We start from the raw sequence: 72,089 nt of genomic DNA, 5'->3' as shown, positions 1-72,089 counted from the left end.
TACAGGTTACACCTACCAGTTCTTTTTAGTATATATAAAGGCCATACTAAAATACAATGCATGCCTTTTTCTAATTTAGCTCATATTCAATGTTAAAGATTACTGTCTTTGGAGTTATCATATGTCAAGCTATTAATTGATTATATTATCACAAGTATGATCAAGGGATAGTTATTAAGTAGAGGTAGTGCCTATCAGGCATTTTGTTATAAATATTCTGTTAATTGTGATGATTCTTATCCCTGAAACAAATATCCAAAGTAACTCAAGGTTTAGATTAAAGTCTATACTAAAGAAATTTCTTATTATAAAAAGTAAAAAGCTCTTACTAACTTAAAGACAATATTATAAAAACTGTTGTTTACTATGATTTCTTTAATATAAATGATTATTTTTCAAAAGACATCAAACTGATCTCACCAATTAAAATATCAGCTATCTCAATCTCTCTCATATACTCAATATTGTTAAAATAATCTTTTGACTTGTTTTTATGCAGCAGCAACAACAACAACAACAATAAAAATCCAAATGTGGCAGAATAAACTATCTTGAACATTTCAAGCATAATGTGGAGTACTATACCCAAAACTATTTGGACACCCAATATTATCTTGTGTGTCATTTTTATAACCCAGATGAATTGAGAAATTGAGTAAAGCAAGACTCTAAATCTCTACCACAATGGTAATTTCCACAGTAACAAATGACCTTTAATTAGTTGTTTAAATGTTTTTAAAGGTTTCAAGTTTTTATTTTTATTTATTTATTTTTTAATTTAAACTTTATTTAGTTAACCTACAGCACAATATTGGTTTTAGAAGTAGAATTCAGTGATTCATCACTTACATACAAAACCTAGTGCTCATTATTTTGTTGTTACATTTTCAAATTGAATTAAAACTTGCCATTGTCAAAGGCTAAATTTGTAATTATTTCACACCCTAGAAAATATTATTGGGTTTGTTCCACCTGGAGAACACCTTTAATATTTTCTGGAGATTAAAAAGAATCTCATTTTATAGTCAACATACTAAAAGGAACATGTAAAATACTCTTATTAAATGGATAATTCAAGCCTACTTCATTTCATAGAGTTGGGAGGGTATAAAAAAAGGACACAGTAGTGTTTTAAACTCAAAACTGTACAAACTCCCCAAAATTCTATACTATCTCTAAAAAAAAAAAAAAACTAGTACTTCAAAATCCCTGTAATAATTGCTATGCGAAATTCTTACAGAGACCAGATTCTTTGCTTGAAACCTCCCATGATGGATTCTGAATTTGTTCATTCTGATCTTTTCAGATACTGTCAGAAAACTAGTACCTTGTCCATAGCCATACACCCAAGGGATGACGTTTCATTTCCAAAAGGGACATGCATTACTGGATACATCTCCATATTATATGTAACTATGAGACAGAATAAATACAGAGGAACAATACCAAAAAATACCAAGTGCAGAATTGGATCTAAAATTATCATTCCAGATATTCTTAATCAAGAATACTGTTTTAAATACCAGTACATATACTAATCAATTCACGCTTCTTCATATAATTATACTTTCAATCATAAAACTAGGACATCCTGTTCCGCTAGAGATTAAAGTAGAGGCACACTAAAATGTGTTCAAAACTAGATGACTTTGAGTAGACTGCTTCATCCCCAAATTCCACAAATTAAAAAAAAAAAGTTTCCTGATGTCAACAAGCTGCAAGCAAAATCTTTCCCTTTGACTTTAGTCTTGCCTCTTCGTCAACCATTCTCTTTTCAGTAAACCTATTATTGACTGAATGTTTGTATCCACCCGAATTCACATCTTAAAGCTGTAAACCCTAATGTAATGGTAATTAGGAGATGGATTTTGGAAAGTAATCACATTTAGGTAAGGTCATTAGAGTGGATCTGCCATGTTGGGATTAGTGACTTTTATAAAATGAGAAAGATTACCAGAGCTTTCTTTCACCATATGAGACTATAACCAGAAGATAACCCTCCTCTTGTAAGCCAGGAAGATGTCCTCACCAAGAATCAAATTGATTTGGACTTTCCGGGTTCTGTAAGTATGAGAAATAAGTCTGTTGTTGAAGTCACCCTTTTATGGTAATATGTTATAGCAGCCCAAACTGACTAAGAAACAATATATTTTATTTTCTAACCTGCCATTCTCTAATAACTGCAATGCCTGTCATTTTATTCCATCTTTTCATTTTATTATCTAGCCTGAAATATTTTTAAAATATCATTACTTCAAAACCTCTACATGCTTTGAGTAGACATCAGGCCCATAAAAATTATCAGATAATATTTCTCCGTCCCTCAGAAAAACCCAAGAAGCATCACAAAATAAAGGGTCATAGGCCAAACATAGAAATCAAGATTCAATTATGTTCTCATGATACCACATACAATTATTTCATACTTGTTTAATTAATTCTTTCAGATTAATTTTTCCTCCATAATCAGATCAAGTGCATACATATAACTGATTTCAACTGATAACCATATCCAACTTTTTTTTAGTTTATTTATTTTGAGAAAGAGAGAGAGAGAGAGAGAGAATCCCAAGCAGCCTCCAAACACAACGCTGAGCCTGACACAGGACTCAAACTCACAAATGGTGAGATCATGACCTAAGCCAAAATCAGGAGTCAGACACTTAACTGACTGAGCCACCGGGAGGCCCACATCCAAACATTTTTATCTCCTTAATGTAAATATTTTACTTCCTTTTTGTTATCTTTTTAAAAATTTTTTAAAGTTTATTTATCTTGAAAGAGACAGAGACAGCGTGAGTGGGGTGGGGGGGGGCAGAGAGAGAGGGAGGGAGAGAGAATCCCAAGCAAGCTCTGCACTATGAGTGTAGAGACCAATTCAGGGCTTGATCTCATGAACTATGAGATCATGACCTGAGCTGAAACCAAGAGTCAGATGCTTAACCGACTGAGCCACCCAGGCACCCCAAATTTTTTGCTTCTTAATCAAATGGATTTCATGGTTTTATCAAGTGAAAAGGTGTTTTATATATAAACAAATAATTTTCCCAATAACTTAAAATATTCCCATAAGTTGCTCATATTTAATAAGAGCCGAATGTGTCAACTTTGATTTTATTTTGGTGCTTTAAGGATTTTACCTTGGCCCAAAGTTCCTAAACTATGATATATGGTAATAATTTTTGTGACTAATGTCCAAAACAGTTTAAAAACTTCAAATATAGAGACCCAGCAACAACAGCAAAAAAATAAAGAGATGCAACAAACAAATATAATCTCATTGGCTAAAATCCTAAATTATAAAATACTTCTCAAATATTTACACATCAGTCAACAAAATTTATACGTTAACCGTCTTTATCCATTTAGGCTACTATAACAAAATATGAAAGACTAGGTGGCTAATCAACAGCAGAATTTATTGCTTTCAGTTCTGGAGGCTGAAAGTCAGTGATTAGGGTGCCCGCATGGCTGAGCGAGGGCTCTTTTCCATATCTCATATTTCTCTCATATCCTCACACTCGGGAGCTCTATGGGATCTCCTTTATAAGCGCACCGACCCTATTCACGATGGCTATATCGTCATGACCAACTTACTTCCTGAAGTCTCCACCTACTAATACCAATGCCTTTGGGACTTAAGATTTCAACATATGCATTTGAGGAACACAAATATTCAGGCAATAGCAGTAAATAATAAATCTTGTAGGCCTGAGTAAAACTGTCCAAAGATGAAATACATAATTTGTTATGAAAATATAGACAATTAATTAGTGTTGACAAATGAGTGATTTGTTCTTATTCTTCTAGTTAGGACTAGAGCATATAGAAAATTTGGATGACTTGGATGACTGGGTGGCTCAGTCGGTTAAGCATCTGACTTTGTCTCGGGTCATGATCTCACAGTTTTTGAGTTCGAGCTCCACATGGGGCTCCCTGCTGTCAGTGAGCCTGCTTCAAATCCTATGTCCCCTCTCTGTCTGCCCCTCCCCCACTGGTTCTCTCTCTCTCTCTCTCTCTCTCTCTTTCTCTCAATAAATAAATAAATGCTAAATAAAAAAAAGAAAATTTTGATGATTCAAAATTTTCTCATAATGCACACTGATATTCTCTGACATTTATCTCTCCTCACTATCGAATATCTAAGTAATTAGTGTCCCTATCCAGCATTATATCAAACCAAAGATATTATAATGTGTTGAAGTGTGACCTCTAAAATTCATATGTTGAATTTATAACTTCCAGTAAACTCATAAAGTGATCTTATTTGGAAATAGGGCCATTGCATATGTAATTAGTTCAGATGAGGTTATACTGTAATAAAGTCAGCCCCTAATCCTGTATGACTGGTGTATTCATAAAGAGATACATTTTGGACAGAGGGAGAACATGTGAAAATCGGAATTATGCTGCCACAAGCCAAGGAACAACTTGAAATAATCCAGAAGAGATGTTTCCTTGGTGCCTTCAGAGAGTGGATAGTCTTGCAGACACTACGACCTTGACCTGGTAGGCTACAGAATTTTCAGACAAAATTTCTGTTAAGTGACTCATTTTGTGGTACTTTGTCACAGCATTCCTAGAAAATTACTAAAAAGATGAAAACCATCAGAGTCAAATTTAGTTCTCTAAGAACTAGCTGTGATTAAGCTGGAAAGAAATTGAGAAAGTCCAATGGGGGAAAGATGTAGATCTGTAACAGACTTTCTAAAGTAAAGGAGGAGATATCAACTGGCAGATATTATAAACTTCTCCTCTATCCCATAGGCAAACTCTTAAGGATTGCATGTAGCTTATACTTGTTTCCATGGTTGACCCCAGCCAACCTGCAAATTCAGTCTTCCCAGGTTAGCATTTCTTAACTGTCACCTAGTCAATTTACATATTAAATTTATGTTCCTGCTATTTTTTATAGTGCTCGATTTATTCCGCTTGGAGAACTTCCCTGATTCTGACAGCATGTCTGCAAATTGTTTTAGAGTTAAAATTATCTTTCTTCTTTGAAAGGAGGGTGATTGTTTATCTTAAAGTGTTTTTTCAGGGCCTTATTTGGCACAATAAAAATGTTATATAAATTTTCAAATTCCGTGAACTTTTGCTGATATATGAAATTTTAAAACCTGATGGAATCTAAAACAAGCAGTTCCATGACTCTTTAGTATGTCAGTAACAAAGTAATAACTAATGACTGGTATCCATCGTCTGCTATACCAAGTAGGGAAGCTTCCAAATCAGCCTTTAGATACAAATAGATTGTGGTGTGCCTGGGTGCCTCAGTCGGTTGGATGTCTGACGTCAGCTCAGGTCATGATCTTGCGATTCATGGGTTCAAACCCCACTTCCTGCTCTGTGCTGACAGCTCAGAGCCTGGAGACTGTTTAGATTCTGTGTCTTCTTTCTCTCCCCCTCCCCTTCTCATGCTCCCTTTTTTTATTTTATCTTTTATTCAAGAATAAAAATAAACATTAAAAAATTACAGATACAGGGAGGAGCCAAGATGGTGGAACAGCATGAAAATTTTTTGTGTGTCTCGAGTCCATGAAATACAGCTAGACCAACACTAAACCATCCTATACACCTAGAAAACTGATTGGAGGATTAACACAACAATCTGCACAACCTGAACCACAGAATTCAGCAGGTACATGGTGCGGAGAGGTGAATTTGGGGAGTGAGAAGCTGCTGAGAGTAGGGAACCACTTTTGTGGGCAGAGAGAGGACAGAGACTGGGGTGGGGGTGGGGAGAATACAAGAAAAGCACCCCTCCCCAAAAGCAGCTTGAGAGAGTGAAAAATTGGAAACAGCTGCAGGGACTAAACTAAAAAGGGAGAAAGGAGAAAGGAGAAGTTTTAAATTCCGTTAAGACTGTAAACAAGAGGAGTGCAAAGGCTGCAACTACGCCACTTGATACCTAGTGGTGCTCTGGGGGAAAGGGCGAATCCCCAGGAAGAGAGTGGGGTCCAGGAGGTCCTCAGGTCACACGGAGAAAAGCGGTTCCACTGCTGGAAGGACATGTGGTGGAGACTGTTGAAGCCACCTGGTCCCAGCAGACCCCAGAAAACGGCCACATTTGCTGGTGCTGGAACAAGGTCCTTAAGGGGTGAAGCCTGGTACCAGATGTGTATTGTGATTTTCCATAATCCCTGAAAAGCTGCTGCTACACTCTCTCTTGAACTTTTTCTGGGACAGGCTGGCACCTGGCCGCAGTCTTGGGGCACCGGCTGCAGCAGGGTCCAGCAAGTGTTCCTGGGTGCAGCCGACATTCAGCCATTGCTCATTCGGCCATTGCTCGGTGAGACCCTCCCGCAGAGGGGCAGAACGGATCAAAGCCGCAGTCCTTCAGAAGTAAGAGGCCAGGGAAAACTGCCGCATCTGAGACAAAACTTGGGAGAGAGGTACTGCCTGGGGACTGGTCACGGAGAGTGAAAAAGCAGGGAGTGGACAAGAGCTAAAGACAGAGGACAGGTGCACGATTGCTGATTCGGGAGAACACAATGAGTAGTTGGGTCGAGCCATTGTCTCCGCTCCCACGCATGCGCATACGCACCTACGAGCCCGCAACAATCCACCCCAGTAGGCTAGCAGCACCATCTAGTGGAGAGCAGAGCTGTTACACTGAGCCCCGCCCAACTGGGCCAACTTCGCTCTTCAAGAACACGTCTCACTGCTGGCTTAGTTTATGGACTATAAGGCGCTACATAGACTGACTTCTAGGGGAAAACGAAGTAATTTCAGTCCTATTTCAATCTGTTAGCAGGTCCATCTATTCAATTTTCTTTCTTTTTTCTTTTTTTTCTTTTTCTCTTTTACATGTCTTTTCTTTTTCTTGAATACAGAAAGACAAAAAATTAATTTTTATTTTCAATTTTTATTAAAAATATTTTTCTTTAATTTTTATTACTATATTTTTTACTTTTGGTAAATTTTTTCAAATTCTATCTTACTTCATCATTTTATTTTAGTCTACTTCAGTGTATTCACCTTTTCAAATTATCAATTTCCTTTTTATTTTTTTGTCTTTTTCTTTTTCTCTTTTTCGTTTCTTTTCTTTTTCTTGATGGCAGAAAGAGAAAAACCTTATTTTCCTTTCAATTTCTATTAAAAATATTTTTCTTTAATTTTTATTACCATATTTTTTGCTTTTATGTAAATTTTTCAAATTCTTTTTTACTGACATCATTTCATTTTAGTCTACTACAGTGTATTCACTTTTTCAAGTTTTCAAATGATTTCTTTTTTTTCTTTCTTTTTTCAGATCTTTTTTCTCTTTTTCATTTCTTTTTTCTTGAATACATAAAAAGAAAAAATTCATATTTATTTTTAATTTTTATTAAAAATATTATTCTTTAATTTTTTTCTACTATATTCTTTACTTTTGTGCATATTTTTTCAAATTATATTTTACCCCCATCTCATTTTAGTCTACTTTAGTGAATTCATGTTTTCAAATTCTCAAACAATTTCCTTTTTTTTCTTCCCCCCCCCCATTTTCTTCTAATCTCTCAAACCACTTTCAACACCCAGACCAAAACACACCTAGGATCTAGCATCATATATCCGATTTGTGTGTGTGTGTGTGTGTTTAATTTTTATTTTTAATATTTTTTTAATTTTAATTTTTTAATTCCAATTATTCTACCTCATTAATTCCTTTCCTCCCTTCAAGATGACAAAACGAAGGAATTCACCCCAAAAGAAAGAGCACGAAGAAACGACAGCCAGGGCTTTAACCAGCACAGATACAAGCAAGATGTCTGAACCAGAATTTAGAATCACGATAATAAGAATACTAGCTGTAGTTGAAAATAGATTAGAATCCCTTTCTGCGGGATAAAGGAAGTAAAAAATAGCCAGAATGAAATTAAAAATGTTATAACTGAGCTGCAATCACGGACAGATGCAGTGGCGGCAAGGATGGATGAGTCAGAACAGAGAATCAGTGATATAGAGGACAAACTTATAGAGAATAATGAAGCAGAAAAAAAGAGGGAGATTAAGGCAAAACAGCATGATTTAAGAATTAGATAAATCAGTGACTCATTAAAAAGGAACAACATCAGAACCGTCCCAGAAGAGGAAGAGAGAGAAATAGGGGTAGAAGGGTTATGTGAGCAAATCATAGAGGAAAACTTTCCTAACCTGGGGAAAGACACAGACATCAAAATCCAGGAAGCACAGAGGACCCCCATTAGATTCAACAAAAACCGACCATCAACATGGCATATCACAGTCAAATTCACAAAATACTCAGGCAAGGAGAGAATCATGAAAGCAGCAAGGGAAAAAAAATCCCTAACCTACAAGGGAAGACAGATCAGGTTTGCAGCAAACCTATCCACAGAAACTTGGCAGGTCAGAAAGGAGTGGCAGGATATATTCAGTGTGCTGAATCAGAAAAATATGCAGCCAAAAATTCTTTATCCAGCAAGGCTGTCATTCAAAATAGAAGAAGAGACCAAAAGCTTCCTAGACAAACAAAAATTAAAGGAGTTTGTGACCACTAAACCAGCCCTGCAAGAAACTTTAAGGGGGACTCTCTGAGAAAAAAAAAATGAAAAAAATTATATATATATATATATATACACCATATATATTTATATATATATATACCATATATATATGAATATATATATATGTACCAAAAGCAAGAGAGAATCGAAAGGACCAGAGAACACCACCAGAAACTCCAACTCTACAATTATCATAATGGCATAAATATCTTTCAGTACTCACTCTAAACGTCAATGGACTCAATGCTCCAATCAAAAGACATAGGGTAACAGAATGGATAAGAAAGCAAGATCCATCTATATGCTGTTTACAAGAGACCCACTTTAGACCTAAAGACACATTCAGATTGAAAATAAGGGGATGGAGAACCATCTACCACGCTAATGGTCAAGAAAAGAAAGCCGAAATAGCCATACTTATATCACACAATCTAGACTTTAAAATAAAGACTGGGAGTTGCGGCAAGATGGCAGCTTAGGAGGACGCTGGGCTCACCGCACGTCCTGCTGATCACTTAGATTCCATCTACACCTGCCTAAATAACCCAGAAAACCGCCAGAGGATTAGCAGAACAGAGTCGCCGGAGCCAAACGCAGACGAGAGGCCCACGGAAGAGGGTAGGAAGGGCGGCGAGGCGGTGCGCGCTCCACGGACTGGCGGGAGGGAGCTGGGGCGGAGGGGCGGCTCGCCGGCCAAGCAGAGCCCCCGAGTCTGGCTGGCAAAAGCGGAGGGGCCTGACGGACTGTGTTCCCACAGCAAGCGCGACTTAGCGTCTGGGAGGTCATAAGTTAACAGCTCTGCTCGGAAAGCGGGAAGGCTGGAGGACAAAAGGAGGGAGAGCTGCTGAGCCCCCTGACAACAGAGCTCAGTTTGGTGGGGAACAAAGGCGCTCGCCAGCGCCATCTCCCCCGCCCATCCCCCAGCCAAAATCCCAAAGAGAACCGGTTCCTGCCAGGGAACTTGCTCGCTCCGCGCAAAGACCCAACTCTGCGCTTCTGCAGGCCAAACCTCCGGCAGCGGATCTGACTCCCTCCCGCTGCCACAGGACCCCTCCTGAAGTGGATCACCTAAGGAGAAGCGATCTAAGCCTGCCCCTCCTGCCCCTGTGCACCTTGCCTACCCACCCCAGCTAATACGCCAGATCCCCAGCATCACAAGCCTGGCAGGGTGCAAGTAGCCCAGACGAGCCACACCACCCCACAGTGAATCCCGCCCCTAGGAGAAGGGAAGAGAAGGCACACACCAGTCTGACTGTGGCCCCAGCGGTGGGCTGGGGGCAGACATCAGGTCTGACTGCGGCCCCGCCCACCAACTCCAGTTATACACCACAGCACAGGGGAAGTGCCCTGCAGGTCCTCACCACGCCAGGGACTATCCAAAATGACCAAGCGGAAGAACTCCCCTCAGAAGAATCTCCAGGAAATAACAACAGCTAATGAGCTGATCAAAAAGGATTTAAATAATATAACAGAAAGTGAATTTAGAATAATAGTCATAAAATTAATCGCTGGGCTTGAAAACAGTATACAGGACAGCAGAGAATCTCTTGCTACAGAGATCAAGGGACTAAGGAACAGTCACGAGAAGCTGAAAAACGCTTTAAACGAAATGCATAACAAAATGGAAACCACCACAGCTCGGCTTGAAGAGGCAGAGGAGAGAATAGGTGAACTAGAAGATAAAGTTATGGAAAAAGAGGAAGCTGAGAAAAAGAGAGATAAAAAAATCCAGGAGTATGAGGGGAAAATTAGAGAATTAAGTGATACACTAAAAAGAAATAATATACGCATAATTGGTATCCCAGAGGAGGAAGAGAGAGGGAAAGGTGCTGAAGGGGTACTTGAAGAAATCATAGCTGAGAACTTCCCTGAACTGGGGAAGGAAAAAGGCATTGAAATCCAAGAGGCACAGAGAACTCCCTTCAGACGTAACTTGAATCGATCTTCTGCACGACATATCATAGTGAAACTGGCAAAATACAAGGATAAAGAGAAAATTCTGAAAGCAGCAAGGGGTAAACGTGCCCTCACATATAAAGGGAGACCTGTAAGACTCGTGACTGATCTCTCTTTTGAAACTTGGCAGGCCAGAAAGAATTGGCACGAGATTTTCAGGGTGCTAGACAGAAAAAATATGCAGCCAAGAATCCTTTATCCAGCAAGTCTGTCATTTAGAATAGAAGGAGAGATAAAGGTCTTCCCAAACAAACAAAAACTGAAGGAATTTGTCACCACTAAACCAGCCCTACAAGAGATCCTAAGGGGGACCCTGTGAGACAAAGTCCCAGAGACATCACTATAAGCATAAAACATACAGATATCACAATGACTCTAAACCCATATCTTTCTATAATAACACTGAATGTAAATGGATTAAATGCGCCAACCAAAAGACATAGGGTATCAGAATGGATAAAAAAACAAGACCCATCTATTTGCTGTCTACAAGAGACTCATTTTAGACCTGAGGACACCTTTAGATTGAGAGTGAGGGGATGGAGAACTATTTATCATGCGACTGGAAGCCAAAAGAAAGCTGGAGTAGCCATACTTATATCAGACAAACTAGACTTTAAATTAAGGGCTGTAACAAGAAATGAAGAAGGACATTATATAATAGTTACAGGGTCTATCCATCAGGAAGAGCTAACAATTATAAATGTCTATGCACCGAATACCGGAGCCCCCAAATATATAAAACAATTACTCATAAACATAAGCAACCTTATTGATAAGAATGTGGTAATTGCAGGGGACTTTAATACACCACTTACAGAAATGGATAGATCATCTAGACACACGGTCAATAAAGAAACAAGGGCCCTGAATGAGACATTGGATCAGATGGACTTGACAGATATATTTAGAACTCTGCATCCCAAAGCAACAGAACATACTTTCTTCTCGAGTGCACATGGAACATTCTCCAAGATAGATCATATACTGGGTCACAAAACAGCCCTTCATAAGTTTACAAGAATTGAAATTATACCATGCTTACTTTCAGACCACAATGCTATGAAGCTTGAAATCAACCACAGAAAAAAGTCTGGAAAACCTCCAAAAGCATGGAGGTTAAAGAACACCCTACTAACGAATGAGTGGGTCAACCAGGCAATTAGAGAAGAAATTAAAAAATATATGGAAACAAACGAAAATGAAAATACAACAATCCAAACGCTTTGGGATGCAGCAAAGGCAGTCCTGAGAGGAAAATACATTGCCATCCAGGCCTATCTCAAGAAACAAGAAAAATCCCAAATACAAAATCTAACAGCACACCTAAAGGAACTAGAAGCAGAACAGCAAAGGCAGCCTAAGCCCAGCAGAAGAAGAGAAATAATAAAGATCAGAGCAGAAATAAACAATATAGAAACTAAAAAAACTGTAGAGCAGATCAACGAAACCAAGAGTTGGTTTTTTGAAAAAATAAACAAAATTGACAAACCTCTAGCCAGGCTTCTCCAAAAGAAAAGGGAGATGACCCAAATAGATAAAATCATGAATGAAAATGGAATGATTACAACCAATCCCTCAGAGATACAAACAATTATCAGGGAATACTATGAAAACTTATATGCCAACAAATTGGACAACCTGGAAGAAATGGACAAATTCCTGAACACCCACACTCTTCCAAAACTCAATCAGGAGGCAATAGAAAGCTTGAACAGACCCATAACCAGCGAAGAAATTGAATCGGTTATCAAAAATCTCCCAACAAATAAGAGTCCAGGACCAGATGGCTTCCCAGGGGAGTTCTACCAGATGTTTAAAGCAGAGATAATACCTATCCTTCTCAAGCTATTCCAAGAAATAGAAAGGGAAGGAAAACTTCCAGACTCATTCTATGAAGCCAGTATTACTTTGATTCCTAAACCAGACAGAGACCCAGTAAAAAAAGAGAACTACAGGCCAATATCCCTGATGAATATGGATGCAAAAATTCTCAATAAGATACTAGCAAATCGAATTCAACGGCATATAAAAAGAATTATTCACCATGATCAAGTGGGATTCATTCCTGGGATGCAGGGCTGGTTCAACATTCGCAAATCAATCAACGTGATACATCACATTAACAAAAAAAGAGAGAAGAACCATATGATCCTGTCAATCGATGCAGAAAAGGCCTTCGACAAAATCCAGCACCGTTTCTTAATAAAAACCCTTGAAAAAGTCGGGATAGAAGGAACATACTTAAAGATCATAAAAGCCATTTATGAAAAGCCCACAGCTAACATCATCCTCAACAGGGAAAAACTGAAAGCTTTTTCCCTGAGATCAGGAACACGACAAGGATGCCCACTCTCACCGCTGCTGTTTAACATAGTGCTGGAAGTTCTAGCATCAGCAATCAGACAACAAAAGGAAATCAAAGGCATCAAAATTCGCAAAGATGAAGTCAAGCTTTCGCTTTTTGCATATGACATGATATTATACATGGAAAATCCGATAGACTCCACCAAAAGTCTGCTAGAACTGATACAGGAATTCAGCAAAGTTGCAGGATATAAAATCAATGTACAGAAATCAGTTGCATTCTTATACACTAACAATGAAGCAACAGAAAGACAAATAAATAAACTGATCCCATTCACAATTGCACCAAGAAGCATAAAATACCTAGGAATAAATCGAACCAAAGATGTAAAGGATCTGTATGCTGAAAACTATAGAAAGCTTATGAAGGAAATTGAAGAAGATTTAAAGAAATGGAAAGACATTCCCTGCTCATGGATTGGAAAAATAAATATTGTCAAAATGTCAATACTACCCAAAGCTATCTACACATTCAATGCAATCCCAATCAAAATTGCACCAGCATTCTTCTCGAAACTAGAACAAGCAATCCTAAAATTCATATGGAACCACAAAAGGCCCCGAATAGCCAAAGGAATTTTGAAGAAGAAGACCAAAGCAGGAGGCATCACAATCCCAGACTTTAGCCTCTACTACAAAGCTGTCATCATCAAGACAGCATGGTATTGGCACCAAAACAGACACATAGACCAATGGAATAGAATAGAAACCCCAGAACTAGACCCACAAACGTATGGCCAACTCATCTTTGACAAAGCAGGAAAGAACATCCAATGGAAAAAAGACAGCCTCTTTAACAAATGGTGCTGGGAGAACTGGACAGCAACATGCAGAAGGTTGAAACTAGACCACTTTCTCACACCATTCACAAAAATAAACTCAAAATGGATAAAGGACCTAAATGTGAGACAGGAAACCATCAAAACCTTAGAGGAGAAAGCACGAAAAGACCTCTCTGACCTCAGCCGTAGCAATCTCTTACTCGACACATCCCCAAAGGCAAGGGAACTAAAAGCAAAAGTGAATTACTGGGACCTTATGAAGATAAAAAGCTTCTGCACAGCGAAGGAAACAACCAACAAAACTAAAAGGCAACCAACGGAATGGGAAAAGATATTCGCAAGTGACATATCGGACAAAGGGCTAGTATCCAAAATCTATAAAGAGCTCACCAAACTCCACCCAAAAAACAAATAACCCAGTGAAGAAATGGGCAGAAAACATGAATAGACACTTCTCTAAAGAAGACATCCAGATGGCCAACAGGCACATGAAAAGATGTTCAGCGTCGCTCCTTATCAGGGAAATACAAATCAAAACCACCCTCAGATATCACCTCACGCCAGTCAGAGTGGCCAAAATGAACAAATCAGGAGACTATAGATGCTGGAGAGGATGTGGAGAAACGGGAACCCTCTTGCACTGTTGGTGGGAATGCAAAGTGGTGCAGCCGCTCTGGAAAGCAGTGTGGAGGTTCCTCAGAAAATTAAAAATAGACCTACCCTATGACCCAGCAATAGCACTGCTAGGAATTTATCCAAGGGATACAGGAGCACTGATGCATAGGGCCACTTGTACCCCAATGTTCATAGCAGCACTCTCAACAATAGCCAAATTATGGAAAGAGCCTAAATGTCCATCAACTGATGAATGGACAAAGAAATTGTGGTTTATATACACAATGGAATATTACGTGGCAATGAGAAAAAATGAAATATGGCCTTTTGTAGCAACGTGGATGGAACTGGAGAGTGTGATGCTAAGTGAAATAAGCCATACAGAGAAAGACAGATACCATATGGTTTCACTCTTATGTGGATCCTGAGAAACTTAACAGGAACCCATGGGGGAGGGGAAGGAAAAAAAAAAAAAGAGGTTAGAATGGGAGAGAGCCAAAGCATAAGAGACTGTTAAAAACTGAGAACGAACTGAGGGTTGATGGGGGGTGGGAGGGAGGAGAGGGTGGGTGATGGGTATTGAGGAGGGCACCTTTTGGGATGAGCACTGGGTGTTGTATGGAAACCAATTTGTCAATAAATTTCAGAAAAAAAAAAATAAATAAATAAAATAAAGACTGTGTCAAGAGATGCAGAAGGTCAAGATATCATAATTAAGGGGTCTATCCACCAAGAAGACCTAACAATTGTAAACATTTATGCGCCAAATGTGGAAACACCCAAACATACAAATCAATTAATCACAAACATAAAAAAAACTCATCGATAGTAATACCATAATAGTAGGAGACTTCAACGCCCCATTCATAGCAATGGACAGATCATCTAATCAAAAAATCAACAAGGAAACAATGGCTTTGAATGACACACTGGACCAGATGGACTTCACAGATATATTCAGAACATTTCATCCTAAAGCAGCAGAATATATATTCTTCTCCAGTGCACATGGAACGTTCTCCAGAATAGACCATATACTGGGACACAAATCAGCCCTAAGTAAGTACAAAAAGATCGAGATCATACCCTGTATATTTTCAGACCACAATGCTATGAAACTCAAAATCAACCACAAGAAAAAATCTGGAAAGGTAACAAAAATTTGGAGACTGAAGAACATCCCACTAAAGAATGAATGGGCTAACCAAGCAGATAAAGAGGAAATTAAAAAGTATATGGAAGACAATGAAAATGATAACACCACAACCCAAAACCTCTGGGACGCAGCAAAGGCAGTCATAGGAGGAAAGTATATAGCAATCTAGGCCTTCCTGAAGAAGGAAGAAAGATCTCAGATACACAACCTAATCTTATGCCATAAGGAGCTGGAAAAAGAACAACAAATAAAACCCCAAACCAGCAGAAGACAGGAAATAATAAAGATTAGAGCAGAAATTAATGCTATCAAAACCAAAAAAACAGTAGAACAGATCAACAGTATCAACAGTAGAACTGGTTCAACAGTAGAACCAGAAGCTGGTTCTTTGAAAGAATTAACAAAATTGATAAAACACTATCCAGTTTGATCAAAAAGAAAAAGGAAAGGACCCAAATAAACAAAATGAAGAATGAAAGAGGAGAGATCACAACCAACACAACAGAAATAAAAACAATAGTAAGAGAATATTATGAGCAATTATAAGCCAATAAAATGGGCAATCTGGAAGAAATGGACAAATTCCTAGAAACATATACACTACCAAAACTGAAACAGCAAGAAATAGAAAATTTGAACAGGCCCATAACCAGTAAGGAAATTGAATTAGTAATCAAAAATCTCCCAAAAAAACAAGAGCCCAGGGCCAGGTGGCTTTACAGGGGAATTATACCAAACATTCAAGGACGAGTTAACACCTATTCTCTTGAAACTGTTCCAAAAAATAGAAATGGAAGGAAAGCTTCCAAACTCTTTCTATGAATCCAACATTATCTTGATTCCAAAACCAGACAGAGACCCCACTAAAAAGGAAAACTATAGACAATTTCCCTGGTGAACATGGATGCAAAAATCCTCAACAAGATATTAGCCAACCAGATCCAACAATACATTAAAAAACTTATTCACCACGACCAAGTGGGATTTATACCTGGGATGCAGGGCTGGTTCAATATCTGCAAAACAATTAACGTGATTCGTCACATCAATAAAAAAAAAAAAGGACAAGAACATATGATCCTCTCAATAGATGCAGAGAAAGCATTTGACAAAATACAGCATCCTTTCTTTTTTTTTTTTTAATTTTTTTTTCAACGTTTATTTATTTTTGGGACAGAGAGAGACAAAGCCTGAACGGGGGAGGGGCAGAGAGAGAGGGAGACACAGAATCGGAAACAGGCTCCAGGCTCTGAGCCATCAGCCCAGAGCCTGACGCGGGGCTCGAACTCACGGACCATGAGATCGTGACCTGGCTGAAGTCGAACGCTTAACCGACTGCGCCACCCAGGCGCCCCACAGCATCCTTTCTTGATAAAAACCCTCAAGAAGGTAGGGATAGAAGGAGCATACCTCGAGATCATAAAAGCCATGTATGAAAGACCCAACGCTAATATCATCCTCAGTGGGGAAAAACTGAGAGCTTTCCCCATAAGGGCAAGATCAAGACAGGGATGTCCATTCTCGCCACTGTTATTCAACACAGTATTGGAAGTCTTAGCCTCTGCAGTCAAACAACACAAAGAAATAAAAGGCATCCAAATTGGCCAGGAGGAGGTCAAACTTTCACTCTTTGCAGATGACATGATACTCTATATGGAAAACCCAAAAGATTCCACCAAAAAACTGCTAGAACTAATTCATGAATTCAGCAAAGTTTCAGGATATAAAATCAATACACAGAAATCAGCTGCATTCCTATACACCAACAATGAAGTGACAGAAAGAGAAATCAAGGAATTGATCCCATTTACAGTTGCACAGAACACCATAAAATACCTAGTAATAAATCTAACCAAAGAGGTGAAAAATCTATACACTGAAAACTATAGAAAGCTTATGAAAGAAATTGAAGAAGACACAAAAAAATGGAAAAAGATTCCATGGTCCTGGATAGGAAGAACAAATATTGTTAAAATGTCAATACTACCCAAAGCAATCTGCATACTCAATGCAATCCCTATCAAAGTAACACCAGCATTCTTCACAGAGCTAGAACAAATAATTATAAAATTTGTATGGAACCAGAAAAGACCCCGAATAGCCAAAGCAATCTTGAAAAAGAAAACCAAAGCAGGAGGCATCACAATCCTGGACTTCAAGCTATAGTACAAAGCTGTAACCATCAAGACAGTATGGTACTGGCACAAGAACAGACACTCAGATCAATGTAACAGAATAGAGAACCCAGAAATGGACCCACAAATGTATGGTCAACTAATCTTTGGCAAAGCAGGAAAGAATATCCAATGGAATAAAGGCAGTCTCTTCAGCAAGTGGTGCTGGGAAACCTGGACAGCGACATGCAGAAGAATGAACCTGGACCACTTTCTTATACCATACACAAAAATAAACTCAAAATGAATGAAAGACCTCAACGTAAGATAGGAAGCCATCAAAATCCTTGAGGAGAAAGCAGGCAAAAGCCTGTTGGATCTTGGCCACAACAACTTCTTACTCAACACATCTCCAAAGGCAAGGGAAACAAAAGCAAAAATGAACTACTGGGACCTCATCAAAAAAAAAAAAAAAGCTTCTGCACACTGATGGAAACAATCAGTGAAACTAAAAGGAAACCAACAGAATGGGAGAAGATATTTGCAAATGACATGTCAGATAAAGGGTTAGTATCCAAAATCTATAAAGAACTTATCAAACTCAACACCCAAAAACCATATTATCCAGTGAAGAAATGGGCAAAAGACATGAATAGACACTTCTCCAAAGAAGACATCCAGATGGCCAACTGACACATGAAAAAATGACCAACATCACTCATCATCAGGGAAATACAAATCAAAACCACAAAGAGATACCACCTGACACCTGTCAGAATGGCTAACATTAACATCTCGGGCAACAACAGATGTTGGCGAGAATGCAGTGAAAGAGGATCTCCTTTGCATTGTTTGTGGGAATGCAAGCTGGTGTAGGCACTCTGGAAAACAGTATGGAGGTTCCTCAAAAAATTACAAATAGCACTACCCTACGACCCAGCAATTGCATTACTGGGCATTTATCCAAGGGATATGGGTATGCTGTTTTGAAGGGATACATGCACCCCCATGTTTATAGCAGCAATGTCAACAATAGCCAAAGTATGGAAAGAGCCCAAATGTCCATTGATGGATGAATGGGTAAAGAAGGTATGGTGTGTGTGTGTATATATATATATACACACATACATACAATGGAGTATTACCTGGCAATCAAAAAGAATGAAATCTTGCCATTTGCAACTATGTGGTTGGAACTACAAGGTATTATGCTAAGCAAAATTAGTCAGAGAAAGACAAAAATCCTATGACTTCACTCATATGAGGACTTTAAGAGACAAAACAGATTTACATAAGGGGAGGAAAACAAAAATAATATAAAAACAGGGAGGGGGGAGGAAACAGAAGAGACTCATAAATATGGAGAACAAACTGAGGTTTACGGCAGGGGTTGTGGGAGGGGGGATGGGCTAAATGGTAAGGGGCACTAGGAATATACTCTTGAAATCATTGTTGCACTATATGCTAACTAATTTGGATGTAAGTTTTAAAAACTAAAAAAATAAAGTAAATAAATAAATAAAAATTACAGACACAAATAGATTAAATTGAAAATGGTCAATTTAATATTATACGCTAATTCATTTTACTATCTGAAAACTTTGTTACTTTAACTACATAAATAATTACTCATTATTTTTGTCTCCAAAGTAATGTGTTTATTATCAGTTAGCTCATCAAACTTTAATAATAATAATAATAATAGATCCTGCAAATATAAATTTTATCTGAGGTACTCCCAAAACAATATGTATCAGTAGAGTTAAAAAAATGAGTTTGGTTGGGTTGGCTTAGTCGTTTAAGGCAGAGGTTTCAATTTCCTCAGAGAATCATCAGTCATCATCATAGTCCTTACATTTATTGCTGGGTAACTTCGAAGATCTAATCCCCTTTCATGAACCCTGGATTCCTCTTCCTTCATTTTTAAATTAAAATGTATTTGATATATAACATTGTGGAAATTTACTGTGTACATGTTGATTTGATATATTTATATAATATGATTATATTATAGTGACTGTTAGTACCTCTATGACCTCATATAATTATCATTTGGGTTTTGTGGTTGAAATAATTAAGATCTAGTTTCTAATGATTGTAATTCAATATTGTTGTCTGTATTCACTTTACTGTCCATTAGATCTCTCGTTCTTATTTACTACTAGTTACAAGTGTGTATCCTTAAAATACATCTCCCCTATTCCTTTAGCCCCCTGGCCCTGGTAACCAAACCAAAAACTTTCTGCTTTTATATTTGGCTTTTTAAGATTTCACATATAAATGGTATCATACAGTATTGTTTTTGTCCGACTTATCTCACCTACCATAATGTCCTCAAGATCCATCCATGTTGTCACAAATGAAAGAATTTCCTTTTTTCTTATGGCTAAATAATATGGCTAGATAGATAGATAGATAGATAGATAGATAGATAGATAGATAGAAGATATTCACCTGTTGACAGAAACTTAGGTTGTTCCCATACTTTGGCTATTGTGAATAATGCTGCAATAAACTTGGGCATGCATATATCTCTTCAATCTCTTCAATATCCTGTTTTCATTTCCTCTGGGTGTATACCCAGGTATGGAATTGCTAATGATATGGTAGATATATTTTTAATTTTCTTGGGAAACTCTATATTGTCTTCCATAGTGACTGAACTAATTTACATTTTACCAACATTGTACAGGGTTTTATTTTTTCCATATTCTCACCAACACTTTATCTTTTACCTTCTTCATAATAACCATTCTAAAAAGTGTGAGGTGATATCTCATTGTGATTTTGACTTGCATGCCCTTAATAAGTGATGTTGAGCATGTGTTTATGTACCTTTGATGCTTTCTTTGGAAAAATGCTTCTTCAGTTTCTCTGCTCAACTTCTTAATCAGATTAGGGTTTTTTGTTGTTGTTGTTGTTTTGCTTTTTAGATTGTATGCATTCTTATATATTTTGGATATTAACACCTTATTTGAAATATGGCTTGAAAATTTTTTCCTATTTTGCAGGTTGCCTTTTCACCTTTGCCTGTGTAGATGCTGTTAAGTCTGATATAATCCCACTTGTTGATTTTTGGTTTTGTTGTTTGTGTTTTTGGTATCATATCCAAAAATTCATTGCTAAGACTAATTGTAAGGAAATTCTTCGCTATTTTCTTCTGGAGTTTTATGGTATCAGGTCTGTGTTTAACTCTTTACTTCGAGTTAACTTTTCTAAGTGTAAGATAAGGTCCACTTTTATTTTTCTGTATGTTCACTCAGTTTTCCTGGCACCATTTGTTAAAGAGACTACCTTTTTCCAATTGCTTGTTCTTTGTTTTCTTTTCAAAAATTTTTTCACTTTGTACCTGGGGTTTTAATTCTGTTCTCTCTACTCAGTTCCTTTGGTCTATGTGTTATATTTATGACAGTACTATACGTTTTACTATAGCTTTGTAACATAGTTTGAAATCAAGGAGTGTGATGCCTCTGCCTTTGTTCTTTTTCAACATTGTTTTGGCTATTTTAGGTCTTTTGTGGTTCCATATAAATTTTAGGATTTTTTTATTTCTCTGGAAAATGTCACTGGCGTTTTTATAGGGATTACATTTAATCTCTAGATGGCTTTAAATAGTATGAACATTTTAACAAAATTAATTCTTCTGACACGTACACACAGTTTCATTTGCTTGTATCCTCTTTGATTTTTCTCAACAGTCTTGTAGTTTTTATTGTACAGATCTTTTACTTCCTTGGTTAAGGTTATTCCTAGGTATTTTATTGTTTTTGATATTGGGGTAGATGAGATAGTTTTATTTATTTCTTTTATAGATATTTTACAAATATTTTACTGTTACTATACAGTGTGTAGAAATACAACTAGATTCTATAAGTTGATTTATATTCTGCAACTTCACTAAATTCATTGATTAGATCAACAATTATTTGGTTGAGTCTTTGAGATTTTCTATATATAATATCATATCATCTGCAAATAATGACAATTTTACTTTTTTCTTTATGATTTGAATGCCTTTTATTTATTTATTTTTTGTCTTGCCTAATTTCTCTAGTTAGAATTTGTAGTAACATATTGAAAAAAGGCAGTGAGAGTGGGCCTTCTTACTGTTTGTTTGTCTGTTTGTTTGTTTGTTTTGTTTTGTTTTGTTCTAAGTAGGTTTCATGCCCAGCACAGAGGCCAGTGTGGTGCTTCAACTCTGAGATCAAAACCTGAGCTGAGATCAAAAGTTTATGCTTAACTGACTGAGCCACCCAGGCACCCTGAGAGTGGTTATTCTTACCTTATTCCTGATCTTAGAAAAGTTTTCAATTTTTTCTCATTGAGAAAAATGTTAGCTACATACAGGGTTGGTGTATAACACCTGTAGATATAATACCTACAGGGTTGCTGTATAATACCTTAACCTTATATGAAGTTATGTTTCTTCTATAACCAATCAGTTAAGGAATTTTATCATAAAAAGTCGTATTTTTCCAAATGCCTTTTTTGTATATTATTTGATTTTTATCTTTCATTCTATTAATGTGGTATATTACATTTATTGATTTGTGTATATTGAACCATCCTTGCATCCCTGGGATAACCCATTTGATCAAACCATATTATCCTTTTAATGTGTTCTTGCATTGGTTTACTAACATTTTGTTGAAAAATTTTGCATCTATATTCATCAGAGATATTAGTCTATGGCTTTCTTTTATTGTAGTATCCTTACCTGGCTCTGGTATTAGAGTAATCCTGGCCTTGAAGAATGAGTTTGGAAGATTTTTATTAAGTTTTTAATTTTAATTCCAGTATAGTTAACATACAGTATTATATTAGTTGTAGAGTATAGTGATTCAACAGTTTTACACATAATTGTTCAGTGCTCATCATGATAGGTGTACTCTTAATCCCTTTAACCTGTAAAACATTCCATCCAAGAAAAATAGAATACACCTATACACAGTGTATTCAAGTATACACAGAAGAATCCCCTGGTTAAATCACATAAAAAGAGACATAACAAATATTACAAATTTAAGAAGACTGAAATCATATCAACTCTATTATCAAGCCACAATGGTACGAAACTAAAGATCAACAGTAAAACAAAGCTGGAAAATCTACAATGTAAATATTAAATATTTGATATGTAAATACTAAGCAACACACTACTGCACAAGCAATGGGCCAGCTAAGAAATCAAATGGCAAATCAAAATATGTATCAAAGCAAAACAAAAAGAAAACACAATATTCCAAAACCTATGTGACAGAGTGAAGCAGATGTTAGAATGAAATTTATGCTATAAATGTTTGTAAAGAAAAAATGTTGAAATAAACAACATTACACCACAAGGAACTAGAAAAAAGAAGAAACTTAGCTGAAATTTAGTAAGAGAAAGAAATAACAAAGATTCCAATCAATCAATCAATAAACAAATTTGGCAGTTCTTTACATTAACCAAGAGAAAAAAAGAGAAGTCTCAAAAACCAAAATTAGGAAGGAAAGAGAAAACAATACAGTGAGTAACTACAGAAATACATAGTGTGATAATAGATTACTATTAAAAATTATATACTATCAAGTTAGATAACTTAGGGGGAAAAAACAAGTAATTCCTAAAAACACACAAGTTACCATGATCAAATAATGAATCTTGAACCCAAGAAGTAGGACAACTTCTTAGATCAATGACAAGAATGGGAGTTGAGTTAGGAATCAAAAATCTCCCAGGACAGAGAAACCAAGACCATATGCTTTCACTGGTGAATTCTACCAAACATTAAAAACAATAACTAGTGTAATCTTTATCAAAATATTACAAATAATAGAATAGAGGGAACACATTCAAAATCATTCCATGATTTTGGCCAGTACTACTCTCATACCAAAGTAGGAAAAAAACAATACACGAACAAAAAAGTCTATTTTGTCAGACTTCCTTTTGACATTCCTTTGTGTGATAAATGTTTCTTCACCCCCTCACTTTCAATTTGCAGATGTCTTTAGGTATACAATGAGTCTCTCGCAGGCAGCATAGAGATGGGTTTTGTTTTGTTTTTTTTTAAATCCATTCTGACACCCTATGTCTTTTGATTAGAGCATTTAGTCTACATGCAGAGTGATTATTCAAAGAAGAATTTAGTGCCATTTTGTTACCTATACAGCTGGTGTTTCTGGTGATGTTCTCTATCCTTTCCAGTCTTTGTTTCTTTGGGCCCTTTTTTTCCCCACTCAAAGAGTCCCCTTCAATATTTCTTGCAAGACTTGTTTCGTGGTTACAAACTCCTTCAGTTTTTGTTGTCTGGGGAACCGTTTATATCTTCTTTTCTTCTGATTGATAGCCTTGCTGGACAGAGTATTCTTGGCTACAGACTTTTCCCATTCAGCATTTTGAATTTATGCTATTCCCTTCTAGCTTGCCAAGTTTCTGTTGACAAATCTCCAGCTAGCCTTATGGGTTTTCCCTTGTAAGTCAAGGACTTCTTTTGTCTTGCTGCTCTTAAGATTTTTTTTTCTTTATCACTATATTTTGCAAATTTAATTACAATATGTCTGGTATTGGTCTGCTTTTGTTAATTTTTATGGGAGTTCTCTATACCTTCAGGATCTGGAGGTCTGTTTCCTTCCCCAGATTAGGGCAGTTTTCATCTATTATTTCCTAAAATGAATTTTCTGCCCCCTTTTCCCTCTTTTCTTCTGGGGCTCCTGTAATACAAATGTTACTACATTTGATGGAGTCACTGAGTTCCCTAAGTCTATTCTGATGTTGCATAATTCTTTCTCTCTTTTGTCCAGTTTTATTATCATCCATTATTTTATCTTCTAGGTCACTAATTCATTCCTCTACTTTTCCTAGCCTGCTCTTCATTGCATCAAGCCTGTTTCCAAATCTCATTTATTATATTTCCATCTCTGATTATGTTTTAACTCTTTTATCCCTGTTGTAAGGGTCTCACTGATGTCTTCTATTCTTTTCTCAAGCCCAGTGGGTATTTTTATGATTGTTGCTTTAAATTCTCCATCAGGTATGTTACTTATATCTGTTTTGCTTAGATTTCTGCTGCGGCCTTATCTTGTTCTTTAATTTGGGATAACTTCCTCTGTCTTGGCATTTTGTCTAAGTCTCTGCCTTCTTCTCTGTGTCAGAAAAGCCACTTATGTCTTCTGCTCCTGAAGGTAATGGTCTTCTGAAGAAGAAGTCATGTAGGACCCAGGGCCTGGCTCTTCAGGGAGTGTCTGTGGTATGTGCTATATGCACTCTGCTGTTGTATGTTGACTGCTTTTTTCCTTCACACCAGTCATCTACAGAGACTTTCCTTGCCTGCAGTGGGCAGTGTTTGGACCCTGATCTGAATGTGGCGAGTTATAACTAGGCGTGCTCTGGTCTGCTTGTGAAATGATACCTGACACCAATTCCACCAAAACTGAGGCCCTGCAGAACCCTCTGGTTGGAAGATACGGTGCGGACAGGCTTTTGTGCTGATCTTCCAAGAGAGGAGTCTGCTGCACTGGGGTTGAGGAAAGCTTGATGGATCAGGGCAGTCCCATCAAAGCACAGCAGGGTTGGGCTTGGTGTATGCAAGTTAGGCAGCCAGTGTCAGCAGGGCACTGCCTCCTGCCAGTGGCTCCATATTTATGCCGGGGGGGGGGGGGGGGAAGGAAATGACTGGGACCAGTTCGTCTGTTCCTGGAGAGGAGTCTCTATGAACACTGCATACCAGGGATGCTCTCCAAGGTGAGCAAATAATCTCCGTACTGTGTGGTGCAGTCATTCTTCAAATCACTATTTCCATGACGTCTGTCCCTAGGTTGTTTGCTTGCATTCTCTCAAGGGGTAACACGGTGCCCTCTGGGTTCTATCCCAGTCAAGCCCCCCTTGAGGAGGCCACTTTTAGGCAAACAAGACTTGGTGATGGAATGTGGAAAGGGCCCATGGTGACCACTAGGCTGAATACATACAGGCCTATCAGACGACCCACCCCCAAATATCCATAGGCCCTAATTAACCAAAGGGCTACTTAGTACTAAGCACAGTTACCAAAAAAGGGAAGATTCCACACATGCCATACCTCCCCATCTTCCCCCTTTAAAAACAGCCCCTTTCCTCCCACTGCCTCATTGTAGACAGCCTCTCCTCTGTTGTCCTGCCCACCACTTCCTTGTGGTGTATTCAATAAAAATCTATATCCTTTGTTCTGCGTCAGGTGAATTTTTTCACCTTTAGCACCACTGACTTCCACCTGATCATTGCCCCACATTTGGGGGCCCCCATGCAATTGAGAGACACCTCATTTAGACATCACATGCTGACCTCCAGGCTTTAAGTACAGCTTGTTGCAAGAACTCACAAGATTCATCCCCTCCTGTTTTCCAAGTCAATAGCCTTGAGGAAACATTCTCCTTATGCACCCCCCTTATGCTTCTCTCTCTCTCTCTCTCTCTCTCTCTCTCGCTCTCGCTCTCACTCTCGCTCTCTCTCTCTCTCCCTTCTCTGAAAGCACAGCTACCTCCCCTCTACTGCACCCGTGATACTTTTCTCCCCTTAACCATGTCTCTGCACTTCCTATCTTCATGGATGTAGCCTCTTCTCTCCCTTTAGTTGTGGAAATTGTTCTCTCAGTCTTCAGGCCAATATCTGGGGTATTAAAGAAGATTGATAGTTACCCAATTGTGTTGGTGGGATGAGATGATCCTAGGGTCCTCCTATTCTGCCACCATCTTGGGTTCCCCAAATCTTTAAATGTTTGTTAGAATTTGCCAAAGAAGCCATTTGGTCCTTATTTTTTCTGTGTTAGAAGGTTTTTGTTACCAATTTATTTCTTACTCATCATTGTTCTGTTTACATTATCCATTTCTTCCTGATTCAGTATTGCTAGCTTGTGTGTTTCTAGCTTATCAATGTTTCTATATTATCTAATTTGTCAGCATGTAATTGCTGATAGTAGTGTCATATGATCCTATGTACTTCTGTAGTTTCATTTATAAATGACATAATGTCTTTTGTTTTATTCTAATTTTATTAATTTGAGACTCCTCTCTCTCTTACTGAAGGTAAAGATTGTTAATTTTGTTTATCTTTGTGAGAAAACAGCTCTTATTTTCATTGATTCTTTCTGCTTTTTTTTTTTTTTTTGGTCTCTATTTTTTTTTATTTCTGCTCTGTTCTTTATTGGTTACTTCCTTCTTTGACTTGTTAGCTTAATTTGCTCTTCTCCTTCGAGTTCTTTGAGGTGTAAATTTAGGTTCTTTATTTAAGGTCTAATTTCTTAACATAAGCATTTATCACTAAAAACTTACCTCTTAAAGTTCCTTGTGTAGATTCCATAGATTTTGGTATGTTGTATTTTCATTTTCATTTATTTTGAAAAATTTTTGATTTCTTTGATTTCTGTTTGACCCATTTGTTGCTATAAAGTGTGTTGTTTGTTTCCACACATTTGTATTTTCCAGGTTTTCTGTTGTTCTGTTTATTTCTAGCTGCATACCACAGTGGTGTGATAAAAGATTTGGTGTGTTTTTAGTCTTCTTACATTTACTAAATCTTGTTTTGTGACCTTTCATATGATCTACCCTGAAGAATGTTCTGTGTGCACTTGAGAGGAATGTGCTCCTGTTGGGAGGAATGTTCTGTATATGTCTGTTAAGTCTATTTGGTCTAGAGTTTAATTCCAATGTTTCTCTATTGATTTTCTGTCTGGATGACCTATCCATTTCTGAAAGTGGGTTATTAAAGTCTGCTACTCTTACTGTATTATTGTCTATTTCCCCCTACAGATCTGTTAGTATGTACTTAATATATTTAGATGCTGTAACGTTGGATGCATATACATTTACAACTATTATGTCTTCTTGATACATTAACTGCCTTTATTATTATAGCATTATTTATAATATTTATAATATATATTATATTAATTAATATATTATTAATATTATTTAATATTATTCAATTATTTGATTAATATCTAATTAATGTTAATTAATATTGTATTAATGTTGATATTATTATTATTATTATTATTATTATAAGAGCTTCTTTGCCTCTACTTATTGTTTTTAGGCTTAAAGTCTGTTTTGTCTGATGTAAGTTTGTCTACTTTCACTTTCTGTTGGTGTCCCCTTGCATGGAATATCTTTTTCCATTTTTTCACTTTGAAGCCTATATGTGCTTTTAAAACTAAAATGAGTCTCTTGTAGGCAGCATATAGTTGGGACTTTTTTTTTTTTAATCTATCCAGTCAGTCTGTGCCTTTTGATCAGTGAATTCAGTCCATTTAAATGTGAAGTGATTCTTTTTTAAATTTATGTATTTATTTTCAGAGAGAGAGAGCATGAGCAGAGGAGAGGCAGAAAAAGAGGGATACAGAGAATCCCAAAGCAGGCTCCGTGCTGTCAGCACATAGCCCAATGCAGGGCTTAAACCCATGAACTGGGAGATCATAACCTGAGCCAAAGTCAAGAGCGGACACACTTAACCGAGTGAGCCACCCAGGTGTGCCTAAGGTGATTCTTGCTTTGTAACGAGTTACTATTGCCATCGTATTAGTTGCTTTCTGATTATATTGTATTTCATTGGTTTTTTTCTCTATGTTTCAGTATACCTTTTAAATTGATACTTTTCCATAGTAGTGTACTCTGTTTCTTCTACTTTTTTTTTTATGTTTAATGAACCTATGTTAGATTTTTGCTGTGCAGTTACCATGAGGCTTACAGAAAATATCTCAAAGATAACAGTCCATTTATGAAGATAGCAACTTATCTTTGCCTATAGAGCAACCACCTTTTTACTTCTCTTTTTTGTTATTTTTGATGTCACAATTGACCTCCTTTTATGTTATGAATTTGTTACAAATTACAGTAGCTACAGTTTTATTAATACTTGTTTCCTTTAACCTTTATACAATTGTTACACAGTTAATGCACAATCCTATTACATAATTGAAGTTTTCTATAACTGACCGTGTATTTTTTGCTTTGACCATGTATCATACACTTTGTATTTTTTAATCTCACTGATTAGTGTTTTTGCATCTCAGCTTGAAGAACTTTCAGCATGTCTTGCGTGGTAGGTCTAGTGGTAAGTTCCCTCCATTTTAAAGCCCTTATTTCTTCTTCAGATCTGAAGAGTAATTTTGACTGACTGAGTATAGTTATCTGGTAATTTTATTTTTTAACACTTTAAGTACCCATTCTTCTCTCTCTTGGCCTGAAGGGTCTGAAGACCTGAAGGGATTTTTGCTGAGAAATCCATTGACAGTCTAATAGGGGTGCCTTTCAAAATTCCTAAGTCATTTGTTCTCTCTTCTATCTTCTCTACTCCACTATAGATGCTCTGAGGTATAAACTTTATCTCGTTCGTTGAATTCTTCAGCTCCAGAATTTCTGGTCGGTTCTTGGTTATGGTGTTTTATCTTTTTTGTAAAGAACTCATTCTGGTCACTTGTCTTTTTCCTAATCTCATTGAAATGTCTTTCTGTGATTTCTTCTAGTTTGCTGTTTCTTCAATACAGCTATTTTTAATTACTTATGAACAAGGTAATCTTCAGATGGGGACTATTCACTAGTGTATTTCTGTAGGGATCCTCGGTTTATCATGGGTAGACCTGTTTCACTTTTCTTTTTTTCCTCTTATGGCAGAATTCATAAGCTTTGTTTTTTCCTCTTGATCTCATAACTCATCAGGCTGGCTGAGAAACCTTTATTTTGTTTTCCAGAAGGTGATGCCACAGTTCCAATTTATGATCTCCCTCACCCACAAACTGTGGACCATTCTTCTGAGAACACTTAGATTACCCACCTTGTGGGTAATCAGGAGCATATACAAGTTGCCTAACACACAGTGGGAGAGGTGTGGGTTCAGCACCTGGGGAGATGCCTGTGCGTTGATAAACAGAACCTCCAGTGAGGTAATCCCAGAGGCTTGCATACAGACTTCTTGCTGAAGTCCTAAAGCCACAGCATGAATCACGTTCCTTTCATGACATTTGATATTCTTCAGTTTCTTCCCTTTCTTCTTTTTCACGCTGTGATGGCAGTTCTTCAGAACCCTGAAAGCTGCTGGAGAACAAACAGGTTTCTCCGCTTGAGGTCCCAAAACTGGGTTAGCTGGACAGCCAACCTCTCACTTTTTCCACCATAGATGTTGAGTCTTTGGACCTCTTCAGAAAATGCCTGCTGCCACTGCCGGAAAGCTTAGCCCTTTGCAGAATGACCCTGAGGACGGGCTGTGGCTCTAGTGGAGTTCCTCACTCTCCATTATAACCAAACTTATCCTTCTCCCACTCCAGTTGCATGCTGGAATCTCCCCTCTGGTAGGCTGAACCTGTAATTATTCTCTCTCACTTACTTGTTTCTACCCACTACAGTCTTCTCTAGTTTCCACCCCCCCACCCCCCCCCCCCCGTCCTTTGGCCAAAGCAAATGGAGGTGGGACTTGTTTCTCAACCTCTTTGGACTTGCATCTCTTACCAAGGTCTTGACTGTTTATTTTCCAATGCACAAATGAGCAACAGTCCTCCTTGGTTCCTCCCAGTGCTGAGGCACTGTGTCAATGTATGGATTTCTAATTAGTTGTTTAAAAAGAGAGAGAGAAAGGAAAAATGTCTTATGTCACTGACATCAATACCCACACTATATTTAATTCACCTCTAAAATTTTGCTTTCCCTTTTCTTGTGGATGTAGTTCTTCCCTAGTAGGTAAGGCATATTTATGTGTAGATATGAACCATCTCTGAGTTATTTGTTGTGACTTATAATGAAAGTTACAGATGATTACTGATGTCTGGTTCTTTGTAAAATGGTTTAAATAAGGCCAAACTTCTTTCTGGAACCTGAAATAATTCAAGTATTCCATAACATGGTTCAATGTTGAGAGAATAATCTGAGACCAGAGCAAATGTACTGAAGATAAAGTGTTTCTACCATGTGAAGGGAGCACATAGTATAGGGATAAACATGTAGTTATATTTATTAATATTGAAAAGCAATTAGAGATAAAGCTTGATGGAGATGATGGAGACAGAGTGAGGAGAAATTTTATCCAGTCGCCATGATCTTTAGAACTGGGAAAGTCTTGTTGCTAAGCAGTTAAATCCAGAACACAATCAAATAAGAGATGAAAGGGAGGGGATTTCAAATAAAAATCTGTTCATAGAGATCAGAGTGCTATGACAGCACCGTGTGAAAAGACCAGGGGAAGTCCTAAATTAATTGTATGGTTGGTAAGTCACTTGAGAATTTAGTTATAAAGGAGAGAAGCACTAGATTTTTGTGTACATGTACATGCATACAAATACAACATGATTCTTTGTCAATTTTTTTTTTTATCTTGAGGAGGATCTGACCTGTACTCTGTATCATTCTGGTCTATTTTACTCAAGTGAGAGGCTATTCCTATTACCTGTTTACAAGCTGAAATCTTAGGAAAAAGCTCTGGTTGATTTAAATTGATTAAGTTAACCCTTAACACTATATTACTTACAAATAATTATTTTCAACCAGAGTCAATACTCCATAATAATTACCAACTGTATATCAAGAAGTATATGGAGAAGAAATCAGTATATTAAGATTTTACTTACAATTTATACATGTTGTCCTCAAAGATTTAATTTAAGGGTCTTATGTATTCTTGTGGGCTCTTGGCATCTTGTAAAATACCCCTATCCTTTAGTCCTAGAAAAGTACCCAAGCACTCTAAGAATGTAGGTCACTCCAATGATGAGTTTAATGTTCAGCCTGAAACGTTTCTCACCAATTATCTGCAATAAGCAAGACAGACAAAAATATCAGGTCATTATTAAATGTGCACAAATAAAAAACTCTTAGTTTTACAACTTAAAATACCATTATTGAAATTTTTTATGGTTCTATTTTAATTTTATTTTTTTAAATTTACATCCAAATTAGTTAGAATATAGTGCAACAATGATTTCAGGAGTAGGTTCCTTAATGCTCCTTACCCATTTAGCCCATCCCCTCTTCCACAACCCCTCCAGTAACTCTCTGTTTGTTCTCCATATTTAAGAGTTTCTTATGTGTTGTCCCCCCCTCCCTGTTTTTATATTATTTTTGCTTCCCTTACCTTATTTTCATCTGTTCTGTGTCTTAAAGTCATCATATGAGTGAAGTCATATGATGTTTGTCCTTCCCTGACTGACTAATTTCACGTAGCGTAATACCCTCTAGTTCCATCCAGGTAGTTGCAAATGGCAAGATTTCATTCTTTTGATTGCTGAGTAATACTTCATTGTATATATATACCACATCTTCTTTATCCATTTATTCATCGATGGACATTTGGGCTCTTTCTATACTTTAGCTATTGTTGATAGTGCTGTTATAAACATTCGGATGCATGTGTCCCTTCAAAACAGCACACCTGTATCCCTTGGATAAATACCTAGTAGTGCAATTGCTGGATCGTAGGGTAGTTCTATTTTTAGTTTTTTGAGGAACCTCCATAATTTTTTCCAGAGTGGCTGCACTAGTTTTCATTCCCACCAGCAGTGCAAAAGAGATCCTCTTTCTCCACATCCTCGCCAAAATCTGTTGTTGCCTGAGTTGTTAATGTTAGCCATTCTGACAGGTGTCAGGTAGTATTTCATTGTGGTTTTTATTTGTATTTCCCTGATGATGAGTGATGTTGAGCATTTTTTCATGTGTCAGTTGGCCATCTGGATGTCTTCTTTGGAGAAGTGTCTATTCATGTCTTTTGCCCATTTCTTCACTGGATGGTTTGTTTTTTGGGTGTTGAGTTTGATAAGTTCTTTATAGATTTTGGATACTAACCCTTTATCTGACATGTCATTTGCAAATATCTTCTCCTATTCTGTTGGTTTCCTTTTATTTTTGCTGATGGTTTCCTTCACTGTGCAGAAGCTTTTTATTTTGGTGAGGTCCCAGTAGTTCATTTTTGCTTTTGTTTCCCTTGCCTCTGGAGAGGTGTTGAGTAAGAAGTTGCTGCGGGCAAGATCAAAGAGGTTTTTGCCTGCTTTCTCCTCAAGGATTTTGATGGCTTCTTGTTTTACATTTAGGTCTTTCATCCATTTTGAGTTTATTTTTGTGTCTGGTGTAAGAAAGTGGTCCAGGTTCATTCTTCTGCATGTTGGTGTCCAGGTTTCCCAGCACCACTTGCTGAAGAGACTGTCTTCATTCCATTGGATAGTCTTTCCTGCTTTGTCAAAGATTAGGTAGTAATACATTTGTGAGCTCATTTCTGAGTTCTCCATTCTGTTCCATTGATCTAAGTGTCTGGTTTTGTGCCACCATTATTGAAATTTAATGATAACTACTTGTAAAAACAAAAACAATAGGTTGTCAGCTGAGGGTCTTGTGTCTTAATAAAGAAATTAAAAAGAAAATCAGAAAGTGGACAACAAAGTTCAAATTGTTAGAATCATAAAGGGGTTGAAATAAATATTTGTTCCTGACTTTATCCTTTGGGCTGAAATATCAGGCTATCTTATCCAGTTTGTAGTTTTTACCTTTCACATAGTCAGTCTTCTAGAGATAGTCTGATTTATTTTCCTATAGTTTGGGCAGGTTGTTGTAGGAATGTAGAAAGCGGGAAAAAGAATTAACCTAGTTTGGGTTGAGCCTACCGTGGTTGAATTGATGGAATCTAGAGCCAGGCTGTTGGGGTAAGAGAGAAAATAAAGGGAATTAACAAATGGGAAAAAAATGGAAAGAAAAGTTATTTTTGCCCAGAAATTTGAGAAGTAAGTTTTGAATCATAATAAGTGGTTAACTTATTAACTAGTAGTTAACTAGTTAATGTGTAAGAGTTAAGACAGTGGAAGGTGGTCGTAAGGGTTAGGGTTAGGGTTAGGGTTAGGAGGTGGTTAGGGTTTGATAATAATGTATAGGTGATAGTAAGATGCAATATTTAGCCATAGATCAATTGTTGAAAATGAGTTTTAAAGATAGAATAAGCCAGGTGCTGTATCAATTGTCCACATGTTCACAAAATCCAGAATGTGAGTAAAATTATTCGTGGGTATTAGCACATGGGACATCCAAAGCTTTGAAACTTCTGTAGGACTAATTTGGGATTTGGCATATGAATAGGAAAGCAAAACAAAACAAAACAAAAAAGACTAACTAGTGTTTTAAAGCGATGGCTAGCTACCAGCTGAGTGGTTGGAAGTGGATTTGATACTCCAAGTGAATTGCAACCAGATGTCTGGTCTGTATGTTGTACGGGTGTATGGAAACCTTCTCCGTGGGTCTTTGCATGCTCTTCTGCTGTCTACTGGTAGGTTTAGTGTAATAGAATTAACCACGAATAAGGAGCTGTCCATGGAGAAGTTTGATAGAGAAGTGATTGTTGTTGCTTTTTATGAAAGGCAGATTCCATAAATGACAGGAAAATAATTCCAGAGGAAAAAAGGTTAAAGAACACAAAATCAAAATTTAAAAAATAATGTAAGCAGAAATGGGCATAGGATCTAAGATATTATAGGTCCTAAATTAGGCATCTTTCCTTTTTATGGATTGGATTTCCTTTTGTGGAAATGGATTTGATTATTCTGTTTTAGATCTGATAGTCAACTTCACTACCATGTGTTTTTTTTCAACCACACCAGTGGTTTTTACTTCAAGCAATGTCACTTTCATGGTCTGATGGTCTGATGAAGATTGTATTTCCCTAGATAAATAAAAATAAAAATTTTATATGTAAAATATTGAATTCAATTTTACAAATGGCCCTATCCACTCTGTCTAAATTTGAGCTCCATACTATTAAATGTTCATGACACATGCACTCACTTATGTCTCCCAAATATAAGCACCATGTCTGTGCATCATGTGTTTTTATAAACACTTTATTTAAAGAAGAAAGCAACATGTCATTATTGCCAGCCAGGCATTATGCTAATACCAGATTTCATTTTCACAAATATGTGATAATACATTTGTGTTATTGAGATGATTTTTTTGTTTCTTTATTTCACACAAAATATGTATGTGCTTTTTTTATTTATGAAATAAATATATTTTACTGCCTAACTCAGGAACTGGTTACCCTGCAATCTTATAAATGCAAGCTTTGATGCCTTGCCACTGAAGACAATATGACTTGCCCCAAAGGTGTCCTCTCTCCATTTAGGATTATTGATTTCCTTTGGATTTCTGAAGGAACTTTATTTTGCTTTCAGTATATGCCAATCTCCAGGTGTTACTCTTCCAGCTAGTTTGATTTCCTTCCATTTTACATGGTTAAAGGTTTTCACATTTTTGTTCTTAAAAGAAGAATCAAAGATAAACACATTTGAGTAACTTCCATCACCAACTCAATAAACTCCCCCTTCCAGTACCACCATTATATACTGATTATAGAATGAAGGTACCCTTAAAGTAGTTACCAATATTTGTGAAAACAGTTGATGCCTTGATCCTTGCAGCTTCACAGGTTTAGACGAAAAGAAGAATACAAGAAGGAGCTAGGATAATTAATAATTTGCCAAATGGAAGCTTATATTATAGACAATGAGAAAAAATAATAATGTATGTGAGTAATTTTTATATCTCTCCTGAGTAATGCCACAAACTAATTCATTGAGAAAAAGAAAGGAAGACCTATGTATTGGTATTTATACCTAGCCCAGATACATATATCAAGAATTCTTCATCAAAACACGATAGATGTTCACCTTTCCATTAAGATCCTTGTTTTACAGATTTATTGTGAAAGTGTTCATACATATTCATATATTTAGAAAACAGTATAATGGATCCATATGTGTCCTTCATCTAAGTTCCGGAAGTGTCAACCTCTGACCAATCACCATTGTTTTGTACACCCAGTCTCACTCTGCCTTACCATTATTTAAGGGAAAATGAAATGCAGTATACTGAGTCATGTCTTGAGCCAAACTAACCCATTTCAACCTCATACTGTTCTCTTCCTCTTCCACTTCATAACCCCCATGATTGTCTCTGTCTTTCATCTTATTTTTTCTCTGTTAGTGTTGCTGCCCTAATGGTTTAATTTAGCAAGAGGACAGATTCAAAGTCAGCACCACATCCAGCTCAGAGAGAAGAAACAGAACAGTGATGCTTCCTGAACTGCCCTTTTTTGCTGTCATCAATGGCTAAGTATGCTGGCTCCATAATGTCTGTGGGTGAGGTCCTGGTGCATGTGAGGACCACTTTTCCTATGCTCTGGCTGTGCGTGTGTCAGTTCCTTTCTAGACGGTTCCAGGTTGGGGGCCATGGTCTTCCAAAAGGGATGATTCCCTTGAACCATGGCCCTGGCATGAAGCATCTGGCTGGTTCTCCTACAGACTGCATTTTGGAGGCCAACATCACATTCTCTACATGAAGGTCAAGAAATTTTTTTCTGTCTCAAAACCTCTCAGTGCTGACCTACACAGACCAGGGTGCTCTCCTTGAGGATCAGCTTTTTGTCTCAAAGGACTGCTACTATCACAGTTATGTGGAAGGGGACCCAGAATCTTTGGTTGACCTCAGTACCTGTTTTTGGGGCTTTCAAGGAGTGTTACAAATAACATTGCTCATGAAATCAAGCCCAAAATACTTTCTACCACATTTGAACATCTGATGTATAACAGTGAGGAAACACATCCCCACTCATGAGATGTGCATTAACAAATGAAGAAATAGCACAACAATGGAAGTTTCTAGAGAGTGACAGTTCCACTTTGATGCAGAGTGGGTATAAAGATTGGTAGGCCCACAAGTGGTTTCCTGAACTGACCATCATGATAGACCACAATCAATATGTTTCTGAGGAAAGTAATACCTCACATGTGCCAAAGACAATGTGCCTTGCTATCAGTTATGTAAATCAATTTTTTAAATCACTGGATATTGATGTGATTTTCATAGGAGTTGAGATATGGGCTGGACAAAAACTCCTTCTGATTAATAGCATTAAAGCTCTCCTAGGAGTATTTTGCAAATGGAAGAACGGTGACTTTAGGACCCACTTGCCTCATGATCTTGCACTTATTTTTGTAAAGAAAGCCTATGGTGTTGATCTGGGCTTGACCGATGTGGGGACAATATATAATATGTGCTTGAATTGTGGAGTCATTGGTTTCATACAAGAAAAGTTGTATGATTTTGCATTTATGCTGTCGCTTGAGATAGACCATTCTCTAGGTATGCTGCATGATGATAAAACTTGTAAATGTGGGAATCAGGGGTGCATAATGTTTTCAAGGACAGTGACAACAACTAAATTCAGCAACTGCAGTTATGCTGCCTATTGGAACAACATGACAAGAACAGAATGCACACGCCACCAAATGCAGACACAATCTTCCAGTATACATATTGTGGGAACAGTGTGGTTGAAGATGGAGAAGACTGTGACTGTGGCTCCTTAAATCTGTGTACAAAAGATCCACACTGTCAGTCAAACTGTACTCTGAGTCCTGGGGCTACTTGGGCTCTTGGGCTTTGTTGCAAAGATTACATGATCATGCCATCAGGTGACATGTGTAGAGAACGGGAAAATGAATGTGACCTTCCCGAGTGGAGAGATGGGAACACTAATCAGTGTCCAGAAGGTGTGTAGATGCAAGATGGAGCCGAATGCACAGGTGGTGGTTACTGCAGAGGTGCAGTATCTATGATGAACAGTGTAGAGAAAATTTTGGCAAAGAGGCTGTAAGATAATGAACATCCAAGGTGACGTTTTCAGTAACTGTGGTACAAAAGGTTCTACCTATGTACAGTGTAACATATCAGATATCCTGTGTGGGAGTGTTCAGTGTGAGAATGTGACAGAAATTTCTCTTCTGAGTGATCATTCTAGTGTACGTTGGACCCATCCTGATGGTGTCACCTGCTGGGGTACAGACTACCATACAGGGATGACAATACCTCATATCGGTGCCATGATAGATGGTACAGAGTGTGGTAAAGAGCATATCTGCATCCAAAGGAAGTACGTCCACATGTCGTATATGCCAAGAACTTATACACCTAAGACCTGCAATATGAATGGGGTCTGCAACAATAGACATCACTGCCATTGCGACCATGAGTGGAACCCTCCTAAGGATGGGGTAGAAGGCTTTGGAGGTAGTAGTGGCAGTGGTCCGCCCCCCCCCCCGCCCCCGCCCCAAGAAGAACGCAAAGATACAAAAGAAGTTTTGCATAATGCTACTTGGGCTAATTCCTTTTTTGATTCTATCATGTTTGTTACGTTTACTTTTCCTAAGAAATGAATAAAAGGATAAGAAAAAAGAGCAGAATGATCCACTTGCACCAACTTCATTAGAGAATCAAAGCCACAGTGCTCATACTTCATTGAAGAAAGAAGAGCTGGGCGTTTCAACTTAACCCAAGAAAGAGGACCAAAAAGTTACTTCAAAAAAGAAACCCAATTCCAAATGAACTTTCCTATGTATTAAGTTTTAGTCACTGGCAACAAAAGTGGTACAGCACGTGTCACAGGTTAATGACAGAAAATCCTCATGATTTTTTATCACTGGGGATCACAAACATTAACCATTAAAAAATTAGCAAAATACATAATCCCTAATATATTTCTACATAGTTTAAGCAATTTTAGTGGTTCGTTTTTCATGGAATTAATCTCTTTGTGTTCCTAAGCAGAAGCACACCACATGGATGGTCTCTCTGCGTGTGTGTGTGTGTGCGTGTGTGTGTTTAATTTGCTGTCTCTCACTTCCAAACATCCTTCCTTTTGGTAACTTTCTTTGTCACACAGGGAATGGGGACCTGCAAATTGCATTTCCTCTTTGACAGACTTCTCCCTATCTGCCTATCTCCCTATCTCCCTATCTCCCTATCCTGGAGGAATTCTAGAAACCTGGGAAATTTTTTGATTGGTCTACATGTCAGTGTTGCTTCATTACAGCTTTCACCTTGGCATCATTGGTAACTTTCTTTCTGTAGATCTATAGATATATAAATATCTATATCTATATCTATATCTATATATATAGATCTATAGATATATAGATGATACATAGATGGTAGGTATAGATGATAGACAGATGATAGATAGATAACAGATAAACAGAATGTGTTTATATATTCATATATATAGGAATATATTCATATATATAGGTAATTTTCAGAACCAACTGGTAGTTTTCAGCCTTAGAGATACTGGCACAGCTATTACATGTCTTACCCTTGAAGTTCTAGATCCCAGGACTTTGAGGCCTCCACCAAATCCCTGAAGTTCAGCACCAGGTTGGCCAACCCTCTCCTCAGAGGTCAGAGTCCTAGAGCCACGGGACCTACTCCGAACGTGTGGGTTCCAATAATGGCACCTCGTCCCTTTGATCTCTAGTCTCAGGTGCAAAACCTGCACTCCCTGTTAGTAAAGCATGGCTGCCTCAGAGATGGGCTCTTCTTGTGACTGAATTCTGACTGAATAGAGTATTATCTTGTATAACAGACAACGTGGGAAGGAGTCTGACATCAGAAGGTTTTGAATTTTCACACCACTGTCTTTACTATCTTGGAGACATGGTTTACACTTAGATAGAATTACTTCAAACTCTCAAAATAAAGGAAAATGATACTTGCCAATCGACCTGTTGGTAACTTCACTTGTAAAATAAGATAAAGAAGATATTTACAATTCCAAGTAGGATATATAAGTCTTAGCAGACCATGTTTCCTCTGCAAAGAAAAAAAAAAACTAGAAAATCTAATTTTATTTTAAGAACCATATTTGAAGGACATCAGAATGCTGAGGAAGCAATATGGAATAGATGAACTGAAATTCCAGGCAGGGGGCGCCTGGGTGGCTCAGTTGGTTGAACAACCGACTTCGGCTCAGGTCATGATCTCACAGCTCGTGAGTTCAAACCCCACGTTGGACTCTGTGCTGACAGCTCTGAGCCTGGATCCTGCTTTGGATTCTGTGTCTCCCTCTCTCTCTGCCCCTAACCCACTTGCATTCTGTCTCTGCCTGTCTCAAAAATAAATAAGCATTTAAAAAAATAAAATAAAATAAAATTTCAGGCAGGATGAAACAATTCTGAAAAGCACTGAATCTTGCCAGCCATTTTGTCCTCTGAGCATTTGCTGATGCCAGATGTGAATTGAGCCTTGGGCTTGGCCCAGGTGGAGCACCTCTGCTGAGGGAAAGAGAAATTCCCAGTGTCTTACTTACTACACGGGTTAGATAGACTGTAAACATTAGGTATTGAGGGCCTCTAATTCTCCAATTTCTCAATTCACAACTGCTTGAGAGCTTCGTGGCATGCTGGTGAGCTCCTCTGAAATTTCTCGAAGGCATAGATCCCCAAAATCATGTTGTATTTTGAGCACAAGCCATATTTTGAACTAACGTTCCTCTTTGAAATGTCATAAAGGTGTCAATTCCCAAAATCATGTTATATTTGAACACAAGACAGCACACGCACTGTGTCCCCATAATACACTTACCTGATTTTTGGTGTTGCATGTGGCAAGATGCTGGAGAGCTGGGTGGTGAACCTCTCGGTGATAGAGCACAACCACTGATAAGTTTTCAGAGTTGTGAAAATAGAATCACAGAATTGAAAGTCCAGCAGGCCCATGCCTGACCAACATAAGGAAAGGAGAATTCCCCAAGATGTGCTAAAAACCACTCACCTCTGACCTGGCACAACCCATGATTAGAGATAGTGATAAGCTCTTCAGCCCATCTTTCTAACAGAGGAAAGAGAGAAAACTCTGGAGGAGTCACCTGGAGTTGTGATGGTTGTTTCATACACAATTCCTGCACACAATGAAACATTAAACATTACCGTACATGCTAAGAATCAAAATTCATGATTCATTACTAAGAGAAGAAAAAAGAAAGGGGGAAAAAAAAAGGAGAGAAATTGTAAGTATGATCCAGATACTGGAGCAAGAATACATGAAAAAAAAAATGTGATTGATATATTTAATGCAGAAAAAATCTACAAAATATACAAACGAATGTAGAATATCCTCAGTAATTTGGAATCGATACAAAAGTTTCAAACGGATACTGCAGAACTAACAACTGCAATACATGTTAGATAATTCAGTGGATGGTATGCATAATAGTTTGGACATAGCCGATGACAGAATCACTTATCTGGAAAGGTCAGTGGAAAAATGCCCACACTGCTGTAACACAGAAAAATAAAAGATGAAGTAAAAGGAAGATGTGAATACAAATGATATGCAACAGCTGTTTTTGGCAATTTTTGATTTTAATTTTAGTGTTTATTTATTTTGGGAGAGAGAGAGAGTGTGTGCATGCCTGGAAAGGACGGAGAGAAAGCAAGAGAAAGAATCACAAGCAGGCTTCACTCACAGCACAGGACTTGAACCGTGACATGGGGTTTGAGCCGTAAGACCATGACCTGAGTGGAAATCAAGAGTCAGAGGCTTAACGGACTGAGCCACCCAGGTGCCCCAAGCTGTTGGCAATTTTTTTTTAAAGGAAGACATTTTTGGGGGCGTCTGGGTGGCTCAGTAGGTTAAGCATCAGACTTCAGCTCAGGTTATGATCTCATGGTCTGTGAGTTGGAACCCCTGTCTGGCTCTGTGCTGACAGCTCAGAGTCTGGAGCCGGGTTCAGATTCTGTGTCTCTCTTTCTTCCCCTCCCCTGCTCATGCTCTGTCTCTCAAAAATAAATAAACATTAAAAAAATTTTTTTTTAAAAAGAAAGACTTTTTTTCACAGTGGGTCACTTATTTCTCAGAGGCATGGCTACTTTTTAACTTTCTTGTTTCTTTTCTTTTCTTCAGTTTGGGAGATTCTTAATTACCTATCTTCTTTATCCTGCTTGCTGAAATCTTCTGCTCATCTCTTCTACTATTTTTTTTAATATTATTTGTTTCAGCTCACGATTTTCTATTTGATTCTTATCTATGCATTCTGACTTCTCTTCAATTATATAGCTCATGACAGAACATATGTTTAATTAGAATAGGTGGAGATTTTGTTTCTTTTAGCTCGTAGAATATTTTTAAACATAAAAAACCTGAGAGATTTAGGGGCACCTGGGTGGCTCAGTCGGTTGAGCGTTGGACTTTGGCTCAGGTCATGATCTCGCAGATGGTGGGTTTTAGCTCCTGCATCAAGTTCCCTTCTTTCAGTGCAGAGCCGGCTTTGGATCCCCTGCCCCCTTCTCTCTGCCCCTGCCCCGCTTGTGCTTTCTCTCTCAAAAATAAATAAAAACCTTTTTTAAAAAAAAGAGAGATTTAAAAATCAAAATGGTGGGGTGCCTGGGTGGCTTAGCTGTTTAGGCGTCTGCCTTCGGCTCAGGTCATGATCTCATGGTTTGTGAGTTCGCTCCAGAACTCTGAGCTGTCAGCACAGGGCCTGGAGCCAGCTTTGGCTTTGGTGTCTCCCTCTCTCTCTGCCCCTTCTCTGCTCGCTCTCTGTCTCTCTCTCTCTGTCTCTGTCTCTCTCTCTCTCTCTAAATAAATAAATAAATATTAACAAAATTAAAAATCAAAATGGTAAAATTAAACAAAATGGTGAAATCAAACAGAAAAGTCATTTTACAAAATGAAAGTGAATCTATTTATAGATGTGTAAGGGGAAGTGTACTAAGTGAGTACACAAGGAAGAAGCTGGATACTTAAAATTAAAAGCCATGTACTGGGTGTTGTATGTTAAGTGATAAATTACTAAATCCTACACCTAAAACTAATATTACATTGTATGTTAACTAACTGGAATTTAAACAAAAATTTGAAAGAAAAATACATACATGCATACATACATACTATGGATGAAATAGTGTGACCAATAATAATAATAATAATAATAATAAATCTATCCTCATTTAGCAGGAGCTCTTTATTAATTATTAGTGCCAATATTTTGAAATAAAAAAAGAGGTTGATGGGTTGACTTGGGCAAGCAATTTAGTGTAAAATGCAATTTCTGGAGTGATGTGTTTATCATTTAAGTTTTGTTGAAGTACAGGCAACGATCTCCTATTATTCCAGCAATTAATACATCTTATTTACTCTAAATTAATATTAATAAGTCGTTCTTTGTACCACCAGCCAGCAAGATTAACTTTCTGGCAACTTAGTAACATAGTTATGTGATGGAAACTTAGAAAACAATGAGAGAGAAAAAGAAAGCTCAGTATTTCCAATAATTATGATCAAGAGTGTAATTGCTGGGAATTTTTATATGGAGATTTGATAATCTCACTATTTGACTTATAGAGATGCTTACTTCAAAACACAACTGACCAACCAATAGTTTGACCTAAACTTTTTTATTAGTTGTTATACTAAAATTATAAGAACAAAGTTGTGGATTTTCATTTTCCATTTTGACATATTGACTCAATTTCTGTAAAGGTGGTTCATATATTTCCTTTAGGAATGTAACTTCAGTATGTGACTTAGTAACCTCTTTAATGACATGTATTTGCTTTTACAGTATTAAGCTTGTGACTCTTGTTTCAGTGTGTCAGAATTCTATACTTAAATATACTACCTAATTTTCAAAGTATCATATGAACACTGATTTCTTTTTTTTTTTTTTCAACGTTTATTTATTTTGGGGACAGAGAGAGACAGAGCATGAACGGGGGACGGGCAGAGAGAGAGGGAGACACAGAATCGGAAACAGGCTCCAGGCTCTGAGTCATTAGCCCAGAGCCTGACGCGGGGCTCGAACTCACTAACGGCGAAATCGTGACCTGGCTGAAGTCGGACGCTTAACCGACTGCGCCACCCAGGCGCCCCAGAACACTGATTTCTTAAGACAAACTGACACATTCACATTATAGTAAAATCCATATTTCCAGATCATTGTAGAATTAGTTTAGCACATATGTATTAAAAATCACATAAAATTTACATCAATAGGTATGCATAATAAAATGATAGCTAAGAAATGATAGAGATTAGGTTAGATCACTGGGTTATATAACAGCCGAAAAAAAGTAAACATTAAAAAGTTAAGTATATAACCAAGAAACTAGAAATAGATCACTGAAGATACACAAACATAGAAAAGGACATGAATGAAGGTAATTTGGAGTGTTGACAATACGGACTCCATCTTTGGTTCTCCATCTTGTTCCTATCCTCTTTTGGGACTATGTGTTCCAGGTCCCTTGAAGATTAATATACCTACACCTGAGAAAATGCCTGCCACGCCTGGGATGGAGAAAGGCTTGCTTTGGTCCTCCATAAATTTGTTAACGATAACATAGCTTCTCCCTTTCCTGACTCACACATGGCACCCAGAGATCTAATTCAAGGTCAGCTATCAGTTAGGTGCATGTGAACCCTTTGATCTCACTACAATGTCCTTCTGCGTGTCCCCTTGCTCTAGAAAATCTGTGGGCTGAGGTCCAGACATTGCAGAGAAGAGCTGTGCAGCCCTGTGTCGCTGCCCACCTGATCCTCTCCATCAGTAAGTTATCCTGAATAAAACTCTGTGTAAACTATATCAAGTCACCTGCTTCGTTTTCTGGTCTCAAGGTGCCTTCTCAGTAGGGAGGACCGTTTCTCCTCCCCCACCTTCTAACCCATTCTATTAACAATTAATGTCTTTTATACTATGAAAATCTTTGGAGATATTGACGAAGGGAAAAATGAAAGACAAAGATGAAAAACTATAGGGAAAAACAATGAAGACAAGACAACCGATGCAAGAGAGACTGATACAATGTTGAAAATAATATGGAAACTTAATATGAATAATTTAAAAACTTAAGTGGACTTTTTTTAAAGTGACAAATACAGAAATAAATTTTAAACTCTGAACAAATTAGAATATATAAAGGAGTTGGATTATTAGAATAAAATCTACCTGTCCCCCAACCAGTAGTCCAAGTAGGGTTTACAGACAGGTCTCCAAATATTCAAGGATTTAAAAAAAATCCAAATTCAACACAAATATTTCAAGTTAATATATAATACATGACATCATACACCTCATTTTACAAAACTAGCATAAGAGAATGAAACAATCATGTAAGGATAGTGTGAAGAAACAAAGAGAAAATAATTTCTGAAACTATATTGTACTATGAGATAAATAAAGGTTACCAGTTATTTTCTTCCCAAGCCAATCATGAGCACAAAATTATAAGATATTAAATAGTGGTCTGACTTCCTATGTTTATACCACTTTAATTGGTAAATTTTGTTTATATGCTTATTTACTTATGGATTTAGATAAACTTTTCACTTTAAAATAGTTGCAGATGTAGAAAACTGTTCCACAAAGACTTCAGAGAATTTTCGTAAATCAAATCCTGCACCCAGTTTCTCCTATTGTTGAGTCTGAAATTGCTGTCATACCTTGTTACAACTAATGAGAACATATTTACACATTCTTATTAACTAATGTCCATACTTGTTACAAATTTCATTCATTTGCATCCAATGTTCTTTTTCTGTCTTTTTTTTTTTCCAGGATTCCATCCAATATACTATACTGTTTTTAGTTGCCTTATCTCCTTAGGCTCCTCTTGGCTGGGACTCTTTCTCAGACGTTCTTTATTTTAATGGCAGTGAAATTTTTCAGTAGTACAGTTAAGGTGTTTTGTAAAAGGCACCTTAATTTAGGGATCTCTTTTTGATGGTGAAACAGGGGTTGTGGGTTTTGGAAAGTAAGGCAACACAGAGAGTAACTTTTTTTTTTTAATTTTTTTTTCAACGTTTATTTATTTTTTTGGGGACAGAGAGAGACAGAGCACGAACGGGGGAGGGGCAGAGAGAGAGGGAGACACAGAATCGGAAACAGGCTCCAGGCTCTGTGCCATCAGCCCAGAGCCTGACGCGGGGCTCGAACTCACGGACCGCGAGATCGTGACCTGGCTGAAGTCGGACGCTTAACCGACTGCGCCACCCAGGCGCCCCGAGAGTAACATTTTTGATCCATCACATCAAGGGTTCCTGCTATCAACACGACCTATCCATGTGATGTTAGCAATCATCTTGCGGCAAACTTAGTCTTTTTCAGGTTCTTCAATGTAATGTCATCCCCCACCTCCATTTCCATATTGAATTATTTGGAAATAAGTCACTATCTGTAGCCCCAGTTAAGAGCTGGGAGTTGAGAGCAGAGGGTCGACATAAAGTAATTGGAATTCTTCTACGTGGGAAAGTGGTCTCTTCTCCCCCTTTTACTGATCTCTTCAGTCATCTATTCATATCATCATGGGCTGATATCTGTTTTACAATACGTTGAAAATGTACACTATGTTCAGGTGTGACCTCTGAACCTCTGAAAGCAGACTTTCAGTCAGTTCCTATGTGCCTTTGACATTCCAGCATGTTGTTTTTTGGGAACTTCTTCATGTCCCGGCACTACAAGAAGCTCCAAGCTCACATTGTATATTTAAGGCAAAAAGTCAAACATTATTGATTAACAGATAACATAGCTGTTTTCACAGCAAATCCCAAGGGCTCCTTCAAATACACACACTTAAAGTAAAACGTATATTTAGTCAGTGGTAGGGCACTATGTAAATTTACAAAGTGAATTACATTTTTATACCAGTACCAGTTAGTTAGAAAATAAATTACATGCACAATCATATGCGCAATATGAAAACACCATAGGTATTTAACCAAATATATGCAATATATCTCTCTGGGGAACAAGAAGGTATTACTGAAATATCTTTAAAAAGAACTAGATAAATGAAGATATATATCATGTTCATGGATATAAAGACTCAATATTTCTAAGATAACCAACAATTCTTCCCAAATTGGTGTACAGTCAGTGCAAGCCCAGTCAACATTCTTTCAGGCTGTGTGTGTGATGTAGTGGGGATGACTGGTTGATTTTAAAATTTATATGACATTTCAGAGTATCTACAATATCCGCAACAATATTTGTAAAGTACAATGTTGGCATAGTAACACTACCTGTTTTCAGACTTGCTACAGTGCTTTAGTAATCAAGACATTATACTGCTGGTGGAATGTTCAACAGCTAGATCAATGAAGAGCATGAAGACTCTGGAAATAGGACAATATTTATATGGCCATTCATTTTGCAGTAACAAAAATGGAGAAAATAAAATATTAAAAAAAATTTTGTTTAATGTTTACTTATTCTCGAGACAGAGACAGAGTGTGAACAGGGGAGGGGCAGAGAGAGAGGGAGACACAGAACCGGAAACAGGCTCCAGGCTCTGAGCCATCAGCCCAGAGCCTGACGCGGGGCTCGAACTCACAGACCGCGAGATCGTGACCTGGCTGAAGTCGGACGCTTAACCGACTGAGCCACCCAGGCACCCTGAAAATAAAATCTTTTAAAGAGATGATATTGAAATACATGTATATCTGTATAGAATAAAAGGAACCTTAACTTCTACCTTACAAAATACCAAAAACGATGAGATGGGGTGTGCCCTGAATAAAAACAAAACTGATACAAGTTTTTGTAGAAAACACAGAAAAGTGTCTTCCTGACTGAAGCACACAAAGATTTCATAGACTACAGAAAAGAAAAAAGTATTAAAAATTGATAAATAAGACTCATCAAAAGTAAAAAAATTTCTCACTACACAAAGTCACTGCTAAGAAAATGAAACCGATGGCTAAAATTTACAAATATTAACAACAATGTGGAACCATCAGAACTTTCAGTCATTATTGGTAGAAAAGTGAAAATGGTATAAGATACTATAGGAAAAATTCTGGCTATTTCTTTTTAAAACTATCATCCAGTGATTCCTCTCATGTGATGATTCATAGTATTTGAGTTAAACAAATTTGGAGGGAAAATGGAGTTATGATTTTGTGAGAATAAAGTAAGGAAAATAAATTAGTATTATAAAGTCCTTTTCAAAATTTCAGAAACATGATTTAATTTAAAAAAATAAAAAAGGTTTGGGGCGCCTGGGTGGCTCAGTCGGTTAAGCGTCCGACTTTGGCTCAGGTCATGATCTCGCGGTCTGTGGGTTCGAGCCCCGCGTTGGGCTCTGTGCTGATTGCTCAGAGCCTGGAGCCTGTTTCAGATTCTGTGTCTCCCTCTCTCTCTGCCCCTCCCCTGTTCATGCTCTGTCTCTCTCTGTCTCAAAAATAAATAAACGTTAAAAAAAAAGGTTTGAAAGCTCTGACTATTTAGAACCATCTCAGAGCTAAACCTACTTGTTGGTATTTAATAATGAACTAACTACTTGCAAATTCATGCAAATAAATATAGCATAATTAAATTTTCTGTCAGACTCATGCCACAGTGTCCAGATAAGCAATATTTATAATAGCACACATACAAAGGCTAAAAAACACTTACTAAAACTTGGGTTTTTCCTTTTATTCTTGCCTACATAAAATAGGCAATCTCTAAAAAGTTATAAAATTTCTTAAGTCATTTCTAAATCTCTAAATATTTATTTAAAAAACAAAATAAAATCACAGGAATAACTAATCACAACTTTTCTTATCTGTATCAGAAGTCCTTTTCCAGAAGTTGTCATAAGGATATTTATTATTTGGAAGTAAATGGAGAAAGGTAAGTGGTAGCAAAGTGAAATGTTAGATTCTCATGAGGCTAGTTTGTTGGTATAGTTGGATAAAATAAGGTCATAAATCCTACTGATCTGAAAACAGCTTTTACATTTAACAAGATATTGTTCTATTTAAAGCTAACCTGAATCCCATTACTTACCTTTTTTTTTATTCTAAATAAGAATAAAAATAAATTCAGCTCTCTAAATCTTTGAATATGATTACTAAATAATGCCTTATATTATGAACTGTACTGAAAAATATACAGTTTTTAAGAAGTGACTTTTTTTATCTTTGCTTCAATACATTTAAATAGGCATCCCCAAATGTGCTTTATTTTATAAAATCTCACTCTTCAAAATGTTTTATAAATCAATCAATAATAGTTGTGAGTTAATAAGAGAATTTTTCTTTATCTGGTCATTGCATTAAGGATTATACCTTAAGATTTCAGACTGATGTGTAAAAAAAAAATTCTGGGGGCTCCTGGGTGGGTGTCTCAGTTGGTTAAGCATCTGACTTAGGCTCAGGTCAAGATCTCATGGTTCACGAGTTTAAGCCCCAAATCGGGCTCTGTCCTGACAGCTCAGAGCCTGGAGCCTGCTTCGGATTCTGTATCTCCCTCTCTCTCCACCCCTCCCCACTCACACTCTCTCTCTCTCTCAAAGAAATAAACTTCAAGAAAGATTTTTTTAAATCCCAGTGCATTAAATGATGGCACATTCTGTTCCTGCATTCACCAATCACTTTCTTCCTTTCCCTTTTTTATATCTTGTACACCAACTAAATATTTTAGGTGGTAAATTATATATATCTCTTATATTAATATTATATATGTTATAATACTAATATTATAATACATATGTATTTATATACTTCCAACAAGACCAAACTTAATGAACTCAAAACACTGTATTTAAATTAGCTTTCTGTATCCTTAAAAAATTGGTTAATTTATGCTGGGAATTTCAAAACCTGGAAAATTAAAAATTGGTTAAATATTATTGGAAAAGAGTTTTTACAAAACTGTTTTATTTTATAACATATTCCAAGTATTCCATTTTCCTTTCTAAATTGGCAACGGTAAATTAAGCAAAATCAATACTGTGCATAATTCACATTAAATCGATTTGCTCAAAGCACTGAAGAGGTCATTTCAAGTTAATGCTTCGAGGGCACCTTGATGGCTCAGTCAATGGCTCAGTCAGTTAAGCTCCAACTCAGGTTATGATCCCAGGGTCATGGGATTGGACCCCACATGGGGCTTCATGCTGGGCATGGACTGTGTGAAAGATTCTCTTTCCCTCTCTCCCTGGCCCTCCCCTCCCCCCACTCTCTAAAAAAAGAAAAAAAAAGTTGATGGTTCGGGCTCACTTCCGCAGCACATTGCTAGAATTACAAGAATACTGAAGAGATTAGCATGGTTTCTGTGCAGGAGTTGATTCATCAGCTTCTTCTTATCTTTTTAATTAAATTTTTTTTTGATGTTTGTTTTTGAGACAGAGAGACAGAGCATGAACAGGGGAGGGGCAGAGAAAGAGGGAGACACAGAATCTGAAGGAGGCTCTAGGCTCCCAGCTGTCAGCACAGAGCCCAAGGGGGGGCTCGAACTCACAGACCGTGAGACCATGACCTGGGCTGAAGTCGGTTGCTTAACTGACTGAGCCACCCAGGTGCCCCTCATCAGCTTCTTCTTATCTAAATGATGCAAGAGGGTACCATCTAAACTTCAGCTGCTGTGAATATAAATCAAATGACTTAACAAGTATACATTTAAAGTTGAACTTTTAAGGTGTGCCTGGGTGACTCAGTTGGGTAAGCATCCCACTTTTGATTTTGGCTCAGGTCATGATCCCAGGGTTGTGGGATGGAGCTTTGCATCAGGGTCCACACTGAGTGTGGAACTTGCTTGGGATTCTTTCTCTCTCCCTCTCCCTCTGCCCCTCCCTAGCTCATGCTCTCTAAATAAATAAACAAACAAACAAGTAACAAAAAACATTAAAATTGAACTTTTAAATCAACTATACTGGAACAGTATACAGTAAAATCATTAGACAAATGTTGAAACATTTGGAACCTACTAATGGATTCTTGAAAGTATCTTCCAACAAGCAACTGTTGTTGCATTTCTGCCACTTATCACAGAAATCTACCAAGGACTAACAAAATAACACCAATAGAATATTTGCCATTGACAAAAGAATTTCCCCCTTGCCTCCATTAGCATTATATTGTGAACAAGTGGGATGTGCTTGAAAACAAGAGAGAGTCAGAACATTAAAAAAAAAAAAAAATAGAGGGGCACCTGGGTGGCTCAGTAGGTTGAGCGTCGGACTTTGGCTCGGGTCATGATCTCGCGCTTGTGAGTTTGAGCCCCGCGTCGGGCTCTGTGCTGACAGCTCAGAGCCTGGAGCCTGCTTCAGATTCTGTGTCTCTCTCTCTGCTCTCCCCCATTCACACTCTGTCTCTCTCTCCTTCAAAAATAAATAAACATTAAAAAAAATTTTTTTAATTAGAAATTAAAAAGCAACTGAGTACTAGCATCCTATGTCTACTTTAGAAACCCTATTTCAGTATTCCCTGGAAGTGTTGGAACATTTATTTTTATTAAAGTATTTTAAAATTTAACTTCTTATTGAGTCAAACTTACATATAGCAAAATTCCCTATTGTAAATATACATATATGTTTTTTTTTTTAGTAAATTTATGGAGTCATGCAATTTTGACTATGATCCAGTTCTAGAATATTCCCATCATCTCAAAAAGCTTTCACATGCTTATGTGAAGTTTATTATGTTCTGGCCTCCCTTCTGAGGCAACCATTAATTCTAAAATTACCTTTGCTTGTCACTTCATATTATGGAACCCCCTTATGTGTAGCCATTTGTTTCTGGTTTCTTCCATTTAAAATAAAGTTTTTGAGGTTTATATTGTAAAATGTACTAGCACTTCATTTTTTACTGGCATATAGTATTCCATTGTATGGATGTACCATATTTTGGTTATCCCTTCACTGGTTCATAAACAATACATGGCTTCTAGGTTTTAGCTACTGTGTATATTTCTCCCAAGAATTTCAAGTACATGTCTTTGTGTGGGCATGTTTTTATTTTCCTTAGTTCATATGGTAAGTTTATGTGTAACTTTTAAGAAAACTATCTCACTAACTTCCCTAAGGGTCTGTAACACATGACATTCCCACAAGTAATGTGTGGTAGTTTCAGTTTCTCGACATCTTTACCCACACTGAATATTTCCTTTTTTATTATAGCATTTCTAGTGGATTTAGTGGTATTTCTTTGTGGTTTTCATTTGCATTTCCCTAATGGATGACAATGCTGAGAACCTTTCCAATTTCCTGTGAGCTATTCATATATTTTCTTTAGTACATTGTCTGTAAAAATGTTTTTTCTGGCTTTTTTTGTTGGATTTTCATCTTCGTATTAACAATTCTTAAGAATTCTTCATATATTTTGAATACAGCCTTTTACAGATGTGTGATGAGCAAATGTTGTCTCCCAGTCCATAGGTCTTTTCTCTTTAATGATTTCTTTTAAAGAATATAGGTTTTCATTTTGATGAGCCCTAATTTTTTCCTTCTATGAGTCATGCTTCTGCCTTCATCTAAAACTATTTGCCAAAAAATAAAGGTAACAAAGACATTCTCCTCTGTTTTTTCTCTTAGAAGTTAAAGTAGATTTTTTTTCCTTACATTTATGTCTTTAATCTCATTTTGAGTTAATTGTCAGATGGTTTAAGTTCTTTTTTTCCATGCACATGGTGAGCCAGTAGTCTAAACAAAAATTGTAGAAAAGACACATCTATGCCCCCTAGAATTAGCTGGGCATATTTTTGGAAAAGTAATCAAGCATTTATGTGAGAAATAATGAATTTATGCTCAAATCTGTCCCAATGAGTCTACATCCATCTCTTGTCTTTATTCTTTTTTTTTTTAATTTTTTTAACTTTTATTTATTATTGAGAGACAGAGCATGAGCATGGGAGGGGCAGAGAGAGAGGAGACACAGAATCTGAAGCAGGCTCCAGGCTCTGAGCTATCAGCACAGAGCCCAACGCGGGGCTTGAACCCACGAACTGTGAGATCATGACCTGAGCCGAAGTTGGACACTCAACTGACTGAGCCACCCAGGTGCCCCTCTTGTCTTTTATTCTGGTCATCTGGCTAAAGTTTGTCACTTTTGTTAATCTTTTTAAATTACCCACTTCTAATTTCATTTATTTTTGTCTATTTTTTCTGTCTTCTATTTTATTATCCTTTCATCTTTATTATCTCCTTTCTTCAGCTTGGTTTATGCTCAGCTTGTTCTTCTTTTGCTTTGTTTTTAATATAAGTTATTGATATAATCTGTTTTCTGCTAGCCCTGATTTAGTACATCCATAAACCTGATATGTTGGTTTGGGCTTTTTTATTCAATTTCACTCAGTTCAAATTCTTTTCTGATGCCCTTTTGTGATATGTTTTTCAACCATGGGGTTGCTTAAAAGTGTGTGGTTTGTTTCCAAATATTGTAATGATTATCTCTACCATGAATATGTTACACAGTTAAATAGATGAATAAGAGGGTTTGGATAGGATGTCAGTATTAAGTTCCTTTTCACATCTCTTTGCTAAAAATGTATTATTCTAAGTATATATTTGAGGGGCGCCTGGGTGGCTCAGTCAGTTAAGCATCTGACTTTGGCTCAGGTCATGATCTTGCAGTTTCTGAGTTTGATCCCGGAGTCAAGCTCTGTGCTGACAGCTCAGAGCCTGGCGCCTGCTTCGGATTCTGTGTCTCCACTCTCTCTGCCCCTCCCCTGCTCGCATTCTGTCTCTGACTCTCAAAATAAACTTTAGAAAAAAATTTAAATATATATTTGAGTAGTTCCCTTTTTATTTAAAAAATTATATAATTTTATAGTCATTTAATAAATGACAGTGGATACTTTGTACTTTCTATTGCATTTATATATATTAGACTGTGATCATGAATCATTCCTAGAACTTATTAATATAAATTTGCTATTGAAAAAAACTGAAAAGAAAAAATGAGGGAAAATAAAGCTAATAATATATATGCTAATGACATATTAAAGGTATCTTTCCCAAAATATGATATCTGAAATGTTTAATATTATACAGACAAATTGTCTTCCATATCAAGCATCTCACTACTATATTTTGTGAACATGAATCCAAGAAAGAGTTAAGAAGTAGTATTACCTCACTTCTGAAACCATGTCAAATACCTCACTTCTGAAACCATGGACTGTTTCATCAGGATAGGACAAAATAAATCCCTACTGCTGATCTGGAATAAATAAATCATATTCTGTGTTGTTAGGAGATGAGGAATGAAGAAAGCATGGAGATATATATATATATATAGATAGATAGATATAGATAGATAGATATATATATGTGTGACAGAACTCTGTTTAGTCTTAGTCTAGAGGGAGATATGGTACACAGTTACTATACAAAGGTGAAAAATAATTTTATTTTCCTTGATGTCTACTTGAAGCAAGACTTATGCTTGTCTATGGGGGAAATCAACATGAAAGTCATCATCAGTTTGTTACACATGTCAACAAGCAAATATTGTACTTTATGTAAATATACTTTAGTATTTTTAATTTTTTAGGAGAAATATATAAGCATAAACCAAATAAAGCTAAATGGAGAAATAAACCAGTAGTATCAGCTGCATCAAATCTCAAAACTTGATATGAACTGTATATTGTCCTGTTCATAATTACAATCACTTAAAGAACTCAGAAGAATTTATGGTCCATATATTCTATGAAGAAAGCAAAGATCTATTGCATATATCAAGTGTATAGGTTCAAAATTTAAAGGCCAAAATGCATTCACCATAAGCCTTTACTGCTTCATACTTTTGGATCTGTCCATACACAATGTTTTTGGAAAACACCCAAGAGTTTAGCTTTGTCACATACGTTGATTATTCTACTATCAGCATTATTGTTCATTCACTTCTCTCCATTTTAAACACTCTGCAGTAGACATTACATGGTTCTGCCTAACAGAACTTCATTAAAGGCTTTACTGTATGGCACTTCCTGTTAGAAACATTAGGTTCTTACCTCTTTTGGTCGGGACAAAGAAAACATACTCAGATTAGGTCCTAAAACACATCATCATCTAGCCTCGTGATGTACAGCTAAGAACTTTAAGTCACTGCTGTCACCCAGAAGCTTCCCCCACCCAATCTGCATTGATATTTAATGAGTATTCTCTCCTTCCACTTAGGCACGCACCTTCCCTTCAGGATGAAGTTCTCTGCGGCCACATTGACTGTTGCTTCCACAACATCTGCACATATTGCATTTAGTCATCTCTTTCATCTTGTTAATAGAATTTTACTTCTGCTTTTTACTTAATGTTCAGAAATATTTGTTCTAAACCTCTAAAGAGATATTTTATTTATTGTGGCATATAGTCCCCAACTTGGAGAATGTGCCCACAGATAAATCCCTCCAAATCCATATTTTGAAAAACGGGAATGAAGTGAGTATATGAAAATGAGTTAGGGCTGTAGAATCAGTCCATTTGTAATACCTTGTCTTTGTGCACAGCTTTCTCAGCACTTGGCATATAATGGTTGTCGCAGTAGTATCAGTAGTAACGACGACAGCAAACAGTTATTGGCGCTAACTGCTGTCCTGAGTGTGAATCTTACCTCTCATAAAAACCTGTTAAGTGGATGAAAACACTACAGCATACACATCTTAGGTAACTAGTTCAGGAAATCCGGCACCAGATTTCATTGTGATAAATCACAATATAAATCCTCCACCAAAAGTAGACTTGCTTGAGTAAAATACTTAGTTGACTTTTATTTTTATTTTTTTTAATTTTTTTAATGTTTATTTATTTTTGAGACAGAGAGAGACAGAGCACGAACGGGGGAGGGTCAGAGAGAGGGAGACACAGAATCTGAAACAGGCTCCAGGCTCTGAGCTGTCAGCACAGAGCCCGACACGGGGCTCGAACTCACGGACGGGGAGATCATGACCTGAGCCGAAGTCGGACGCTTAACCGACTGAACCACCCAGGCGCCCCCTTAGTTGACTTTTAAATGAAAGTTCTTTAACAAATAAAAATTGCTTGCATTTGTTTTTCCATATCTGTAAACAAATGTGTTGCAAATCAGCAATGCCGAATATGGAAGACTGATCTATCTTTCTCGTTGGGTAATTATATTTCTCCTTTCTTCACACTCTCCTCTAACACACGTAATGTTTAAGCTTTTTACTCTTTAGATCAATTACAAGAGCTTCATATATAATAACTGATTTTGTCTTAATATGAAAATTAATTGTACTATCACAACAAGGAAGACCATCTTTCCCAAAACTTCTAACTAACTCACCAGAAAATACTTACATCACAATTTTGTTTCACTGTGTTGTGAATATCCTTAATTTTTTTTAAATGTTTTATTTATTTCTGAGACAGAAAGAGGCAGAGCATGGGCAGGGGAGGGGCAGAGAGAGAGGGAGACACAGAATCTGAAGCAGGCTCCAGGCTCTGAGCTGTCAGCACGGAGCCTGACACGGGGATCAAACTCACAAACCACGAGATCATGACCTGAGCTGAAGTCAGTTGCTTAACTGACTAAGCCACCCAGGCACCCCATGAATATCGTTAAAAGATACACAATTAATGATCATTTATTGAGTATCCCCTCTGTAGTGAACGTATGGCTAAGGAATGTTTCAGTACAGCGAATGGACTGTTACTTCACAGCTTCCTGTTACGGTCAGCCGAGTATCTCAGAGTATTGTTTAAACCTATTCAGCTACTGAATTTCATCCATTTGGATATAATACCCCACAGACTTTCATGCCCAGTGTCGGTCCTACTTCTGCTTTTAGGTGTTTGGCGTCCAGAGACTGTAAAGGTTAACATTTTATTTATTTATTTTTAAATATTTATTTAGTTTTGAGGGGGGGCTGGGCAGAGGAGCAGAGAGAGAAAGAGGGAGACAGAGAATCTGAGGCAGGGTTGTAGCTGTCAGGACAGAGCCCAGCGCGGGGCTCGAACTCATGAACTGTGAAATGGTGCCCTGAGTCGAAGTTTGACACTTAACAGACTGTGCTGCCCAGGTGCCCCTAAAGCTTAGTAACACTCTAGAGACTTCCAGCTATAAAGGCTTACCTGTTGCAGCAGTTTCTGTCTATCTAGGAGTAAAAAACAAAGTCTCAGTAATCAGACATTTCTCTTTGTTCCCCGATCTATCTAAAAGGAAAAGGAGGGGTGCTTGACTGGCTCAGTCCATAGAGCATGTGACTCCTGATCTCAGGGTTCTGAATTCAAGCCTCACATTGGGCATAGAAATTACTTAAAAATAAAATCTTAAAAAGAAGGAAAGAAAGGGAAATGACTATATTCAAGATTATTTAGCAACCTGTTATCATTTAGCAGGTAGAAGACTATTTTGAGTGTCCACAAAATGTATTTATTCACAATTTTTAAGAATTATTTTTGAGATTTTCCCACTTTGCACTGTATTTTCAGACATGGCATGAAATTCAAGGATAGCGAGGTCAACGTGAGTTTCAAATGACATGATATAAGATGCAAGCTGTTTGGGCCTGACAATGGCTTCTGGAACTGAATTTATGAACTCTTGACTTTAATTGTTTATTGCTTTAGATCACAGCTCTTCCTCCTTGGATTACCTCTTAATTGGTACGGAAGCTGATAATCACAGCAGTTCTTTGGAATCCTTTCATCAAAGGTATTCATGCAGAAACTTAAAATACATCCAAAACTATCTATCTGAGAATCTGCATACAGATTGTTTTCTGCCTCAATTAGAGTCCAGCTCAGATGGCTAATGTCCTTTGTGACAGCTGTAAAAGGATTAGCCCTCTACCATCCACACAAAATGACAAGGCATCCTTTTAAAGTTCAAGTTCTGCCTAGCTAAACACCTGCATCTCATGTGCTGTAATTTGCACTCTGAAGTGTTGCTTTCTTTTTCTTTAGAGAATTTGTGTGTGAGTTTTTGGTGATTAGTGGTTCTTGGGTTTTTTTTATTATTATTATTTCTAATTAGCACATTTTATTTATTTTTATCTAAATAACAGGGATTTAATTGGCAGATCCCTCAACTTTCTTGTTCAAAACGTTTTAGTTGATCTGCCAGCTTTTGGCAATGTCTGATTTAGGGTGAGAGTCTCAGAATATGTAACTAGAAAGCTTGGGAGAAGGGCGAGTCCTTTAGAGGGTAACAGACACTGAAATTACAGTTTTCGTGGACACCTCAACAAGCTATTTATTCCAAATCCTAACCATTTTGTTTTGTTTTAAGTTTCTTTAACGTTTTTTAAATTTATTTTTGAGAGATAGAGACAGAGCATGAACAGGGGAGGGGCAGAGAGAGAGGGAGACAAAGAATCTGACTTAGGCTCCAGGCTCTGAGCTGTCAACACAGAGCCTGACACGGGGCTTGAGCCCACAAACTATGAGATCATGACCTGAGCCAAAGTCGGACATTTAACCGACTGAGTTACCCAGGCGCCCCTACACATCCTAAACTTCTGAACACTTCTATGGATTATTTTAAGTTACCTCACCTTTCAGTAGGACATTTGAAGGAGTTTATCAACTAACTCACTGCTTCTTCTCATCTCTGGCTAGATTTCTAATAAAATATATGAGATGTTATATTTTGTTTGGCTTTATGACAGATTTCTCTATTCATCCAACTGAATGCATATCAAAGTGTTAAATGTGAAAAATGTGTAAAAGAGTACTGAGAATTTATTGTGGGTTTTCACATTTTCAAGCACTTTATTGGGTTGAAATGATAAAAAACCATGACATGGTTATTGAACCATTGACTCAAGTTCCAAAATTACACTTCTATTTTATTCTTTGTGTCGCCTGTGTAAGTTGTCTGCAAATAACACTCCTTCTTTGCCAGATGGTTTCCTGCCAACCGGGGGCGCTCCAGACGGTAGGTCGTCGGGGAAGGTGACTATCGCTCCCTGTGCTTTCTGCTTCTGCTTCATTCTAGCAATTTCCCTTAGTCCTGGGAGTGGTAATGGGTTCTAGTAGCACTTGCCCCATCTTCCCTTTCTATGTCTTTCCAGAAGAATGTTATTTTACACCTTCTCTAAAGTACCAGCTTTTGGAGTCAGAAAACACAGTCATCATTTCTTTGTTAAATCAGTAGTATCTTTCATCGTAAAAATGTACTAAGTCAAAATTATATTATATTTTGAGTGAAGAAAGAAGGAAGAAAGGAATTAATGAAGGGAGGGACAGAGGGAAGGAAGGAAAGAAGGAAGGTTAGAGGGAAGGAAGGGAGGGAGGAAGGGAGGAAGGAAAAAGAAGAATGAAAGTGTAATGTGATTTGGTTTGCTTTTGTTTTGGTTTTGGTTTTCCAGCTGGAAATGGGAACCAGTTGGATATCCACAGAATTAATCTTTTAAATAAACTGACCTATTTCATTTCTTTTATGTTATAATGTATGTAATTTTAAAGGGTGTTAAGTCATTCAAGAGAATCCATTTGTTAGATTTCTGGAAGGTTTAACTAAACATGGATCTTCCTCATGGGGTTGCATAATAATAAACTCATGGTAAGTTAAAAATATCCTAAATTGAAATGTGATTAACACACCTAACCTATAGAGCACCATAGCTTAGCCTAGCCTACCTTAAATGTTCTCAGAACACTTAGATTAGACTGTAGTTGGACCAAAATCATCTACCACAGAGCCTATTTGATAATAAAGTGTGGAATATTTAGTGAAGACTGCATTGAAAGTGAATAACAGAATGGTTATACGGATGCAGAATGGTTCTAAGTGTTATCAGTTCTTTACCCTTGAAATCGCATGGCTGAGAAGGAGTTGCAGCTCACTACCACAAGCCGGCAACACAAGAAAATGTCATATCACATATTCCTAGCCCAGGAAAAGGTCAAAATTCAAAGCAAAGTTTCTTCGGCGCCCGAGTGGCTCAGTCATTCAGCATCTGACTTCGGCTCAGGTCACAATCTCACAGTTTATGAGTTCGAGTCCCACATTCGGTGAGCTCCAGCCCTGCTTCGGGTAAGCATGAACGCTTCCCCCCACCCACCCCACCGTCAGGTGAGTCACAATGGTCTCTCTCTCTCTCTGACCCTCATGGGATTCTCTCTCTCTGTCTCCTTTCTCTGCCCCTAACTTGCGCGTGCTCTCTCAAAGAATAGAAAAAAGTAAAATATCTATTGAATGGGTATTGCTTTTGCACAATTGAAGAGTCAAACAATTGTAAGTTGACTCATGGTAAGTCAGGGACAATCTGTATAACACACTAAATATTAAATTTGAGATATAGTTTTTTTAAATATCTATTAGTGTTTAGTTTCATTGATTGTGTAAGCAGTATAAAGTATTTAGAGAAATATTAATTTTCTATTGATACCAAAGTTGGGAATTATTGTATGTGTGGAATTTTACCCCAAATAAATATAAAGCATTGTAAAACACTTAAAAAAAAAACTTATCTGTGGTCTTCACTAATGAGTAAAAAAGAATATTTATAACTTATAAATTTATGCCTCTGTAAATTAAGTGCACAAAGAAACAAATGTAGCCAATGAAAAATAAAATATAAACATTCTAATTGAGTTTGATTTTAGACTCAGATAATATATGTTATTATACTAATATTAAACAGAGAATGGCTTTCATATTAAAAACAGTCATAGCAAACACTAGGATTTGTTAGGTATTTATGATAAATCAATATTCTAGACACTTTGCTTACAGAGACTTTTTGGCCTCAAAAAAGTTATTCAAGGTAAGTATAACTTTTATTCCCATTTTTCAGATGAGGAAACTAAGACACAGAGCCATTTCACTGCTTACTCATGGATCATACATTACTCTGTTTAAATGAGTTGTTCCATTTTCAAATAAAGACATAAAAGTTCTCTCCTAATCAAAAACTCTGCCTTGAATTGTTAACATTTTTTTTTAATTTTTTTTAACGTTTATTTATTTTTGGGACAGAGAGAGACAGAGCATGAATGGGGGAGGGGCAGAGAGAGAGGGAGACACAGAATCTGAAGCAGGCTCCAGGCTCTGAGCCATCAGCCCAGAGCCTGACGCGGGGCTCGAACTCACGGACCGCGAGATCATGACCTGAGCTGAAGTCGGATGCTTAACGGACTGAGCCACACAGGCACCCCTGTTAACCTTTTTATAAATTACCTGTGTTCTCCTAAACCAGACAGCTTCTAAGTAGAAAGATAACTCATTTAGATACTATTATATGTACAATGAACAGTTTTTATAAAACATTTATAGATCTCTGAGAACATAGAAACTCTTTGGATTTCATGTACATGTAAATTTATATAAAATTAACAACCTTAGGGGCGCCTGGGTGGCGCAGTCGGTTAAGCGTCCTACTTCAGCCAGGTCACGATCTCGCGGTCCCGCGGTCCGTGGGTTCGAGCCCCGCGTCGGGCTCTGGGCTGATGTCTCAGAGCCTGGAGCCTGCTTCCGATTCTGTGTCTCCCTCTCTCTCTGCCCCTCCCCCGTTCATGCTCTGTCTCTCTCTGTCTCAAAAATAAATTTAAAAAAGTAAAATAAAATAAAATAAATAAATAAAATAAAATTAACAACCTTAAATGTTATACGTTGCAAGAAAATCCATAGTCCCTGGCTTTCAATAGTAAAGACCATATTTATGCAATGTACTTATAATAGTTTTCTACTGCTGCATAACAAATTTTGCAAAAGTAGTAGCTTAAAACAACACACTTTTTTTTTTTTTTTTTTTTTTTTTTTTTACTGAAGTCTGAAATGGGTTTGCCCTGGGGCTGAACTCAAGAGCGCTGCTCCCTCTGCAACTCTAGGGGAGTCCATTCCTTTGTCTTTTCCAGCTTCTAGGAATCATTAGCACTCCCAGGCTTTTTGACCCATCCCTGCGTCTTCAAAACCAGTAATGAAGTTCTTCCAATCTCTCTCTTACTCTGACCCCATATTCTGTGGTCACGTCTCTTCTCTGATTCTGAACCCCCTGCTTTCCTCCTACGAAGACCTTGGTGATTTCACTGAATATCCTGGCTAATGCAGGATAATCTTCCTATCTCAAGACCCTTAACTTAATCATATCTGCAAAATCCTTTTGTCGTGTAAAGTAGCACAGGCACAGGTTTGGGGATTAGGACATGGACATCTTTCAGGGTGAATTTTTATGTCTATCAGCAACGAATGTTAATTCACTGATTTCGCAAATACTTACTGAGCCCTAAACATGTCCCCGGCATTATTCTGGGTATGGGAATAGCACCAAACAAAAGGTCAAATTCTGTCCCCTCCTGGAGTTTACAGTCGGGTGAGGAAGACGGAAACTAAGCAAAACTAAATACCAAATACGTAATACATCAGATGGTGATAGTGTTCTGAAGAAAAGTTACATGGCGGAGTACAGAGAGTTAAGAGGATTCCATTGTAAATATAGATAGATATAGATATATCTATATAAATATAGATATGGATAATTATCTCACAAGCAAAAATCCCAAGGTACCAAGGGCTTCAGGCATGAGCACATCAGGTGTGTGAGTGGCCACACAGTGAAAAAAGGTGAGAGTAACAGGATACGAGGTGTGGGGAATAAATAGGGATATTTATTTAATAAATAGGGAGCCGGACTTTGCAGCACACCTTGGTGAGTTTGCCTAGTTAGTGGTGATTCTCAGTGAAATGACATCTTGGTAATAAGCAGTATTGTAAAAAAGATGGCTTGGATTTTAGCAGGTCTGTTATGGGTGTTGTTATGAAAACAGAGGAAGGAAGAGGATAAATTGAAGACTAGAGACCAGTAAAATAATCCAAGATAGGGACACCATAAGTTGAAAATGAAAAGAGAAGAGAGGCAGAGAGAAGAGAGGAGCGTGTGTGTGTGCGTGTGTGTGTGCGTGTGTGTGTGCGTATTTGGTGAAGAGGCTCAGGTGCTAGAGTCTGGATCAAGAGCTCATCTGTAATTGTTAGGTATATATATATCCATTATTTTTACAAGCAACTTAATCATGTGAATTGTTTATTGAAATGGCATATGATTTCAATAAATTAAATTTTTCCTCCGACAGAGTTTAACATTTTTTTTGCCAAGTATTAAAAGTTAACAAATTAAAAGCCTCTATTTCACTCTATTTTTGGCATCAGGTTTTCAAATTATTAGGCCATTTAATAATTTTTCTACTTGTGTCTATGTTGCGGTATGTTTTGTGTCAAACAGTATATCACCTCAGTTTCTATAAAACAGTCTACATTTTTTGTCAATTTCATTTATTTAGCTTATTGGCTTTCATTTTGATGGGGTGTCAAATTTTTGATTTTAATAGCTAAATATTGTTTTCTTTGTAAAACTAAAAATGTATTGCCAACTCTGGTAAAACATCACTTAGTAAAGCCAAATTTCTTATTAAAAATTATTTTATTTTGGGGTAAATTATTTTACGTCTGGGTAGCTCGGTTGGTTAAGCGTCCAGCTCTTGATTCTGGCTCAGGTCATGATCCCAGGGTCGTGAGATCAAACCCCACATCAGGCTCTGTGCTGAGCCTGGAGACTGCTTAGGATTCTCTCTCTCTCTCTCTCTGTCTCTCTCTCTGTCTCTCTCTGCCCATCTATCCCACTCACACTCTCTCTCTAAAAAATAAATAAAATAAATTTAAAAAAATTAAAAAAGAGGAAAGATAAATGATAGATGATAGATAGATAGCTAGATAGATAGATAGATGAGAAGGTTATACAGTGTCTACCCGGCTTATCTCCCTGAGCACATGGACCATGAAAGCCCACTGCTGACAGCTAAGACGTTCAACTTCCCTGACAATGTCATGCTGAAACAAATCACATGTAAGACCACACAGACATGATGATTCTTAACGATCTAGAGACGTCACAGCCGTCAGCTTTTTGATTCCTGCAGTTTAGACACCAGACACAGAAGGGAGCAACCTTAGCTTATTTGCTCCATACTGTGGAAGCTGTCACCTCATGGAAGACAGAAATTTCATGCTCACCGAGCAATACAGATTCAGGAGGAAAGTAAACGCTGATGTTTGCAGTCACCTAGGTGTAAGATTTGTTTCACTGTTTCCAACTGTGTTAATCCCTTTTTATTCTTTTGGTGAGCTCTTCCAGAATTAACTACTTCTGCTTGTAGGCGATGAAATGTGTAAGGAACCCACATCAAACGTTGGCACAGTTATGAGCATGGCCTTTCCCTTTACTTGAACTCAGTATTAAGACTTTGTTTTTTTATATTCCAGTCCCAGAAATGATTTCCACTATAGAAGTTATCTGCAGGCCATCCTATGCTTTCTAGCAGTTGCCTACAACTATGCTCTAGCTTCTCCAAGACACTACACAGGTTGGCTTTAAATATGTATTAAACTAAGAGGCATTCTCTCAAATGAGTTGAAATGCATTTTATTTTCAGACAACCTACATGGCATGTTTTTCTTTTCTTAAAAACAATGCCTCTGCTCCAAATAAATCAAGGTCAAAGTCGCTGAAGAGCTCAAGATGGCATCAGTCCCATTTGTCTAAGCCCTGGCGGTGTGTGAGGAGCAGCAGCCAGTTATGACAACGGGTGATACATCCAAATTAATGGCCAAATTCATGAACATTTTTCCATTTCTAAACCATCCTTAAAGAAAATCATATATGGGGTCATATATATATATGGGGTCCTCACCATAGTCCAGAAGAACAATCATGATATCTGGATTCATGTTTTCACCAGTTGAAAAAAAAGGTCATTTTTTTTTTGAAATTTGCAAGGATACGCTTAATTTGTTCCATAGCCCCTGCTATAAAAGGTTTTCCTCTGTCTGGCCTCTGTTCTTCAAGTCTGCCTTTGATTGATTTCATGTAATATTTTGTGTGCTTCTTGTAGGCTTCTTATGTGAAACTGCTTTCCTGAAAGTGATGGTTCACGACAGTATCAGCACTGGTGACTACCAACCTTTCAGCCTTCAGCGGAGCCATTTCCACGAATGAGCAAGTCATTCATGTTACCTTCTGTCCTACTGAGCATCTTCCCCTCCACCTCTAGACACAGCCCTCCGCGATCTCCCGGATCTTGTAGAAGTTGGAGAACATCTCATTACAGCTGATGAGGTCCCAGGAGATTATCATGATCGCAGACGGAGAGACAAGACGGAGAGACAAGAGACAGACGGAGAGACAAGACGGTGGCATGGGCTTGGCAGGAGCCAGGAGCCAGGAGCCTTGAGCAGAGTGCACCCAGAGCTGCACTCGCTGAGAGCGTGGAGAGGTCAGAACAGTGAGTTTTTGTTTTTGTTTCTGTTTTGTTTTTAACTCAAAGGTAACTGAAGAGGTAAAAGGAAAAAAAAATAATTGAAATAAGCAATTATCTATAGAAAGTCATGGTAAACTTAGTAATTTTTTTTAAATGTTTATTTTTGAAAGAGAGAGACAGAGCACCAGTGGGAGAGGAGCAGAGAGAGGGAGACATAGAATCCGAAGCAGGCTCCAGGCTCCGAGCTGTCAGCACAGAGTCCGATGTGGGGCTCGAACACCAGCTGTGAGATCATAACCTGATCATGGTTAATTTTTTACCTAATCAAAGGAGAATGCTATGAGTCAACACATTTTTTAAACATAACAAAAACTACAATCGTCCAAAACAAGGTATATCTCATAGGATCAAACCATCATGTTCTTATTTGAAAGAGCAGGTGTGTGGAGTGCAGGGTAGCTAAGGCATAACCATGACAAATATCAGAGCCGAAGAAAAAATAAAACTGCGTATACACTTCCTTTTTGCCAGAAATAGGTGTGGAAAAAAAAACAGATGCTGGTTCAAGCCTTTAGGCACTAGCTGTACAGAGCTGAATATAAATAAGTCACCAGGTGCGGAAACCTTTTGCGGTTCCCTTGCTAATAGACTGGCATCCTCCTGAAAGGAGTAAGGAGATGGACTCAGGATAGTTGATGAGAAAGTACCAAGAGTGACAAGGTCACAGCTGCCTGATGTCCTGGCTCTCCCCTCTGCCCCCTTCCTTATGGATTTTTTTTTAGTTGATTTATTTATTTTGAGAGACAGAGGCAGAGCGAAAAGGAGCAGGGGAGGGGGAGAGGGAAAGGGAGAGAGAGAATCCCAAGCAGGTTCTGCACTATCAGTCCAGAGCCCCATGTGGGGCTTGAACTCATGAACTGTGAGATCATGACCTGAGCAGAAATCAAGAGTCAGAGGCTTAACAGATGGAGCCCACCTAGGCGCCCCCTTCCTTATGGAATTCTAAAGCAAAAGCTTAAGCAGTTACAATCCCCAGAAATTATGGATCTTATTCACATCTAGAATGATAAGGAACTATGTTTTGAAAAATGAGAACATTTGGCAAGATGCTTGTCTGTGATATGAAGCAAATCTAAGATAATATAGGTTTCCTACAACAAGACCTGAAGGGTGTGATAAAAATTTCAAAAATACAAAAGAGACAAGAAAAATTGGGGAATATAGCACTGAAAGGAATAGAAAAAAGACCCACTGTGAATAGCAACTCTGTAAAAAGACAACACAACATGTGCACACCTGGAGATCTAAAAGATGGGTTTGGGAAAACAGTTCCAAATTAAATTAAAACAGCCAATAATACATAGAGAGATTAGAGACAGAATCATCACTGTGGGTCAGAATAAAGACTGCATGTATGTGTAGTACCAAACCTAGTTAAATACAGCTCCCAGACTAGTCATAGCTAAACCGGTGTCTAGAAAAAGCCACAGTCATTTAGAGTTGAGTCCCATCAAATGCATCACTAAGGTTACGAGGACAATCTTGCCATCTTGAAAGTGCATGACATATCAGAGTCCGTTCATTCTTTGCTCTTCTATAATACTGCACACACTTTTTTCTCTTCCTTACTCTTGAAAATAGGGTATTAGTTAGCAATACCTTACTTGAATTAAGAAATATAGCGGTGAAGAATCAGAAAAAAAAATAGATGATCAAAATGAGCCAGTAGAATTAGGCAGGGAGGATCAGGGAGAGTTAAATTTATATTCATAGCATAGATTGTCGCCAAGACTGACATAGAAAATAAAATGAAAAGTCTTCTACTGAAGTCTAACCACTGTCAATACATTTAAGAGAATAGCTGTAGATTAGCTAGCTGATCACAGTCCAGAGTTTGGATGTGAGATTTTCAGGAAAAAGAACACAACTTTGTCAAGATGCTAATGCATTATTTGTTACAGAGTATTAAAAGACCAACAAGAATCTGGTTAGTTTACAGTTCCACCCATTTTACATTTATGTACTGTTTCTTGCAACAAGTTGATGTGCAGATAAGTATTTACCTCTCTACTATAGTGTAAAGGATATAATCAAATATAATTCTGTGATCTCCCAGATTTTATATTGGCTCTAAATTGTTTAAAATGTATGAAATTTAAGAGGTAATGGAATGCATTTAATTTAGAAAGTAGCATGTAAGATTTTACTAGTAAAAGGGAAGTTAAAAAAACTAGTATGAAATTATTTTGTAATTCACCAAAAATATTTTCTTTTATTTTTTTATTTTTTTTTCAACGTTTTTTATTTATTTTTGGAACAGAGAGAGACAGAGCATGAACGGGGGAGGGGCAGAGAGAGAGGGAGGCACAGAATCGGAAACAGGCTCCAGGCTCTGAGCCATCAGCCCAGAGCCTGACGCGGGGCTCGAACTCACGGACCGCGAGATCGTGACCTGGCTGAAGTCGGACGCTTAACCGACTGCGCCACCCAGGCGCCCCCAAAAATATTGTTTCTAATCAAGATCTAAACACAACTTAGGAATTCAATATCCAAAGATTAAGAAGGCATTATTTATTTAACAATTATCAAATACTTTCGATAGGTCATATATAATATCACTACTGTTCTTGGTAGTGTGCATATTGCAGTGAATAAAGCAGACAAAATTTCTGGTTTGTGGAGCTCAAATTCTAGCAAGAGGAACAAAGGTCTGCAACATGAGCAGATGATTGGCCCATAGATAGTGGGTCTCATATGTGGTAAGTTTTGCTCCAGATGGGGACAAGTTACAGAGTGACAAACAAAGGAGTTGAGTAAACATGCAAGGAAAAATAAAAAGCAAGGTTGGGCCATGTCATTTAAATCGTAGTGGGTAGATAGGGAATGGATGACATATACAGGCAAAGGTTGTTTAAATGTTAATAGGATCCATGGATTATAAATTTTGATGGAGTTGAGTAGTTTATGGATTTGACGTAGTGGAGAGAGAATTCTGCCCTTAGGAAGCAGTGTGCAGTAAAACCATGCACACACACACACCACACGCACGCACACGCACACACGCGCGCGCGCGCACAAGTACGCTGCGAGGCACACAAAGCCTAAATACAGCAATTCAGGATGGTACTCTGAGAACCTTGCTTAACACAGTTGGAATGTCAGTAAATAAATAACATGAGAACAATTTAAAACAGCACTACTGAAGGAAGACTGGAAGAGTTCACATCATCAAATTAAAGAACTTTTGAAAGACAAAAGGCATATGGAATCATAGTATTATAACAAAAATTTTCTAGTCAGACATGGAAGCCACTGTCTGTTCAGAATGTCAGAAAGCTGCAGAGAAAGAAAGGAAGGAAAAAATAGGAATGATGGTAATCTGTACACTGAATATCTGTAATCTGTTAATGCTACATACTCGCTCCCAGCATGAATGAAAAATATATACTTCATGCTAAAAGCAAGGAATAGTTTTGGAGATTTAGGACTGTCTGCAAGGTCAATGTCAGGATACTTAATGAGGGCATTGTACCTTGCTGAATAATCTTCAATTTGGCATTTGAAAGGATTCCTTATTCTGTCGTTTTTCTATTCTCTATGAAAGAGATCATTGTTTTTGTGTGCATTCAATGAGCCCTTCAACTTTCTGTTGTGAAATATAGAAACCTAATAGGTAAATCTTGATAGAAATAATCCTTTCAAGTTACCTACATTAAACCAATGCATCCTTTATTTGTAAACTAGGAGAGACAACTATGACCAGACATGTGAGAAAACCTGAAAAATAACAAACAGAACAACCAAAGTGGCAGCAATTAGCATTTAACACTGAATGTAATGGAAATAAATCAGAAATTTTTAAAAATTCCACTGAATACATTCTAAGATTTACTGTATACGCAAACATCAAGAAGTGTTTTTAGGTGGACCAAAAACATGTACAAGAATGCTCACAGAAGCTTTATTTAAAATTGACCTAAACTGGAAATAACCCAAATTGCTTACATTAATACAAAGGAAAAACAAAGTATAAAATTTGCACAATGGAATTCTGTGCAACAACCATAAAGTAAAACAATAACAACAAAAGAACTAACTACATATGATAATAGAATGCATTTCATGGACAAAATTGGGAGTGAAAGAAGTCAGAAAAAGACTGCACAATATTTGATTTCAGTCATGTAAAATTCAAAGTTGGGCAGAAGCCATCTACTATAATAGATATTTGAGCTGTGATTACCTTCAGAGGTATTAGGTACTCAAAGGGAAAGAGAATGTTAGATTACATAGATAAAGATACAGATGATATAGATGATATTGATTAGATACAGACAAATAGATATAGATATAGGTATAGATGATAAAGATAGAGATGATGATATAGATATAGATATGATATAGATATAGATATAGATATAGATATAGATATAGGCATAGCTATAGTATATAGATATAGATATAGATATAGATATAGATATAGATATAGGCATAGGTATAGTATATATAGATTAGATAGATCTATATGTCTATATAGATATCTACATATAATTAATCTATTTGCTTAGATTATATATCACTGGGGAAATCAAAACAATCAAAAGGTATTCTCAACATCATCTATTAATGTCTTTACCAAACAATTCTACCCTGTCTCCAGTAATTATAGAAGTAATTGTGCTCAAATATAAAGCCAAATTTCCAAGTTTCTGTTGGATTTCATTCCCTCTGGTTTACTCAGAAACATCATTTCGATACCCATCACCAGGAGGGCACCTGTTGGGATGAGCACTGGGTGTTGTATGGAAACCAATTTGACAATAAATTTCATATTAAAAAAAAAAACCTTTTTAACAGTGAAAAAAATAGAGATAATGTTAAAAAAAAAACATCATTTCAGCCATTCTCTCTTCTCTATCCCTTCCTCAGTCATTTCCCACTCTCAATTAGATAATTAACCATATTGATTCTTTCTCTATCTCATGAAAATCCTTCCTTGATCCCAATCCCCCTTCCTGTCTGGATCAATTTTATTCTCATTTGCACTTAAGTTCTTTGAATTATTTTTCTATACTCATAATCTCCAAGACCTCATTTCCTAATATCTCTTAAATTCACTTCAGTAATGCTTTCTCCTTGATTATGCCACTGACACAGTTCTTGTCAATATCATCAATGATTTCCATTTGCTAAATTAAAATATCAATTTTCAATCTTCATCATACCTGATTTGTTAGAGATTTTGACAGGATTTTGTTCACTCTCTTCTCTTTGAAATGCTTTGGTAATGATTGTCTTTGACAAACAACTCACTTTACCCCCTATTTCACTGGTCACTCCTTCTGAGTATTCTTAGCTGGTTACTGTATCCTAAATCTATTCACCTAGATTTTTCCCAGTTTTTTTTTTAATTTTAAGTTTATTAATTTATTTTTGAGAGAAACACGGAGAGTGAGCAGGGGAGGGGCAGAGAGAGAGGGAGAGAGAAAATCCCAAGCAGGTTCTGCACTGTCAGCACAGAACCCAGTGCAGGCTTTGAACTCACACACCATAAGGTCAAGACCTGAGCTGAAGCCAAGAATCTGATGCTTAACTGACTGAGCCACCCAGGCATCCCTTATTTTTTTTAATGACCACATTTGACATTTAACGTTTTATGAATTTAAACTGTAAAGTGTGCTACTTTTGCACATATATTGCACATACGTTGTAATAAGATTGCTAATGTAGTGGTATTTATCTCATTCCATACTTATAGTACAATATTATTATTTATATTTGTTATACTGTGCATTATATTTCTATGACTGATTTACCACTCATTACAATTTTGCACCCTTACATACTATCACTCTTATCTCTCCCATACCCAGTAACTACCATTTTACTTTCTGTTTTTCACAGGTTTAGTGTTTTAGATTCCACATAAGTTATATCATACTGTACTTGTCATTCTCTGTATGACTTATATCACTTAGAATAATATGTCCAAGATCCACCCACACTGCCACAAATGGAAATGTGTTCTCCTTTCTCATGGCTGAATAATATTCCATGGTGTATATGTACTCCATATTTTTTATCCTTTCATCTGTTGATGGGCATTTGAGCTGTTTCCATATCTCGGTTATTGTGATTGATGCTGCAATAGACATGGAGGTCCATATATCCTGTTAATATATACCAAGAAGTGGAATGGCTGGAGCATATGGTAGCTCTATTTTGAATTTTTGAGGAATCTTCATACAGTTTTCCACAGTCTTCGGACCAATTTACATTCCCACCAACAACGTATAAGGGTTCCCTTTTTACCACCTGTTGTCTCTTGTCTTCTTGATGGTGGCCATTCTAAGAGGTGTGAGGTGATACGTCATTGTGATTTTGATTTTCATTTCCCTGATAATTAGTGATGTTAAAAGTCTTTTTTCTTTTTTCTTTTTTTTCTTTTCTTTCTTTTTTTCTCTTTCTTTCTTGCTTTCTTTCTTTCTTCTTTCTTCTTTCTTTCTTTCTTCCTTCCTTTCTTTCTTTCTTTCTTTTTCTTTCTTTTTTGTTAAAAGTCTTTTCATGTGCCTGTTGGCAATTTTGTTCTCATCTTTGGAAAAATGTGTATTTAGACTTCTGCCAATATTTTTAATCAGATTGTTTGTGTTTGTTTTTGTTATTAAGTTGACTGAATTCTTTATATATTTTGGATATTAACCCCTTATCCAATATATGGTTTGTAAAAATTTTCTTTCATTCTGTAGGTTGTCTTTTCATTTTTTTGTTTCTTTTTTGGGGCAGAAGTCTTTGAGTTTGATGTAGTACCATCTTTGGCTTTTGGCATCTTGTTTAAAAATTATTTGCTGGGGCGCCTGGGTGGCTCAGTCAGTTGGGCGGCCGACTTCAGCTCAGGTCATGATCTCGCAGTCCGTGAGTTCGAGCCCCGCGTCAGGCTCTGGGCTGATGGCTCAGAGCCTGGAGCCTGTTTCCGATTCTGTGTCTCCCTCTCTCTCTGCCCCTCCCCCGTTCATGCTCTGTCTCTCTCTGTCTCAAAAATAAATAAACGTTAAAAAAAATTATTTGCTAATATGAATATCAGTGAGCTTCTACCTATGTTTTCTTCTAGAAGTTTTATGGTACCAGATCTTATGTTTCAGTCTCTGATTTATTTCAAGTAAGTTTTTTTGAATGGTGTAGCTTGTGTCTAATTCCATTATCCTGCATGTGTTTTTTCAGTATTCTCAGCACCATTTATTGAAAACACTATCCTTTCCTCATTGGGTATTCTTGGCCCCTTTGTCCGATATCAGCTGTCTGTCTGTGTGTGACCATTTAATTCTCAGCTCTCTATTCTGTGCTATTGGTTGATGTGTCTATTTTTCTGCAAGTACCGTACTCCTTTAATACTATGGTTTTGCAGTGTAATTTGAAGTCTGAACGTGTGATAGCTCCAGCATTGCTCTTTTTTCTCAGCCTTGCTTTAGGTACTCATAGTCTTTTGTGAATCACATGAATTTTAGAATTGTCTCTTCTATTTCTGTGAAGAATGCCTTTGCTATTTGGTTGGAGACTGTGTTTAATCTGCAGATGGCTTTGGGTAGTATGGCCATTTTAACAATATTAATTCTTCTGATCCATGAACACAGAATGTCTTTTCATTTGTTTGTGTCTTCTTCAATTACTTTCAGCAAAATTTTGTATTTCCATTGTACAGAACTTTAATACCCTTGGTTAAATTTATTCCTAAGTATTTTATCATTTTCGATGCGTGTTGTTATTTTGATGCATGTATCCTACTGTATATAGGATAGTTTTGTTACTTTTTCAGATGTTTCATCATTACTGTAAAGGAATGCAACTAATCGCTGTATGTGGAT

General features: G+C 37.2%; 1 protein-coding gene and 1 pseudogene across 1 annotated transcript; one reads left to right on the top strand and one right to left on the bottom strand.

The window, feature by feature from the left end:
• Positions 1-36,216: 36,216 nt before the first annotated feature.
• Positions 36,217-54,653, top strand: LOC125164753 (disintegrin and metalloproteinase domain-containing protein 25-like). Its single transcript, XM_047857574.1, is given in 6 exon segments — positions 36,217-36,772; positions 36,775-37,074; positions 37,077-37,127; positions 37,130-37,661; positions 38,636-38,747; positions 54,522-54,653. Coding segments are annotated over 6 exon segments (1,683 nt in total).
• Positions 54,654-63,585: 8,932 nt separating this feature from the next.
• Positions 63,586-64,106, bottom strand: LOC125164752 (translationally-controlled tumor protein-like; annotated as a pseudogene).
• Positions 64,107-72,089: the final 7,983 nt, after the last annotated feature.

This window comes from Prionailurus viverrinus, chromosome B1 (genome assembly GCF_022837055.1).
Source record: "Prionailurus viverrinus isolate Anna chromosome B1, UM_Priviv_1.0, whole genome shotgun sequence".
Lineage (NCBI taxonomy): Eukaryota > Metazoa > Chordata > Mammalia > Carnivora > Felidae > Prionailurus > Prionailurus viverrinus.
The sequence above is the reverse complement of the archived record's forward strand: the minus strand, read 5'-3'. Positions and strand labels throughout refer to the sequence as shown.